General features: G+C 39.9%; 1 protein-coding gene across 1 annotated transcript; it reads left to right on the top strand.

Moving 5' to 3' along the window:
• Positions 1-17,103: 17,103 nt before the first annotated feature.
• Positions 17,104-67,193, top strand: CACUL1 (CDK2 associated cullin domain 1). Its single transcript, XM_076339109.1, has 9 exons — positions 17,104-17,501; positions 24,112-24,238; positions 28,830-28,932; positions 39,032-39,127; positions 44,910-45,012; positions 57,731-57,820; positions 62,299-62,437; positions 65,876-65,919; positions 67,076-67,193. Exons 1-9 carry the CDS (start codon positions 17,195-17,197, stop codon positions 67,114-67,116), a joined length of 1,050 nt encoding a protein of 349 aa, XP_076195224.1. The 5' UTR covers positions 17,104-17,194; the 3' UTR covers positions 67,117-67,193.
• The last annotated feature ends 4,896 nt before the right edge of the window (positions 67,194-72,089 follow it).

Genomic DNA, 72,089 nt, shown 5'->3' with positions numbered 1-72,089 from the left:
AGCAGCAGGACTGAGCTGTCAGTCTGTCCTCAGACAGAATTCTCATCCATTCGCAGGAAGACTCACCTGGATAAACCTTCAGTGTCTGGCCTGCATCTGCACCTCACTTGTGTAGTTTCCTCTACACTTAGAAATGCTGTGCTTTCCAGGTACAGTCTTTGAAATCAGCTGGGGTGGTTAGCTTTAAAAGCATCGCTTAGTGCAATTAAGGTGATGAACCATTGTGTTGGGTAATGACTTTGTGTCGTAATCATCTGCTCAGGCGTTTGTGGCCAAAATAGGCAACAAAATGGGATTTTCATTAGAAAATCTTAGAGAAGAAGCCAAGGTGGAGGGAGCAGTCCTAAGCCTTCCCCCAGGGAATGGTCATGGCATAGGGTGGGTCTGACCTTTTGCTCAGAGGGATGCTTGGCTTCCCATGCCCTCCCCCAGCATGACTACTCCACTCCTCTGGAGCCAAAAGTCAAAACACGTCCTCTTCTCTTTTTGCAGACAGTGAGCTGGGCTACAGGTTTCCACTGCGATCACTGGCTAATGAACTATATGGCCTTGTTTCATTCCTATGAAAACAGTAAATTAGGACAGTAAATGTGTCGTGAAAAGAGATACAGTTTAAATGCTTCTTTGGGAAGTTCTTTTGCTTATTTGCAAATAGAATTGATATTTAAAATTACACAAGAATTTCCAGATTAAACACTTCTGTATGTGGGAGAGTGTTCACAGGCTAGTTTTAGATACCTAACTTACTTCTCTCTGCTGGTTACATGGGGAGCTGAAGTGCTGTGAACAGTCCCCTGGAGAAGCTGAAGTTGCCTTTGATGTCAGAGGAACCTTGAAATCTAGCTTGGCTGCCCAAGGTCTTACAGCACCCTCAAACTTGTAGTTTGTAGGAAGAGTTTCCATTGCAAAACAATCCATAGGCCCACAACTGAAATCTGTGATTAAAAGCTTGTTACTCTATCAGCCTGTGGATGGCTAAGAGCTGGGGCTATGCAAGCTGTGCTCCTCCCTTTCACTGACCCATGGGGTAAACTTGAATCCCTGTTTTCCCTCAATGTAATAAACCCTTTATTCACAAATCACACCCCTATTTGCTGATCTCTTCTCCCTGGTATCCAGTGATAGGATGCGTGGGAATTGTTCAAAGCTGCGCCAGGGGAGGTTTAGACTGGACATTAGGAAGCACTTCTTTACCTAGACAGTGGCCAAACACTGGAACAGGCTTCCTAGAGAGGTGGTCAATGCCCCAAGCCTGTCAGTGTTTAAGAGGCATTTGGACAATGCCCTTAATAACATGCTTTAACTTTTGGTCAGCCCTGAAGTGGTCGGGCAGTTGGAATAGATGATCATTGTAGGTCTCTTCCAACTGAAATATTCTGTTCTGTTCTATTCTGTTCTATTCTATATCAATAAAGCACTAAGAATCCTGTTTTATCCTGAAGAAGCAGGGCGCTGCAGTCTTCTCCGCCCAATGACGCTAGCAAGAGAAATGATGCATCGTGCATAATTCCTGTTTCATTTCCTTAATATACAGCACATATATCACTGCGGTGGCAGGTGGGCCATTATGGACTACCCAAGAGCTTCCTCCAATATATCACATATATGAAAAGATGATATTATGAGGACTTTAATGTCATATGATGATCCCCTGGCATTGTCTGTCAGACACCTGTTTTGAATTGGTTTGATGTTTAAGCCCACTGCTGATGGTTATATCTGCCATACTGCGTAACTCACACTGTCCTTCTTCTCAACGTTTACTACCTGATGTCATGCATTTAGGAAAAGTGAATGATGATAAACTACAGGAATATATTTAACCTTAACTGTTATTAAATGATTGCTTTTCTCACTGTTTCAGCTGTCAGTGGTCAAATAGATACTCGTTAATGACGTCTGCTTTTAAAGTATGTGTTGAAACTCCTGAAATTCATCAGGGGCAGTTATTCATGCAGTCATACTAACATTTTTATAGCAGTAAAAAAGGACAACTAGCATAGGAGGAGGGGAATAAGCACTTGTAGATCATTTAGCAGAACAGCACCAACTCACTAAAAAACCCACGTTCCTCCCCAAGAACGGTGCTATAGGCCGTGAACCCAAGAGCTTAAGAAGGGGTTTTAGCCTGTGACTTCACCCGAAGCAGGAAGGGCTGTCTTCTCACAAGATCAGTGCCAGCTAGGGTAACCAGTCCAACGGGCTGAGGTCAGCACAAACAATTCCTTATGTTTATAAGGCTTTTTTTCCCTTCCTGTACCTATGAAGTCGTTGGGCAGTGCCCTTGGGATACAGGGATTGAATCAGCAACGTCTCTTCGCTGCCTCCACTTTGAAGATGAATTGTCTTGTCTGGGGGACGGGCAAGACTTGAACCAGCAGCACTGCTCTGCTTCAAGAAGCCAGGGTATTAGGTATGCTGAAGGACAGGAGTTAAAGTTTTCTTGGTATTCCTCAAATGCTTTACTTAATTTAGGCATTAGATAGACTGAGAAGAGGTGGCATTGGTGACTGATACAATGCTGATTGTCTGCAAGCACTGAAGAAAGTTGTGCTTCCCTGGAGGTAGCTGGGATAGGAAAGCAGGAGATGGCACTTCTGCTGGTAGCTGATAATCCTTTGCAGTTGGGACCCTCACTACAAGGTTTTGAAGGCTCACAGCCCTCGGATGCTGCCTGCGCGTTGTTGCCTCCCTCTTATCCATTCACAAACCTGCAGCTAACAAAAACCATTTGCACATCTTTTCTGTGCTTTTATGGTTAGGTGGCAAATTCTTCTGGTAGTGGCGTTTATTCAAAAAATGAGCATAATATTTATTTTACAAATATTTTGATTGAATTAGCCAAATCTACAACCTTGCATTGTCCTTTGCTAAAACTGACAGCAACTGTTTTTGTGATAGGGCTGTCTATCAAATGTAAACCCGGTAGAGACACCTCTTGTCTCATTTCTCCAAAGCTACAGAAGACTCATTTTCACTTTTGATTTAGGTTGGACTTGAATAGGTGACCTGTCTGAATGGGAAGGACTTTTCCAGTTGCTTCAGTTGCTCACTTTATAGTGATTTTGATCTTGCTTCCTTTGATGCATTTCTACTGCTCATCTTTTGTTAATGACACTTAATTCAGTGTTTTTCTCAAATACCTTGTCTTTACTGAGAAGCACCTCGATACAAATCAGCCATTGTTGTATTAGGGAGATGTACAAAGCAATGCCTGATACTGCAGAGTGAGTTAATGGCTCGAAACCAGAATCACTGAAAAGTGTAGGTGTCTCTTTTTTTACTATTTTTTTTCCCTCCCTGCTCAGAAAATCACGCAAAGTGTATTCTCAATAGCCAAGAATACAGGAAGGGGAGGAGGCATTTATCACAGCAGCCTGAGTGCTGGAAAGGGACCATTTGAAAAGGACGGAGGATAAAAAGGCATGAATCAATATTTCTATGTGCCTTCTGCTGCTGTTTATTTGAATCCATTTGTTTTGCTGACATATTTCCCATATGGCTGGAAATGCTATTTCCTTTGATAACATCAGCAATTGATGTGTTGCCTTTGCTGTACAGCTAGGTGCATCCTAGGCAAAGGGATGTCACTCTGACTCTGTAACTCTGCTTAAAAAAAAAGTGCACGTTCACTTTTATCTCCCATGCACTATGCACCCCTGTGTGATAGGCACTGGGTTCTGCCGCTGGGTGATGCCGCCCTCGAAGGGAATGAACTGACAGACAGTGAACAAATTGCTGTTGACCAAGGGCATACCATTATTTTTGTTGCATGAGAGCTCTGGGATTTCATGTGATACAAGGCCTCTTGGAATGAATGCCATCGAGGTCTAGCAGGTCTGTTGCTGATACTGTATACCAGAGAGTATACAGTATCATCAGAGATGACTTGATCAGTAGAGAGAACTTCTAGAAGTTTTTAAAGCTAGAAAGAACCACTGCATCATAAGCCAGAATGCATCATTGATTTACTGAGTGATGATGCTCGTCACAGAGAGTCCGCTGCTTCCTTCACTGGCCACAACTCCTAATTACTTACCTTCACTATTGAAAAAGTATCCCTTAAGCCTAATATTTCTTTCCATTTGTTGATTGCAGTGGCGTAACAAATGATATATATTTAGTCCAATATTGTTTAAATCTATACACATAGAATGCAAAGAATTATACAAGATTTAATATTTCACTAGGAACTGATTTGGTCACACTTGGAATAATGGAGAATTAGTTTTTTTACTATCATATATACATAGATAAATGTACATACCAGCTTTGGGTTGGTATTTTAACAAACACGCAACTCCTATGAGGACATGAAAGACAGATTTTGTTAAGCTGCAAACTAGAGTTTGATGTGTTGTGTAAAAGTAAGAGGAGACAATTTATATTTATCTGACTTCCTTTCAATATATGTTCTGAGATGTCACTCCTGCTAGAAACTCCTCAACTTGGGCAGTAGTAATTTTAATGAATGACGTATTGCTTTATGTAAAAAATGTATCTTGGTCTCTCTCATCATTACCAGTATATGGAAAAAGCAATTATATTTTCTTTCAAGATTCAACAAGGAAAGAGCAGCTTTCCAAAGAATCACAGAACTATTTATGTTTTGGGGGAGCAGAGAGGAGAGTGGAGCGGCAATAGAAAACATTTCCTGTGTTTTGCCTGCTTTCAGTGACCTAGAAAAATGTTTTTTTAGCCTCTCCATAGTTACCAGAATATCCATTTTTCTTTTTTTGTTTTGTTTTGTTCTCAAAGCCTGGCACCCGCAGGAGGTGATTTCTGTGCTCTTTGAGGATTGGATCAGTAAATGGAGAAGAGCACATCCTTTCTTTGTAAAAATGTGCAGTCTCCTATAGTTTTTCCTATTCAGGAGCTCAAAAGAACATACCTTTCAAACATAATTCTTGCTATTCAGGAGGTGGTGCTGAACAAAGCTGAGGCTGGATACTAACCTCTTAAAGGGAATTCTTCCCTTTTCAACATGAAGCTGGTTGCATTCCAGTTCGGACCGGCTGCTGCTTCTACTTTTTGAAAGATGAAGAAGCAGATACCAACATAAAGGGATTCCAGCTGCCACATGCCAATTGCCATTTACTTGAATCTTACTGTGCACGTTCATACAGGGATTGTGAATCTGTGGCTTCAGAGCAGTGAGGGTGTGGTAACAGAATAACCTGGTATGGTGAGGTTCAACTTCAGAAGACTTCTCCCATCGTCTGGATTGTTCTTTTTATCCTGTCCAACATCTGCTCAGTAAATTGTGCAGAGCAGAGATTTGTTGCTACATTACTCTCTTGGCTAGTACCTACCTGGTACAGCAGGGCCCTGGGACTGGGCATGTGTTTCCAGGTAGACTCCTACAACACATAATAAATGGCAAAAGCATTGCGGTCCCTTCCACCAGTGTTGTTCTGATTGGATCAGGCTAAATTTCATTTGGGCAATGTGAAAAGCCAGAGACTTTCTGGCAAGTTGCAGAGAAGGAAGAACTTGTGCAGAGCAGGCTGGGTACACTGGGATCTTGTAATCAGCTTTCATAAAAGGAAGGACGCTACATCTATGCTGAATGGCAAGCACAAGCCATGGTACAATCCTACTCCTGATTGCCCAGAACAGGCACCTGTCCAAAGTGCATTCGCTTTTGACCCATGCACCCAAGTTTCTCTCCTGGTTAAAGCAGAGCATCAAGGTCAAGATGGAGAGGGACAAGGGCTTGTCATGCCTGAGTCTTATCTTCACAGAGCCAGCACGTGGAGGATATTTGCACCCTGACCTGGGAAATGGGAAAGGCTCCGGGAACTCATTTGAGGTAAGTGTCCCAGACTGGTCACGATACAGGGTGATTGGAAAAAGAGCATGGAAGGTTTCACCATTTTTTGGGGCAGAAATTTGGAATGTTTAGGTCCGAGGGAACTGCTAATTTTAGAAATTTAAAAATTATCAGCCAACTTCTCTCTGGCATCCAACCCATAAATTAGGAGCATTAGTTCATTGCAATGTGTTGAAGGGCGATGAAGTTCTGTAAGCTTTTCAGGACAGTTCACGAACACACTGAATTATAAGCGCAGGAGTAGTCTTGTGGATGTAGCATTTCTTAGCATTATCTGAAGCGTGTTTTTTTAAACCATATTTGACAGGTGAATGCAATAGAGAAAATATAGTTCCAGTGTGTATATTGAAAGCAGAAGCAATAAACGGAGTTCAATGGCTCAGAATGGGACAGCTGTTGCAAAGCTTGACATAGAGGATAAATTATGAGGCACTATTTCTGGCCTCTGGCAAAAAAAAAGGTGGGCGATGGAAGATTGACTTGAAAACAATCACTTTAAATGATTTTGGAATCTTATGAGCTGGAGATGTGCTGCATTTACACTGATGGATGAGTCAAGAAGCTGACCTAATTTCCCTTATTTTTGTCATATGGGCTTTTCTTCACCTATTTCACTTACGGAAGAAACATTTAAAGAAAACTTAAAGTAATTTCCTGTCTGTGAAGGTAACATTCATGACAGGCTACTTGCTACCTTTTTTATTTATTTTTATTTAAGTAACATTACTAAGTATTTAATTTGTTTTGTCTAATTCAACCAGTTCCTCCATAGTGTTCTATTTATTTGGGGTTTTTTGCACAGAAGTTAACTTCTTTTATAAAGCAGCACATAAAAGCTCACCTACAATATGGTAATTCTCATTGCACCTCAACAGAGAATGCTTGAAGAAAACTATATGAAAGGTGGTTAGATTCAGCTGAATCTAACTACTTACTGCTGTAACAGTAAGTAGTCCCTGTGCTTTTCTTAATTTATGCATTGCAGCAGTGAGTTTTGTAGTAAAATTTCCACGTGCCTGAAGCCGCATTAATGAATAAACAAAAAGAGAAATGATTTGTTTGGTATTGTCCCATGTCCTTTTATTCACTGTAAATAAAGTTTATTTTGTTTATATTTGCTCCTGCATTGTTTTCCATTCACTTTGTTGTTTTGTAGCATCTCCATTATGATTTTGATCCTGGGTGACATTTTCAGCTGATATATATCAAAGAAATTGCACCAATGAATTAAGCTATTTAAAAGCTTAGTCCCTCTGTTCTAGACTTAGGCATATGTCAAACTGGTCGTGTTTGCAGTGTAAAGCATCAAGAATGCTATGCTAGCTCTGCTGCCACCATAATTCTGCCAGCAAAAGTTGCTCTAGAAAAGATTTATGGCTTAGAAATTGTTGTCTAATGGGAAAACACAATATTTTTGACCATATGAATATGAAAGAGTATTTTCTTTGAATTCTGCTTTGACTTCAAGAGAGACACCTGTGAAGCCAAGTGGATAGGTCTCTGATTTAGAAATAAAATCTGTCCTGGTGAATCAGTCTTGAAGCAGGGAAGGAGCAGCTTGCAAGAAGGAGTGGCAAGAGCAGAGAAACTAATCGTCCTGAAGCATAATCTGTTAATGTTACTTATTACCATGGAACAACCGCAAAACAGGATGGGATTTGATATTTTTTGCAACGTTGGAAGATGACATTTAAAGGGCGCTAGAGTTTTAGAATCCTTTAAAAGCTTCCTTCTCCTTCTATTCTCATTCCTGATAAGGTCTGCCAGTGGTTAGATACAAATACTTGACAGAAGCAAAGGTGTGAATTTAAAATATTGTATGTATAAAAAAACTCCCAGGAATGCTTTTGCATGTTTTTATCACTTTTCTACTGATGTGCCATCAGGAAGTTCCATATTTATTTTTTCTTTCATTCTGATATGAAGTCAGAATTAGTCTTCAATAATGTTCATCAATGTTCCTGCTAGTTCATTGCTTCCTTTTATTATGCAATATTGTATGTGTCGTTTGCACCTAAATTCCTGCAGTCTGTGGTGAACTTGGGACGAGTATGCTATCAATTAGAAAAAGGTTTGAAGCATAATTTTGATGGGAAAAGACTATGGATTGATTTACTCCCCTACTGTTGTAATACAGAAGCTGGTCACGGATGAAGACCCCGTTGTGGTGGGGGCTGTGAGAGAGAAGGGCAATGTCTGTCCTTCAAAGCCCGAGATCTCGCTATCAGACAAGAAGTAATGAATGGGTATAGACAGGGAGGGAGGCAGAAGGAAATGTGAGCCACTGTTAGTCAGAGGGTTTCAGCACACCGGCAGCCGAACACTTAAGGATTTTATTGACGTAATGTCAAAGGAGAATTTTAAGGATAATGAGGATAGTTTCACAGATACTTATAGCTGCCTGGGAAAAAGCACAAAGGTGCCTTAGTGAGTGTTTTAACAAGTGGGAGATAAGGGCTTTTATCCTGAATGGATTGGAGGACAGAGTTGGTTTCCTGATACTTAATGAAAGACAAGAACTGGATCATAAAGAACCTTGAAGGTGAAGCTTCTGTTTGATGCGATGGAGAAGGTGGTCCAGAAACTCAAGAGGGGTCTGAGATGGTTTAGTAACATGGTCGGGAACATGACCGCATTTGTTGAGGGGAACTGAAAAGAAGGTTACTGTAACTGAGGAAAGAAGAGAAAATCTGCTCAGAAGGCTTGCACCTTTGGGTGGGTAAGAGAGGGCATATGCCAAAATGTTACTTGCACCAATTTCCAAGAATGGCAGGATGTGGGACATGAAGGCTCAAGCCAGGGCAGCACCCAGGTGGGATGATGGGACCGGGCCCACGAGAAGAGGTAAGGGAAGGAGATAAGGTAGTGAGTCTGGAGGGAAATTAAAAGCTCTCTTTGAAGTTGAGCTTACAGTTTTTGATACGTTGAGATTGTATTACTGCCAGAAAGGAAGGGAGGAGGAGAGGAAGTTAAGCCAGGGACACAAACACAACCTGGGTGGGGGAAGAGAGGCTGAAGGGAAGAAATAACTGAAGAAGTAGGAAGAAAATTAGACAGTACTGAGCAAAGAAGCCAGGCAAGACAAGACTGGGTGGTGAATGATGCCAAAGCTCTGGGCAGATTGGGGAGGATGAGGCTGGAGCACTACTTGTGAAGTTTGATTAAGGTAAGGCCACTTGCCGTGCTCCTAAGAACAGTAATCATGAGGGCTAGAGGCTGGCATCTGTGTGTCTTTGGTCCTTGACTAAGAACACTTAAAAATCTCTTGCATTTGTTATTTCTGTGTTTAAGTTTGTCTGTAAAACCTCTTGCATTTGTGTAATTCCTTTCGCCCTGAAGTATTTTACAAAGGGGACATTAGTTTGGCCAGCTGAGATTTCGGAGCAGATCAGAGCAGGTGTCAACTTGTGAACCCAGAGAAGGCAGATTGGAAAGCGAGAAGTGGCACCAGGTCCCACAGAATACATGGGTGGGCCTTCATTTAAGTACCAAATCAAAAGCAGACCAAGAAACCATGCGATAGCTATGATAACCACAAAGAGACTGTCATTAAAGCCTTTCCCACCATGGCAGCTTATTTACAGAAAAAGTTTTAATGAAGCAGTATTTCTTCTCTTATAGTTACGGAAAGATGGCGCCCCGGTTTAAAACTTAGACACGGTGGATTCATGCATTATCTTCCAGCAGGAGGAACTGTGGATGCTATTTTTCCATTTTCTGAGAAAATACCAAGGATGAGGAAGTTGATATCCAGTATCTAATACAAAACAAAGACTGGGCACCAGTTCTTCTGTTGCTACATGCTGGTGGTTCACGCCAGCCAGATATGTGGTGCACAAATTATTTTCCAGAACGTCTTAGATGTGAAAGCAAATGAAAGATGTGATGGAGAAAGCTGTCTTACTATCTGATTAAACTGTCCTAGAAAGGCCTACTTTTGAAACAGCAAGAGAAGTGCTGCCTAATGCCTAAAAGCACTGTGCAAGACAGTAATCATTAGTAGGGCTCTATATAGTAGGGCAGCAAAGCATTACTCTGTAAGGGAGGTGCTACTTGTTCTCTTCCCCTTTAGATATTGTTTTTGCTTGTGCAATGATTCCCGCCCCAGTTTCCCTTCCCAGATTTTGCCCTGAAAAATTCTCGTGGCTATCACAATTGTATTCTAAACCTTCCAGTAATCTCCTGCTCACTACTGGTGAGGACGTATCACACACATATAGCCATCATTCAAGCAAATACATGACTTACATATTCTTTTTTCAGTTTTCCTGTGTTACTGCTCAGAAAATTTCATTCCTCTATGTTCAGCCCTGCAGATGACTGGCTCCACCTCTAGGCGAATGACAGTTCGCTTTACAGGGTGGTCTACCCATCACTGTTTATGCTGGTTTTTTTTATTTTCATTTTGGAAAAACCAAACCAGAATGTTTTGTTACATTGATGGCTCTCGGTAACTGGCACAATGCTGCTGTTACACTTACCTGGGGAAAGTCTAGAAGGAATGCAAGTTTTCACTCTATTATGAAAAACTCCCAAATATTTCCTAAATTTTACACCTAAATGTATTGGTAATGTCCGTTTTAAAAGAGTTCCTCACTACTGAGAAAATCCTATTGGCATCAGTTAATATAAAAATCCTTTTAACTTTTCTTTTTTTTTTTTTAATGACTAAAATTGTTGTGCTTTTATACCCAACACATCTTCGTATTTGAATTCTCAGCTTAAGAAGTGGAAGATTAATGCACAAAAGCTTTGGCAGATTCTCTGAAAATGTTACTTAATGTATTCTATTATTTATTCTTATTTTACTGGAACCAAAGTTTTCACGGACTCACACGTATTCTCTGAATACATTGTGAGAAAGAAATGAAATACTTAATGATACAATAAACAAAATCTGCTCAGAGAAGTCTAGAGTTTCCTTTTGGCTTTTAGTCAAGAAGCACTTGTTTGATAAATGGGGTGCTTTTAGAGAGCTTACAATACCCTGCACACCCGAGCGGAGGCGGAGGCTGGGCGGAAGATTACCAGGAGATAATGGAGCAAGTCAAATGAGAAAACATGATGAAACAGCAGAAAATTTACATGCTGTTTTGCTTCTTCCTTTTGCATTAATAAAACCGGGGCTTTTTGTGTTTATTGCCAAATGCTACCCTATAAGCACGTGTCGCTGGATGCGCCTGTGCGGCTGATGACCTGCCCAGCCCCGTGGTCCCAGGGGAGCGGGCTGACATCTAATGACGGGCTGTAAGAACAGCATTGGTGAAGCAGCCCCCGCAGCTTTTTACTGCATTAAATGCATCGGGCCTCTCTTGAGGAACCTAAATCCAGCGGGGAGCCAGAACGATGTATCCGCTTTAGCCTCAGTGAGACCACACTGGTGCCGGCTGAGCTGCTGAGCGCAGGTGGTGCGGGGCTGGAGCCAGTCTTGGTGAGGACCCTCGGTGGAGAATCTGCATGAGCAACATCCAGCACAAGGGCTGACAGCCACGGGCTTGAAGAAAGCTGCGTGAAAGTGCCATCACGTCCCCTGTGAGGACCATGCAGTGCCAGGCCCCTGTGCCGGGAGCGGCATGGCCGGCCCCGGACCCGTTGCGATGGCTCAGCCTGGCTGGTGGAAGCGTTGCCTTTGGTGGTGTCATGCAATGGCCAAACACGCGTGACCTTCTGGCATGGTATTAGCTGCCATGGGTAGCTCAGATACGTCCAAAACCTCACCTTTTGTGTAACTGCACACAAGAGGTGGTGCACACTCCGGGCAAGAGCCGTGGCCGGCTGCCTGCATCCATCCTGGACTTTCAGATGCTTGAAGCTTTCCCTGGTGGTAGGGAATTATCTTCAATTGTCTTCATATTTTGTGGTGCTTAAGCACTGATAGATCGCACTCCAGATTTTTCACATGTGCTGGAGGCAGGCAGCTGGTTTTGTAAAGTGCTGAACACAGTTTCAGAGATTCCTTTCTATTGCTCACACTGGCCCAGTATCGTCCAGACATATTAGACTGGCCGACCAAAGGCCCAAGAAACAACCAAAGTATGGTTACTAATAAATACCAACCAATACATTTTATTATTTAAACGTGACTTCCTTTTGATATTGGCTTACGGGACAGAAGAGTCTGGTCATGCCCGTAGTTAGAAGGATTAACCTGTATCACATGCCACAAAAATGCTTGTAGTGTAATTATACTAAAAGAATTGTGCTTTTTACTGGTGCTGTAAAACCAAAACCAAACCCATATGAGCAAAATATATGTGCTGTAAAATTATAGGATACACATGCCACCTATCTTGCTATCCTCAAGGCTCAGGTTAGGGCGTTGCTTTATGTGCCTGACTGACATAACAGAGCATCCAGCGTACGTTCAGCCGAGGCTCTGGCCCAGGGAACATGGCTGCACAGGGCTGTCTCTTCTGCCTGTTCCCATGGGCCAAATACTGAGTTATCCTCATATCCAGGAACTGAGTGACACAAACCTTGAAATAATCCTGTTTTTAATAATTTATGAGGGAGACAGTAACATGCACAGACCTGGTAGGGGAAGGTAACAGGACATACACAACATAGCACAGGCAAGGAGTGAACCTCAAGCGCTGAGCTTAAATGCAGCTCCTGGACAAAAGGGCAGAAGGTTTATGGGTGGGGGTCCTAGGTGAGGCTGGTCATGTTAATTATAGCCAGTTACTGCACTGAGGGCTCTCACATCAGGCACAGATGATGCAGGGAATGCGACCACTAGTGGGGTTGGAAAAATTTCAGTGGATATACTACTGTAGTCATTGTGCTCTTAAAATCCTGCTGATGACAGCATTCAGGCAGAGAAAAGGGAGCTGGTTTGAAAATATATTTGCATTGTAAACAGCTTCACACAGTTCTGGGTCCTGTTCTCTTTGTAAGGCTGGAGAGGCGGAACACAGCCTTGCTTGCTGAAGGACAGAAGCAGGTAGGCACTTGAACCTAATGTAAAACTTCCCCATTTACCCTAAATGCAAATTATCTGGCTGAGTTTTTGCATATGCACCCAGGGGTAATAGAGAGCAGACCGTGGCGTGTCTCCTACGACTCTTTTGTTAGTTTCAGGAGAATATGACGTGATTTGACTATGTATTTTTGTTGTGCCCTGCACAGCAAGAGCATACCTATATGTCCAGTGCAGTACAGGAGAAAGGACAAACATCTCTGGAGCACTTGTGTTTGGTTTTGATCAGCAGCTTACATTTACTCCGCTGTTCCCTGGCTGTGTGGCGAGTGCGTGCTTCTCTTCTTCACCAAAGGCACTGTGCTGGCACCTGCAAGAGCATGCTTCTGCTGTTTTGGTGGGGCGTAGTTGGGATTTCCTTATGTTTGAAATAATACATGCTTTCCTTTGCTTTCTTCTGCCTGTGGAAGATGGCAGGGATTGTTCCTCTTCAGGCAGCTGATTTCTGCTTGTGCTGTGTTTCCTTCTTCTGAATTTTCAGAAATCGATGCTGCTGATAAAAGGTGTTAACAGCCTTTAGTTCCCAAGGACTTACCACATAAGCTGGTTTTTTTTTTTTTCCCTAGGCAAAGACCAAATAAGAGATTGTAGTATAATGAGACAGACTGCAGCTAGTCTGTGTTCGCAGACTGTATATAGTCGAGAAACACTAAGGGTGGTCTCTCCATACTGTAACTGGCACATTTTCATGAAAACTTTACACTAATCAGCTTGCCCTAAGCGGTAGTTGCTGTTGGAAGGGGTATGCCACAGATTGCCAGACTGCAGAGGGACTATCGGATCTCTGAGCTCGAGCAAGTAATTTCTCAGAGATTGTCAAAATATGTCTCAAAAATAACGAGCATTCAAACCTCCCTTTCGGTTTATCTGCTCTCCACCAGTATTTTGCAAGGGGCTGTCTTATTTGCCATTGAAAGAGCTATGTTTCATGCTCCTCCTGACAGACTGCTATTTAAAGCTCTGCTTAGCATTCATATTTCTTTCTTGTCAGAATTATTTTATTTTTTCATTTGATTTTTAGAACCAGAGCTATAAATCTGGAAAGCATGCTGTGTTAGGGCTTGATTGAAATCCCATTGAAATTAATGAAAGCTTTCCTGTTGACTCCAGTGGACTTGGGAAATAAGGAAAAATGGTCTGTTTTAAAATAAAAAGATATTTTATATCCATGTCATAATGTTTATTACCAAAAGCAGGAAATAAAACAAAACATGTTATGCATGTCTTTTCCCAACAGGCCTCATACATCATTTAACTGCTCCCTACAAACACCCAGCTGTGACATGGAGTACAGCAACAGCTGTTCTGGGGTACCTAATAATTCTGCTTTATAAATACAAATATCTGAGGAAAAAGAAAAAATACCCTTATCTGATTGTTACAAATGTTCATATAAAATTGAAATTACACAAGAGAAACATCCAGCAGAAAAGCAGAAGCAAGTGTCACAGCCTGCTTCTGAAAGCCTAGAAGGAGACGCTCCCTTGTAGCCTCATTTCTACAAATTTCTGTGTAGAAAATACTTCTTTAATGACTCCCACTTTCCGTGGGTACTGTTCCCTTTTAATTTGTAGTAAAGCTTGTGGCTGTGACCTGGTTATCAAAAGTGCTGAGCCAAAAAATAAAAAGGTAAATATTATGAGATGTAATGAACGCTTCTGATGCTTGTCTAGGTAATTAAATATGGATCCAGGAGTCTAAAATGGAAGTGTGACATCTGCATGTTACTTTGTCGGTGAAAGTACTATAGTCTACTGATGAGCTAGTTACAATAAAGACAAGTCTCAAGTCTCCAGGGATTTTATGGAGACGTGAGGATACTTAGGTCTTGTCAGAATCGCATTTGTACGTTGTATTCTCAACTAATACTGAAAATAATTATAGTTGTGGTATTGCAAAATGTAATTTTGCCAAGACAGTATTTAAAGCCTGAATCAAACTTCCACATGCTGACGAGGAAAAAAGGAAACGATGCGGAGAAGTCTCGAAAGTGCATGCAAAAACAAGTGCTGCTTTAACGATGAAGTATTTGATAGCGCCTTTTTATCAGCATGCAGTCATGTGTTTAAATAGCATGAGCCATAGATGGCTGTTGCAGCTTGTCATTTGCCTTATGGGAGGCAAGAAAGAGCTTCTTGTTTGATTTGTAAGATGAGCTAGCTTGTTGCACAAGGCAACAGAGGAGGCTCTGTACAGAACTCCATAGTGAAGTATTTCCTAAGCTTTTTTGGACTCCTGCCACAAGGAAGTGCAGTGAGTGTAGTCACAGTGCAAGGAACATTGTGAAAGGGATTAGAAAGGAAACATCCCTTTAAAGATCATGGCAAAAAACCCCTGAAGACCCCAGCTGGTCAGTAAACTATAGAGATGGTCACAAAAATAGGTGTGTGCAACAAGGGAGTATGAAACAGAAAATAAGAAATCCTAGAACTGAAAAATGCTGGGTTTGTCATACTTTTCCACTGCTCTTGGATGTTAACGTAAGGGCTTTCGAAATTAGTAAGACAAAGATAAAGCTATGCTGAATAGGGTAAGTTCCTGATTTCTCCTCATGTCACAGTGTTTTTAAATACTGGCAAACAATGAGAGACCCATTCCCGAGATCAGTGGAAGCGGATGAGTAGGAGGGTATGACGGAGTTGCTTTGCAGGTTGAGAACACAAACACGTCTGCCTTGAAGCAGTGAAGAGCTGCAAACTTCATTTACGTTTCTTTGTGATTACCAGAAAATTGCAACACTTACTTACCTAAGCTAAAAATGGTTTGCTGCTTTAGCTTTCCAAGTGTAATATCCATGATAAATGACTCTACTGATATTTACATTATATTACACATCCCACTCAGTAAATGCAAAGGTGCAGCAGAAGTGAACAAAAATGTCCTTGCTGTCCTTTTTCCAGCTGTGGTTAAGGTGTAGATAGAAATAAATCAACAGCCACAAAAGGCATGTGAATATGCTGAATATATCTTAGATTACGGAATCTAAGATCTACACGTGATGCGCCGAATCAGCTTTTGGTCTCTGAGACAAACTGTGACTCGCTGGCGTCTACCGAGATAGAAAATGGAGAAACTGGTTTGGACAAACCATCGATGTTCACAGCGTGATCTTTACATCTATGGAAAACACTGTTAGTTCAAGTATGTAAGAAAAAAATGCAATAGGGACAAATTCTTTTCATCGCTTGCCTTTATCAAAGCAACTTGAGACAGACCCGTTCCGAAGTGCAGCGAAATCAGTGGCATCTTCTGCTTTTATAAAATAGGACAATTTTGTCTCATGCTAAAATAGAAATTGGTGTTGCTTTTTGGAAAACAAATGACATGCTTTTCACTTTTCATGAGACATTTTGGAAAGAAGGCTAGACACCTCTGCTTTTATCTACGTTTTTCACTTTTTTTTTGTTTGCCAAGCAAGAGCAAAAACCCACACAGTGGAAATTTGTTTTAGGTAAAACCCCACCATTCATTTCAGTTCTTCAATCGCAGTAGCCAGTTGCAAATGAAAATAAAACCTGAAGTGAGTATACTTGAAGGCAACTAGACAGTATTAAAAATTTGTTTTTAACCGTTACGTTGTTCATTGACAAGATGAACGGTTTTATGTATTATTTGCGTGGGCTTTTCCCCCATTAACAGGAGAAAGGCGACACCGTGAAACAGCAACGCTGTGCAGGCACCTTACAGATCCCAAAGCAAGAGCGGGAAGGGTGCCGCAACACCCACAGCCGTGTTTAAGTGTTCTTCTAACGGGGATTCCGCCGCGGCAGTGCCCGTTTCCCCGCCCGGACCCCTGCGGCCTGCGGAGCGCTTTCCCGCTAGAGGGGGATGTAGCCAAAGGGCCCGAGCGCCAGCGCAGGCCCCGGCCGCTGCGGGGGCAGTCCTGCAGCTCCCCCCTCAGCGGGAAAGGGAAGCCAAACGCGGGACTTGCTGGAGCCTCCCCTCTCAAGCTAAAGTTAATTGCTGGGCTTGGGAGGAACCGGGAAAGGGGAACCCCGTCCCCGCCCCGCGCAGCGCAGGCCACGGCGCCCGCCGCCTCCCAGCGCCGGCGGACCCCGGGCCGTCCCACAGTGCACAGCGGGCAGGCCCCCTGCGGGCGGCCCCGCCTTCTTCCGCGCTCCAGCCAATGGCAGCTCTGCCCCGCCGGACTACACTCCCCGGCATGCCCCGCTGCGGGGGGCTCCTGGCCCGCCCGCCGTCTTCCGCCTGCCGCAAAGTGTCGCGCTGTGCGGCCGGAGCCTGGGCTGGCGGCCGGGGGCCGTGCCCGGAGCCGTGCCGCGGCGAGCCCCGCCGGGCGGAGAGCGGCCGCCATGGGCGGCGGGCGGTGATCCCCCGCCCCGCCACGCCTCGCTCCCCGCCGCGCCGGCAGGCAGGCAGCCGCCATGGAGGAGGAGAGCATGGAAGAGGAGGGCGGCGGCGGCGGCTGCGAGGCCATGATGGACGACCAGAACCACAACAACTGGGGCGCCGGCGGCTACGGCCGGCACCTGCTGGGCCCCGCCGCGGCGCCGCTCGGTGACCGCCTCCTGCGCGGCGCCGCCGCCGGGCCCCCGGCCGGGCCGGAGCTCCCCGCCGTGCCCGAGGCCAACGGCGTGCTGCGAGGCTGCGAGCCGGGGGGCGCCGCGGGCAAGGGGGGAGCCGGAGCCATCGCCGCCGCCATCAACATCAACGCCTCGACCTCCAAGTTCCGTGAGTGACCGCCCTGCCCTCCGCCCCGGGGGCCTCGGGCGCACGGGGGGACTTCGCTCTCGGGCGGCTCCGCCGCGCTGTCACCCGCTCCCTTCTCGGCCTGCGCTCCCCCGCCGCTCCCTCTGCCCCTTGCTCGCTTCTCCCGCGCCTGTGGGCTCGGGTATGTCCTACGGCGGGTCCCTTACGTGGGTCTTGGCCCGAGAGGCTTCTCGAAGCGAAATCAAATGGGTTAAAGCGCCTTGGAAGGAGAAAATAACCTTTCTTGCACGCAGCCCAACCTCTGCTGCTGCTTTCCTGTCACGGCAAGGTGACGCGGTAGATCTGGCTGTAGAACTGGGAGAGCGAGTGTAGGCAGGGTTTTCAGCTGTACGGAGGCACTGTTGCTTTTCCTGAAGCTTTTAGCTCAGGTTGTGTTTTCCTAAAGACTTTTTCTTTCTGCCTGAAAAACCCGAAGATGGGTCTGAAACCTGTTCGTGATCGCTGACGGCAGATGGCAATGTGTGCAGAGCCCCTGGAAGGGGTGTGCTATCCTGGAAGGGGCGTATGTCTGCAAAGTCCTGATGAGAACAACTGAAGACGGATTTACCCCGCAAAAAAATAGTTCCAAAACATCTTTTGCATGTAGCTTTTAACAGAAGTGGCAAATTTTCTGTTGTTTTGCTGAGCTAAGGTTGAGGGAAGGGAAGATTTTTTTGCTGTTCATTTCAATTCTGCTTTTATTTCCAGAAGTCATGCCTCTGGGTAAAATATGCCCTTTTCTCTAATGGCTGTCAGAAAACTTGGATTTGGCTAGTTAGAAGTATTCCTGGAAGTGTAACTGTGTGAGTGCCATGATGAAATTTTGATGGGAAATGCACCTTTTTTCTTTGGGGAAAGGGGGGAAAACAGTGCTAGCTCACCTGTCCAGCTCCTCAGCAGCTCAGCTCCAGAGCTGATCAGACTCTCAAAGTTCAGGCTTCTGGATCCCTGCTTCTCTGGTAGCCTGGGTTTCATGGCTCTAGGCACGCTGCCAAGGCTGGCTGCTTTGAAGTTGAGGCTCCCAGACTCCATGAGCTCTCTGGCTCGCTGCCTGCCCTGCTTGTCAGGGCTCCAGGTACCTTGGGGTGGCTCGTAAACACTTGAGACAGTTGAAATGAAATGTCTTTCGGCCTTGCTAATCTAAGCTCTTGAATTCTCAATCCAGAAATTGAGAGTCTTAGTTTTTCCTTCTGTTTCAGAGTGAAAATGGTTTTCAAGCTGGATCTTCACCAAATGGGAAGGTGACTTTCCAGCTAACCTACAATTTATGTCTGAGGGGGAGAAGAAGCGGCTGTGCATGCTTTTGCTTAGGGTGTGGTTTTTGAGTTGTTGTTTTCACTTCTCCAGCATTGGTATCCCAACACAATGTCCGTCTTACTGATGTTAAGTATTGTTTTAAAAAAAATTAAAATTCCTGTAAAATACAAAATTCTCTGAGTTAAGTTCATTAGAACTTTCCTACACCTTTCTGTTGTGGATAGTTTTGACGGTATGTCTATATGAACAGAACAAATCCAGTGAAGTAGTATGCACTGAGAAAGTACAGGAGCTGAGTTGGGATCCTGCCTGTTCTAATCCTGGCTCTGACAGAGGATCCCTTAATCGCCTCTGTTTAATTTTCATGTATAGAAAAGGGAGAAAGGTCACTTTTGATGTAAACGTACAAAGAAAAGGGAGACAGTGTGTGCTAGATCCCCTCCTGCCTGCTCAGTCTTAGCAATGGCAGAAGCTGATTGTCAGTCTTAAGCTTGATAGGGAAGTTTTCTGTTCTCTGCTGCACGAAGAACTTTTTGCAGTTGAACGAGCAAGGACTCATGCCTTGCTTCATGATGCAGAGGCTTAGTCTTAGACAGGTTATCCTACAGGTGACCTTCAAAAATGTGGGTTACGTATGGTTTCCAACAATCCTATGATACATTGGAGCGCCTCTGACATTCAGATAGATTTCTTCCTCTTGAATCTTTCCTCTGAAACAAAAAATCCAATGCCTGTGTTCCAATATGTAATTACTTGTAGCATGTTGGTTTTGTTTGTGTTTGTAGTTGCAGACTAAAGCTGTCTGACAGGCCTTTCTTGGTCTAATTTAGCTGGCAGAATAATGGAAGAAGAAGGTTAGATGGAAACTCTTGTTTCGAAGGGGCCAAATCCAATTCTCCTTCCTTGAGATTTTGGTGAGACTGAGAACTAAAATCAGATATAATAACAACGCGTAGGTCATTTAATAGCTTTTCTTCTAGTTAAAGAAAATGAAGATGATTTTCCATGTTTTGTTAAATTTATAACTAAATCTTTATTTACAGTTGATCAGTTTCAGTCATAGTTATGGATTTATAAAGCAGTAGTGTTATGAAAAACGTTTTTTAAAGGCCATAAGGTAGAAAATAAGAGTAAGAACTTTTACCGTTTAATCAAAACTCTTCCATAGTAGTAATTGCAGCATAACTCAATTGTGGTGAAAAATGAAGAGTTTTCCTTCCTGTTTTTTTTTTTTTATCCTTTTCAAGCAAGGATGGTTATAGATGTATTTGATGCCAGTACCATTTAGGATGGGCACGTGGCTGTGAGCGTTGGCATGTCCATTAAATCTGTTGGCTAACCTGTTGCATGACGTAGTTCAGTGCAGTGTATGTGCGTTGCTGCTTAGGCAAATTGTCTGATGAAGAAAAAGTTTAACGTTACTTTTACTAACCAGTCTTAACGCAGACTGAGAAACATGTAATAAAAATAGAATAGAATTGAAAGCAACTACAGGGCAGATTCATAAACTTGCTAATGTATGCTAGGATGTGTCAGGCACGGGGTATAACAAAATCTATTGTGTAAACATGCACATGACGGCTGAGAAAAAGGAAAGCGTGGAGCCACAGCGATAGCTACAAGTCTATAGATTAGTCTCAGACATCTGCTTGAAGAGTTTGTACACTTCGACAAAATATTTTAGGATTGTAGGCTGCATTGCTAATTAAGCAGTAAAGCTTCATATATGTTACTTTGTGAGATGAAATAAAGCCTCTGAAAGATGCCTAGCTACTTTCTTCGATTTTTTTTTTTTTTTGAATAAATGACAGATAATTGTCAGACCAATGTCTGCTTACTTGACAGTAGGTTGGATTACCCATCGCATGCTGTCCCCTGCTTTTTTAGCTATAGTTTTAAAAGAAGGATGCTTTTTATAGTAGTAAAGTAGTATAGTAGTAAATATTTTGAGTAGCTTTTCAGGTTAAGTTGTCTCGTCTAAATAACAAAACCAACAGTATCATAGATTTTTTTTTAATTATTATTCTATTCTTCATATCCTGCACCTATTACTGTTGTAGCATCTTTTTTGAGCTATGTGTGTTTGTAAGTTTTTTCGTATCAATTTCATGGGGGATATATGCCTACTCATGGACTTTTTGGTTTTGTTTTTTTTTTAAATCTTAGTGTTTTTTGCCATTCTCCTGATTGAAGTTGATATCAAAGAGTTTGGTAGCTTGGAGCAGGCTGTGTTTCAATTATGGCTATGGTACTGAAATATCTAGGTTATGATATGAAGCTCATGCATATTCTTTTTCACGTAAATGGTTTCACTGCTGCATTTGACTTAAACAGTTTTTCTTTTGAACTTTTCTGTATATGGAAAAGCAGCAGTTTGCTTCTCAAGCTTTACTTGTGAAGTCTTTTATAATTTGCTGGAAAATACTGGCTTCCTCTCCATTTGATCAGACTGACTTCTCTCCCAGCCCCACCCCAAACTTGCTGTAGTTGGATAAAATCATGCATTCTGGCATGCTTTCTTACAAAATGTCTGTGTCGCTTCTCAGAAACTTAATAAATCTCAAGGAAATGAAAGTCCTCTTTTAGTGTCACCCTTTCCTTGCGATTTGGAAATGGAGACTGTTGGACAAATCCTTTTCAATCTTGAATACCTAGTGTAGGGATAAACATTTAAGAATGACATCTTAAAAAGATGGAAAAGTAAAAAATTAGAAAAGTTTCTGAAAGGGCAGTCTCTCTTTTCTTTCTAAGGATTTGTGTGTGTGATTCCTCTCCTTCCTGGTCTTGAGTTTGTTCTTGCAGAGTTTGTAATTGGAGGGTGCTTCTTTAAGTCATCCTTTGCTTTTTGTGTGTGTGTTACGTTACTGCCTTGTGGCAGTTATGAAAATTTAAAATTAATTTGTTTTCTGGATTAGTAGAATAAAAATAGCGATTGTTCAGTGTGTAGTCTTTGGACTCTTAACTATATAAATATTATGGTTGGCTTAGTTTCAGAACTGAAGTGTGGAAATCAAATGGCATAATACTTGTCAGAGTCTTCTGAGTAAAAATGAAGCTTTTCTAGAATGTTATTTTGAACTCATCAGTGTTTCCTATGCAAGTCTCCTGGGGCTGTTCATAAAAGCATTTTGTCCTTTACCTGTGCAGCAGTTCTAATGGGCAGACCTTCCTATCTGCTGCTACTTTCTTTTTCCATATTAAAAAAAAAACAAAACAAAACCAAAAAAACCCCAAACCTGACATCTCAACAGCCTGTTAAAAAATTATTTTGCAGTGTTCTCAATTCTTATTTGACTGTTTTCTTTCAAATGAATAGAGCTCGTTTAATATGTTAAACCACATGCGGGTGTGATTATACATTGAAATCTTAAATCAAGACTTGATCTAATATTTATGCTGGCTTCAGTTTAATGTTTTCTGTGGAACAGAGCACTTCTGTGGAGACCCGCCTTTTTTGGGGTAACGAAGTGAAATACAAATGCTCAAATTTTGCTGCTGAATGTAAACGTGAATAGTAAAGCTACTATGTGGAAGCTGCTCCTGAGAACATCTGCCCAGAGCCTGGGCTCTGTAAGGGACAAGAACTCAAGCAAGTCATTGCAAGACAGATGAATAAGGGGTGAATTTACTGTCAGACAGGTGCTGGGCTGTTCCTGACTGTATGGACGCTTTTACATCATGAAGCTGACTTGCTGGACCTGTTAACTTACGTCCTGGTAGTTGTGTACCCGGACCCGTAACCTTTATTGACTTGTTAGCAAACAGTGTCCTACTTTCAGATTGCAGGCTGGAGTGTTGGGACAGCATCCTGCAGCATTTGGTGGTGGTGACCCGTTCACTAATCAGGCACTATGTTAACCTGATCCGTTTCTGTAACGGGTATGAAGCAAAAGTGAACCAATGGCTAGTTGGGTGAAGAGGGGGCTAGGAGTACTGCACTAACATTCTTCACTAAGCAAGGTTTCTGGCTGAAATACCCTAAAAGAACACACAACAGGAATCTGTAATACCTGCTCTTACAGATAGCGTTCAAACGCTTTCTTGTCTCACACATCTGTTTATTCCACGTTCTTTTTATACTCTTCTTCTCACGATAACTGTTAACTGTTTTGCCTGTATTTCCTGAGAATTGTTCTTCATAATGCTGCCAAAAGTGACTTACCCAGCTCCTTTCAACCCCTTGTGAAAATAATATTTCAGAAATCTTGCTCCTCAAACCCAGCAGTGAATCTACATTTACACATGTATTTAAAATGCAGCCCTATTCAAAATATTTCTTTTCAGTGTAGTGTCTAAACTGGATTGTTTGGGGTGGGAACTATCTTTATTCTCTGTTCCATATAGCCCAGACCCACATGTGGATTTCCTGGATTGGATAGTTTTGATATGAAGTATACCCTGTGCTGTTACTTACTGAGGGCTTTGTTTTGAGTGGCTGCTGTGAAGCTATGGTGGTGTGACAAGCCAGCAAGGTAGTCCTGTGAGTACATCTCTGAAGGGAAGGTGCTAACCCTTCTACCGTGTCTGCTATTGGAATTGAGCCACATGTGGTTAGTTCAGAAATCCTTGCTGAAAAGAGTGAGATTAAAACTCTTCTGTGTCTGTGAAGGCACACTGAGTGGCTTGTGCAAGAGGGTGCAGTTGGGAAGCTCAGAAGGAAAATCAGGGAGTGATGGGGAACGCTAATTTAAATGCCTCCTATTCTTCCCTGTGTTGATTCTTATCTGGACAAGGAGTATTAGTGTGCCTGCTAGAGGGGGAACTGTAATATGGATCCAAAAAAGTTGCCCGGAAGCCTAACTGCAATTGAAGGCAGAGGGAATTGCATCAGCTTTTAGGCCAAGGAAGCTGCTGATGCCACCTGAGACTTGTAAAATTAATACATCGCTGGGAAGGAGTATTCCAAAAACTACCAGTCTTGGCTAAAGCTTGTTCTCCTGCATGTGAGGACCCAGTGTTAATTGTTGATTCTGGACTCCCACAAAGTTGTGTAACTTATTAATCTGAACTAACTACTGAATTACTATTTTCTTATATTATTATTATTATATTGTCATGCTAGAACTCCCAGGAGTTTGTTTTTCCCTGCTACTTGGGCCCCTAAGAAATATTCAACCTGATTTGGCAGGTTTTCTGATTTTATTTTATTTTCTGTAAATAAAAAGGTACAAATTCAAGTCTGGGCTTTAGTTTTAGATGAGGTTATCTCAGTGGAAGTGAACTGTTCCCAGTTTTTTTGGCCAGCTTATTGGCGTGATCTGAAATTGCAGAGCATTCACTTGCTTCTAATCTTTTAGCTAAAGTTACTAAATGTAGTTTTGTCTTTTTCTTGTAGTAATGAATGTTATAACAATTGAAGACTATAAGAGCACATATTGGCCAAAGTTGGACAGTGCCATAGATCAGCTTTTAACTCAGAGTCCTGGTGACTACATCCCTATCTCCTATGAACAAATATACAGGTAAGGAAATCTTGTAAGTGCTACATTACTTTTTTTTTTTTCCTTTAAAGTTAAATGTTTGTTTTATCTTGCAGCCTGTGCATATGTCATATTTTGTATTTATGAGGAGGAAAGTGGGAAGGTTATGTGAAGTACAATATTGTTTAAATGGTTGGAATGAGTGAATAATAGATACATATCTTGACATCCCATGTTAACAGGAATAAATGCTAAAGAACTAAAATGCATAAGTGCTGAAAACATTAACGTTAAAGTAAGCTCCACCACAGTTGCTTAGTGTAATATATGAAGAAATGTATTAAAGTCTCAACATTTCTTTCCTCAAAGGGGAAGAAGAGACTGGCATGGTAGGCGTTTGACTTAATGTTTCAAAAGGCTGCTTTGTCATGTCTAATAGGAACCAATCTGGTGCAGTAGAGGTGCAGAAGTAAATAGAAGCAACTGGTGCCAAGGTCCATCCATATAAACTGTCATTTGTGTGTTTTATATCAGGTAGATTTGGTCTGACTTCCCCCTTGCCCAGCCATCCCGCTGCATGTACAGTTAGAGGCTGTCTGAAGGACTGACACAAAGTTCAGTCCTTTATATCTCCATTCTTGTCTGGAGAACATTTGATTTGTACGTGGCCTGGAGATGCAGTTTACTTTGCTTTAAAAGGGATCTAGTCACACGCCAGAACTGCCCTGCAGACTAAGCTAGTGCACAGTAGTGGGGATGGTGGGGGATTTGCTTCAAAACCACACTTCTGCTCCAAACCAAAATGCTAAATGCTTTAGAGACCTGGCAGTTTCTTAGGAGATTGGCAAAAATGGAGATTTCTGTTCTGTAGGTGACAGGTATCCAGGGTGTTGGTAAATAGGATGGAAACTGGATAGCTGCTGCTGCATTTACTGGCCAAGAAGCCGTTAAAACTACTGGCCTTTGCCAGCAGCACAACTAGTAGCACTGCTTTCTTTACCATAGTGGTGCACTCTATGAAATAACACTGGCAGCTCAGTCACTGATTGCCCTTTTTAGAGGCTTTCAGCTCTATTGTCTCCTGCCCACTTCCTCTTAGCCACTTTGTCTCTCCAGTTTGAAACTTTGGATTAGGGAACCAGATTCAAGAATGGCAGGTGTTTAGTCTTCCCTCTTAACTCCAGTTAAAAACTTTATTAAACTCCCTCTATCCTCTCCAAACTTTTGGAACTGCTTTTATCAGGACTCAGACTTCATCATGTGTGTAAATAATTGAGAGGGTCAATTTGAATTGAGAGACATTTTGCAGCTTTAGTGTAAGTAATCAAAATCCTTTTCCTAGCTTGAAATCCCCAATGTGCAAACAGCTGTCAGTAAGAGTTAAGCCAACATCTCTCGATAGTCATCTCTGATAAAGAGTAGGTGTGCAAAATTAATGCTTTAATACCTAGAGTAGATCTATGCCTAGTTACGGTTTTCAGATAACTGCAGTTCATCTTTGTCACCTTTCTACTGCTCAAAAGTTTTATTTGTTAAAGGAACAAATGGGTTTTAAGTTTCTCATAGATAACCCTTATACATCGGGGTGACACGATGCAGTGTCATGTTGCATGTATTTTACCAAAACAAAAGATTGTCTGTAGTGTTGCTGATAAAGCTAGTGTGTCACTTTAAGTTTTCTTTAAAAATTGTATCTGTGGATGTAATTACTCTGATACGGCCTCTTCCAACCAGGAGGTTTTTTTGTTTATTTTATTTTAGAGAGCGTCCCTTTGCTTGTTTTATAATCTAAACAACATAGATTGAGGATGGAAGAAAAACTGCTTTTTTGTTGAATTTAATGATGATGCTCGCTTGGAGTATTACAGAAAGTCTGTAGCAGACTTGAGGTTGAGATCCTCTCTGCTTCCCTAGGCTAATTCTTTAGTCTGAAAATGGGATGTTTTTTGAGGTGGTTCAAACAGCTACATATCTTTTATATTTTTTTTACAGTGAAACTGAGCTGAAAATACAGTGCTCTTTTTGATCGTCTTCGTGCTGACTAAAGGAATCAAGGTTTCCATAATGCAAACTCAAAATATATTATTAGATACCTAAACTGCTATATTTGACATGATCAGTGATAGCTGTAGGTGTCTGTTCCACAGCAGTGAAAGCTAGGAGATAACTTCAAAGATGTGTATGCAGATATTTACTACGGATCAGTTTACCCATAAGGTGTCAAAGTGTGATTAGTGACTGTTTTCATCTTTGAGTCCAAAGCCTGCCTGTGCATAGTCACTTCCTATTAAAAGGGTTAAATATATTGACAGAGAGATGTGAAGGAAAGTGAGATGAGGAAAATGTGAACAGCTAAGTTGTACTTCTGGCAACTGTTACGACTGCCTCCCAGGTACAATGCAATTAGATCGCTGTTCCTCAAGACAACTTACAGATCTCGGATCTGTCCCTCTCAATAAATGCTTACTTTCTAATGTCCTGCTTGGGTCTTCCTTTTCCTAAGGTGTTTGGTTACGCTAAAGGACTAACAAGCTGCTGACTTCTGGGTGATAGCAGGGCACGGATGATTCACAGAATCAGCCCACAGTGAGGAACTGAAAATAGGATCTGAAAATGGGGAAGGAACCTCTAAATAGAAGTGCTCAAATAAAATGTAAACACACTCTGCACGTACATATGAAGATGGGTGTTTGACTACAGAATGTGTTACAGAAGTAGGTATAGCAATATTGTATGTAACACTAAGCAGATGTGTACTTTAAAATTCAGTTTAGTTACATCATTGCAAATGGTCAACTTGTGGAAGTGGCTATATACTGGTTAGTTACGGAGCAAACAAACATACAGCCATTTGCTGTTGTTACCTAGCTGGCTGGTTTGTAAGAGATCACAAAAATCAGTCTGGCTTTTCTTATCAGTGTTTCTGTCTTTGATCAAAATTAAATTGATATTTTTGCTATTACTGCATCATACCAAATGTCTTTTGCACTTGCTTGTTCCAAAATAGGATCTATTTGTAGACTTCATGTGAAAAAAACAGGACGACTTGGACTGTTATTTAAATAGTATCAAACTACAGATACTCAATTACTTTCAAAATATAATAGTAGGAGAGGTGTGGGATGTCTTTTGGTTTTTAAGAAATAGCGTGGTTTGCCAAATGAGAAGACTTTGCAAAGGGATGAATGCTGTATTTTTGGTGCTTTTGAAATTGTCAAAGGATATAAACACAAACTTCTAAAAGGTAAAGGAATGATAAATCTGCTATTGATAATTCATTTGTAAAACCTTCTTCCAGAAGACTTTGAGAGTTGCAGTTATTGAATGAGAGCACTGTTCTGGCTGCTGAAGACTTGGAGTTGATACCTAACCTCTCACTTACATTAGAAAATTCCAATAGCCCAAAGTCTACGGTTATTTTAATCCCATCTTTCCAGTTTGTTTGTCATTGTGCCACCTTCTCAGCAGAGAATTAGAATGTCATAATTCCCTTACAGAGACGTGGTGTTGCTGTACCATAACTTTAGGCTTTCAGTGCTATTAAAAACCTGCAGAATTCAAGTCTGGGATCTAGACCTTGCTGGAAGTAGTTTGTTTGTGCATGTCCTAAGGAGCAGTCTCTGGCCTAAATTGCTCGCTGTCACAGTACTCCCTACAGAGGGATGGATGGAGAGGGGAGCAGAACAGAGGCATGGGGAGGAGACTTGGCTTGCCCAGGATATCAGGTGAAGTCTTCCTTGTGCCTCTTGATTTTTGGCAGCTAGCTTTCAAAATGATGACTTCAAAGAATGAAAGCACTCAAGAAGAGTAAAAGCTGCTTGGTACAGATAATGTTGGTGTTAGTCCTGACGATGATGACTACCTTAATGTAACTTCTTGCTGAAAATAATATGTGTATTTGTTTTACAACTGTTGTAAATATGTTTTCAATACATAGACATTTTGCACGTATGTTGTATTGCAGTATGAGAGCAATAAAACATTCTTAAAAAACAGAGGTAACACTGAAGACCAGAGTTAATACAGCCAAGCCATGGAATGTAAAATTCAGGTTTTGTTGCTCTTTCTCTGCATCTTTGTTTATTATGAAAATATAGGGTTTTCTTAGAATTTAAGTAACAAAGGATGGAGTAACATGCTTGGGTCTGTAATTTTAGAACATTTGCCATTTCTTTTTAAAAAGCTAGCACAGTTTTGGTGCAACTTCTATGACTGCTTGTCAGTGTTGCCCTTCTTTTAATAAGGGTTTTGCCCTAGAATATGTGTATAATCATTAATCCTGCTTATTTTAATGGAGACTTCATTCACATAGGAGAGACAAAAGCCAGAATTAGGAGTGTGCTGTTGACAGAATTATCCTGGCTGTTCTGAAGTGCACTGTTAAGAGAACTCATTGTAAGTTAAAGTGAGGTCGGGGAGGGGGAATGGGATGGACACACTGGGGCCTCCAGGGGAGACTTAAGAGCCTGCTGAAGCTCATTCCAAGCTTAGGGCTGTATTTAAAAGTTCAGCATTCGTTCAGTTAACTCCATTATCCTCTAAATTGCGACTTGAACAAAATAATTTGAAGTCTGTTACCCTTCATTGCAAACTGTTGTAAGTTCATTGTTTGTTCCTATATTTGTTTCTGCAGTTGTGTGTATAAGTGTGTATGCCAGCAGCATTCGGAACAGATGTATAGTGACCTAATAAAAAAGATAACTAACCACTTAGAGAGAGTCTCAAAGGAGCTGCAGGTAAGAAGCTGCACAATCTAATTCTGTCTTTCCTGGGATCTGTGATTATATCAGAGCAGCATGTAGATGGCCCATGGAGGGGATTGCCATTAAGACTGATTTACACTAGCTTACTAAATTGTGGACTACTTCATTCACTAACTGGCTGTCACACAGAATACCAACACCAGATCCAGTTGTATGGCACTGATTAGCCTTAGAGATCTGAACCACGTGAAAAGCAGTGGCTAAACTTGAATGTGTAGTATTAGAATCAAAGACTAGAAAATGGGAAATCTACAGTGTAATCTAGGATGTAAATGCTTCAGTCAAACATGATCTGCGCATGACATGGATGTCTGCTATTGCTGTGTTAATCTATGTAAACGGTTTATGCTCCTTGTGCATCACAAGCAGCGCAAAAGGGAAAATCTAAAGGAAAAAACTGAAGTGAATTAAATATGAATTGTGAAGTATGAATTAGGAATTACTGCATATGCAAAGTTTTGTGCTACAGTTTATTCTGCATTTTTCTTGCCTATCTCTAGATGTCAGTGGTTTACAGCAGTCCTAATACAGTTTGTATATCCCTATCCTTCTCTACATCTTATTTGTGCATCCATGTTTGTTTTCATGTGTGTTCCTTGTTGAAAATTCCTTTTGGGCTAGAATCTCCAGACATGTTCTTGAAATTCCCATTGCTGTAGCAGCAACACTGTTTTATTTCCCTACAGCTCCTGTCACTTCCATAACTGATGTTTGAGTTCTGTACTGACTTGCAGTGAGTCAAGTAGAGATGCCAAATATAAAGGAACCCTAAACTACCGCAGCTCCTTCAGTGCTTCTAACAATTGATAACTAATTTTCCAGTCAATAGCAGTCTTGCTACTTTTAACTGCATCAGGTACTTCTGGCTATACGTGCATTCCCATCAAAATATAAAGCACTGTGATTGGTCTGATGTCCTTCTCGTTTCACTATTTTCCTCTTGTTGCATTCCTTATAAAGAAGAATAACCACCCTGCATTTAAAGGGCACGGTCTTTGGGGAAATCTTTGACTATAAAATAACTAAGTCGTCTTGAGCTAGGTTCTTTGCTTCTTTTCTCTTTTGCAATTTCTTTATTCCTTGTGGAATGACAGCCTCACTGTTCCGTAAAAATTGGTTAGAGTAGATGGACATAGTATTTAAAATAAAGCCTTCTCTTGGTTCTGCTGAGCTGGTGCAGCCTGCACATTTTTCTTCTGATTGTAAGAACTACGAATCATTGCAGCTGTACAGGTTTGGCCAGTTCTTCTGATACATCCCATGGTAGTGTACTGCATTACTTTGCTTTGAATTTGGGAATACCCCAAATTCTTTACTCTGTGGTAGTCCTTGATTGTTTCCTCTAAAGTTCCAAAACTGACTGAGGCAGCTGCTTTTGAAGTTTGCTTTAGCACATATGTGCATTAAATGCTTCTGCCTAAAAACAAGGCTGCCTTCTGAACATCAGCTGTTGAAAGAATAATTGAGACAACTGTTTAATGCAATCTTTGTCTTGCAAAAGTTTCCTTATGTAGGTTAGACACACCTTGTGGCAGGTGGCAAGAGGACTGTAATATAACATGATACCGTCTTTGAGTGTATTACATGAGTTTTGTCTGATGTGAGCATGACTTTGGTTTTGGATGGTAAATCCATCTTTTTCAGCTGCTTGAGGTAAAACTCATGTGCCTTAGAAAATTGTCCTGTAAAGAAACTCTTAACTGTGGGTTGTGAAATTTACTCTTAAGAAATTACCTTACTACAATATATTTTATTATCCTGATACCTTCTTTATCTTAATACATTTTGGTGACACTCAGTCACTTGGGTTTTATGTTGAAAATGTAGTGCTAGATCTTTACCCTAACAACAATAAATTACTCTGTAAATGTTGGTCACTTGGAAGTTTCTGGTTCACACAGGCAAACAATAAAAAAAAGCTATATATGTGAAGCCTCTTAATGCACAATATGTGGTGTTTTGCTTTCTCTGACATAAACTCATTCCACCTGCCAACAGTATTTAATCTATTTGCAGAGTTCTGTTTAATTGGCAAGGTGTGACTTGATGCAAGATAATTTTTTTCACATGCAGAGATGCAAATGTAGACCAGTATAAGCAGGAATGTTGGTTTGTGTGAGAAAGCAGATGATCGTGAAAACCGAAATGGCAGGCAAATGCAATGTCTTATTCTGGACAAGCCGAGCAACTTCTTTGCATAGAAGTGCAACAGTACAATGGCAGGTGGATTGCAGAATCTGCATGTAACCAACATGCCAGAGTAAGCTGTTTCCTACAAGAACCACACATCAACAGCAAAAGCAGTGAAACTGTCAGATACTGAATAGTAAAAGTGGGAGCATCTCAGAGGACTGGTCAGACTTGCTCTTGCATGGTTCTAGCCTTATTGGAGTTTGTCTTCTTTCTGCGTGGCATTCACGGCAGAAACTCCCTATATTTTTGGTTTTTGGTTTTTTTTCCACTCCCCTGTGTGCTTAGCCCTTGGCTTGCCTGACCAGCTGGCCTCAGCTGAATTCAGCAGAGTGGCGAGCACTCAGGTGTCCTGAGCTGGATGTCCCAGGCGCTGCCGCTGGGCCCTGTGGTCACACAGGGACATGCACACACTCTCTGGTCATCCCCTGCACAACTTCTGCTTTTCCAGACTGCAAGACACTTTGTGTGGCGTTGGTGTTTGCTGCCACGTGCATTCCTGAGGGTCTGCTTCACAGATTTTCACCTCAAAAAAAATCAATTTTCAGTGGTGGCAGAGGCATTGTGAAAATGTGGGTGGGCTGATGTATTTTCTGCATGTTAGACATCGGGTGAAAAGCAGTGAACATTGCCTGCTGAGTAATAGTACATTTAGATGAGATGAATTGCTTGTCATCAGACCATCAGCTCTTTGATATGGGGCCTCCTATATCCCAAGACATTTCTAGCTCCCTCTTTACTACGTGAGTAAGAAAAATGATCCTCTCTTCAGGTTGTTTCAGTTATGGAGAGACTCTGAGCAAGGATTGCCTTCCGTTCTTGCAATTGATGTCTGACCAGCTTCTCTGCATTAGTAAGGCTGAGCTTTGCCATGTGGAGCTTCCAGTAAATGAGAATTAAATTTCCCTAATTCTTGAGTTGATCAGAATTTTGGATTTTGTGTGCTTAAAAAAAAAAAAAGGGTGGCTGCAGAAAACACAAATGAACGTTTCCTGTTGTCTTGAGGTCTGTGAAGCCTGTAGTATACAGGTGATTTTTCCAAGATGCTTTATTTGGTAACATTTTATTGGTAATGGACATAGCCCATTATGTTGTGGTTTAAAATAATGACAGCTGTTTCTGTGGGTAAGTGCTGAGTCATTCAGATGTATGAGGTAGGGTGGATATACAGGCATATGCTTTAAATTAAATACATCTCTTTTTAAAATGAATAAAACTATATTTGCATTAGGCACTGGTGTTTCTGGCTTAACTTATGCACTCTGATAAAGTAATTTAAAATCAAGTACTCTGCCCATTACGTATCTCTTCAGCAAAAGACACTGGAAAGTACTTTAAGCATTGACAATCAAAATGCACCGAGGCATTGAGCTGACCCATGACAAAAGTAGCTTTTTTGTGCAAGTGCGGTGGAATATTTTCATTTTAGCTAGAATAATCTCAATAATTCCTTTAGGAAATGACTGAGAGCTGAAAAGCAGTTCTTTGTCATGTTGCACCCCCTTTTTATTTAGAGAAAAGAGAAAAAGGGATCTATTGTTTTCTGTTTGTGTGTGTTTGTTTTTGTGGGTTTTTTTGTCTTGACCAGAAACAGTTGAAGTCACTAACTGTATGTAATTTTTATGGTCGTTGAAGTTAATAAGTGAGAATCAGTTTTTCTCTGAGTAAATAAACACTGGTTTGCTTGCGTTGTTTCTATTTTAAATCAAACAGAAGTTGTAGAGCTAAAACACCAGAATTTCTTGCTTAAATTCCATCTGTCTGAAAACATTGGATTAAATTTGGAGCCAATTGCTGATAGCGTACTTTGGCTCTTGAACACTTAAAAGGGCTTAGGGTTTTTCTCCTCTGTTATGTCTTGAGGTATGTATGAATGTGCGTGTGTGCGGTTTTTTTTTATTATGAACAATGTATTTTTTATAATGAACATGACTGAACTGAGCAGTCACTGGTGTTGGCAGATAATTTGCATGGCTGCTGTATGGCCCTCAGGACCTGCAGATTTAGGATCTTCGCTGTGCAATGCCAGAAAGCTTTCCTGCCTCATATTAATCCTTACAACTTCTCAGTCTTCTGTCTTGACAGCTGTCAAACCAGTCAGTGCAGTGTATGAAAATATCTTCTCACCTATTGCTTCATTAGAAGAATATGCATTGGAGTCAGGTTACTGTAAAAGCCATCCTGCTATTTTGAGGACTGCCAAATCTCTGGGAACTGAGTGCCTTGTATCACATCACTGTCGGTTGCCATCTGTTCTTAAAAATGTCAGCAGTATCTGTTGTGGACAATCTGTTCCTTCCTTGCCTTTTCGTTTCTTCTTTTCTGTCTCACGTTTACCTGCCACTTGTCCCCTGTGATTATATGGAGTTTTGCCATCCAGTGGTGAGGAGCCTGTCACTTCCTGCCCCAACTCTTTCTGAAACATTGATCTGATAGATACAGATGCCTTACTCCAAACTTCAGATTAGTTTCTGAACTTCCTTATTTGTCTTTTAGAAACAGTTGTGTAACTTCCAGTATTTCTCCTGATTACAGGAATAAAAGCATGAAGCTTAAGTAGCTTGTCACGTTTACTTTGTGAGCTTTACATATAGTCAAGGTGGTATAAAAATGCATCCAAATGGTGTTTTGAGGGACTGGTAAAACTGAACTTCTGACTGTGGGCGGAGTTATGTACTGGGTACCACCTCATAGCAGTTCTTGATATTTATACTTTAAGGTAATTTTACCCCAGATTGTTTTGTAGATATATTTTGCTTTCCTTCCAAGGTACACTGATGATTACATTACCTTTATATAGTGCTATATTGTAATTGAACAGTTATGCCAGTCTGCAAAATAGAACTCTTGACAACATCCTCTGTGGCTGTTTTTTGTGTAAACTTAGTAAATCAGATTGCTAATGAAGCTATGATTGGACTGTAGTAATGTACTTATGGGAGGGCAGGTGACTGCCATCACACTCCATCCATGTGAAGAAGCCCATTCTTAATACACTGTATGGGCATTGTCTGACTTGCTAGCTAAATGAGAAATAGCGAGCCTTCTTCACGATTCATGTCTCATCTCTTCTAGCACAGAAATAACTCAAATTAGGTCTTGTTAATTTGAAATGAGTTGGTTCTCTGAAATAATTTCCATAGTTGCATAGAAATGGTTTCCATAGTTTGAAAAGGTTTGTATTCCTGCAGTCATTTTTAGTTCCTTGCCACGCTAACTGGGTGCTGCAGACCCTGATAAAATGACAGAAAGATATAAGTAAATACGGCACAAGTGAATATTTACTAGACGGAAAAGGTTCTAAAGATTTCTTACTATTAAACAGTTTTGATGGTCCTTAGATAGAATGTCATCTTTATTTTACAAACACGTAGAATGGAAATGGAAACATGGCCTATATCTGCTACCCTGCTCCAAGACAATTATACGAGAGTATGTCACGATGTTGTACGGCTTTGAACAGCTTTGAGTGCAGACTTGAATAGGAAGACACAGTCAGCCTTTGAATGAATTGTACTTTGGCCTGATGTCTGTTTTTTGTAAAAAGTTTTAATAGTACCGTTGTCTAGTGAGGTAGACCTGGGCATCACATAAATTGTCTGCAAGGCAAAGTAAACAAATTACATTTTCTTGAGAAAGAACAAAAACTGGTTTAAAAGATTCAGACCACTTACACGAATAGCAGGTTAATTTGTGTAGTCATAGTCATTCTCCCTTTTCATTTGGCAGGCGTGGGAGAGATGCTGCAGCATGTATGCTGGCATTTTGGCAGTGAGCATGTTCCCAGGAAAATGGAACTGCCCATTCAACATAGGAATGTAAGCTTTACTGAATATATTGCTGATTGTGCCAGACAACTATTCATAAACAGATTAACTTTTGTTCCTCAAGCAAAGAACTGTTGTTGCTGTTTCTTTCTTGTGAGCCATTTCTGAGTTGTCTTGAGCCAGCAGCATGTCTTCTGGTTTCATTCATATGTTCAGTCAAAGAGTGATATTCAAACTGGTTCTCAAACTGAAAAAAACCACATCTTTTTCATGTATACAGTTTCTTGCCCACAAGTTCATTGAAATGCCTGGATATTAGATTTCAAATAAGGGAAGGGTAATTTAGTATACTGGGTCTTTAATTGTTTTGTTTGTTGATGTCTGTCTTACATGTCATCCTTTCTCAAATGTGTTTTCTTGTTACTTCTCATTTCTCTTCGTGCTGAGATGTCCACTATAGTGTGTAAGGAGATTAAATGATGTCCTTGACATCAGCTTTTAACAGCAGCCATAGTATTTTATGCTAAGAAGTAGTCGACTCAAAACCAAGCTGAAGATGTTAAGCACATGCAGCTGCATCACAATTTGAGAAACCTGACCAAACGTTCAGTGCTCCCGTGGACAGACGCACTATATAGTTGCTACTGGAAAACTGTTCTTAACCCTGTGGGTGGTAGATGAGAGCAAATGTAGGAGTGGATTTAAGCTGTCTCCCCATATAGAGTGTCTTAAAAAAAAAACCCAAAAAACAAACAACCAATCAAACAAAAAAACCCTGAATTGGCAGTTTGGTAGGATTCAGGGTGGGGAGTGAAGGAACGAAGGATCCTCTTCCTTCCTGGAAAACCTTAGGCTAGCAGTATATTTTTCTTTCTTTGAATAGCTTCTGTAATACATCCCTCAGGTAAGATAGGAGTGGTTTTTAAAGACTTAATATTTTCTGGGGGGTTGTAAGAAGTAAATGTCATGCTTAATTCCACCCCTCCCCTGTAATTAAAATAGCTGAATGTACGAGTTATCTTTTCTGGACTAAGACCAAGAATGAAAAATGTCAGCCTAAGCAGTTTCTTTATTTTTTTTTATCATAGCTATAGCTGTATAAATATAGATTGTTAAATGCAAGTTCTACTCTAATGATGGCCATTTAATAGAAAATTCTTAGCAACATCTGTTTACTCATTAATTTGGTGCCACACACTGCTTTTTAGTTTATAAAATTAATGTAGTTTATATAAAGCTAGTCCCACTCCAGTTACTGTCTTATTAATGTGAATGTAGAGATGTGGAGAAAGTTCCTATGCTCAAACAAGTAACTGATTTCAGCCTAGCAGTTTTGACCAGCCATACAGTAACACCCTAATGAACAGAAAACAGATGGTTCTGTTTTCCCCACACAGATTATGATAATTCATAGATGAGCTGTGAAATACTGTTATTGATTTCTCTTTGGCTTGGGTTTTTTGTTAGTTTACAAGTTGAGCAATAATTGAGGAGAGGTTTTTTGTTGTTTGTTTTGTTTTTTGAAACAAGCAGAGTCAGGTAATATGTGCTTTCCTGTTAGTTTCTTGACTGTTGAGGCTTGACATGAAACACTATCAGTAGAATAAAATTGAAAGGTAACATCTCATGGTAAAGGAGTTAACACCGTGATTTTGCATTCCAGAGATTAAGACCAAGGCCTGATATTTGCCTGACACTAGTGAGTGCTTCCCCTGAAGCTGTCAGGACTTTTCTTAGCTTTTTTGTCTTTATCTGGAGCAGTTGTTTTCCACTTGATTGCAAGGTGGTGGTGGTCAACAGGTATCCTTCCGTTAAAGGACTCTTGAGGTTGTTCTCACGAGACAGCTGGGTGTGCAGTTGTTCCATCTTAAAATGTCTCTCTTAATGTGACATAGGCTTTGTGAGGTGAGCTAGCAGAGTTTTCATCTTCAGTGGAGGAAAAGGATACCAGTCCTTAATGTCCCCTGTAAAAAGGGTGGGAGACTGGCTGTATACCACTGCCTAGAGTCTGTTCATGGGATTAAATTACATACTGTCTGGACAACTTCTGTCTTTTTTTTTTTTATGAAAAGTGCAAACTGTCAGTGAGAGAAGAGTGGTGCCCTGTGTCAGGCTATGGTCTCTTTTTGTCTGACATGTTCTTTGAAGTAGAATTTTCCTTTTTCTTTAATCTTAGAAGCTTTACACCAAGTCTTTACAAATCGGAGAGTATAACCATATTTAAAGTTGAGGTTAAAAAGGAGTGAAGCAGGAATACATACTGCTTAGAAATGCAGATTTCATTGCATGTTATTTGCAACAAATTATATATGTAACTATATATGAAAGGGAGTCCTTGGAGTTCATAGCCACTTTTATACATTGTTGGCATTTTGAACTAAAATTTTTTTGACCACCCCTGAGAACTGCATCTGCAATAAGATTAAAAACTTATGATCAAAATGAGGAATAACCATATATAACTTTTGGCAACAGCATATGGAATAACGCTCTTTATTCCTTTGCCAGTTTTACTTTCCTTTCTGAAACGTTTGCTCTGTATCAGTGTTTGCTGTGAAAATTACCCACGTGTCCATTAAGTATATTAAGGAGGGAGGCAAAAGAAGCTAGTTTAAAGGAAAAAAACTTTTATAAATTTAGAATACTTAATAGAGCAAAAAGTCAACATAAATTCTAACTGTTCTCTTAGGGCCCCTGGTGAATGTCCATACAAAGGTTGAAAAATCTGCTTCGTTAAAGATAAGAGCTTTAAGTTCCGATAAGGTGGTCGAGGTGCAGCTAGCCTTGAGCGTTTCTCACGCCACAGATGCTTTGGCTTTAGAAAAATCTTTGAGCTTGTTTTCTTGCAAGGTCCCAGTCACTGCTGCATTCTCCATCCTCTTCTGGCTTGGCACTGTCAGAGAGGAAAATGGTGCAAGGGAAGAGAAGTTTTGCTTCTCATTAGCAAGCAGCTGCACTTTGTCCTTGGGTGTGTATAGGCGTGTATATGTATATGAACAGTAGAAACTCAGGCAGCTACCCGCCCCCTCCTCTGAAAAGACCATAGTAGGGAAAGCAGGAGGAGTTTGGCCAGAGGCAGAGCACTGTGTGTGGGTGGGTTGGGATGGAGAGGGGGTTAGTGGATGAACACGTTACCCCAGCTTCACTTCCATCCCTGGGTGTGTAAGTGCGCTCCTGAATGCTTTAACGCAGCTCCCCTACATCCCTCCAAATAAATATTTATAAAAGAAAAGGTAGTTAGTGCTTCCTATTTTTCTGGTTCCCTTCTCAATTTAACTTAGCTTGTTGCGGAACAGATCTTTTTAGCTTCCTTATTTCCTTCTTTGGGAAAGACGGTATTGTACGCAGAAAATAGCAGTGCTGTCGCTGTGGGGTCTACAAGGCCTATCATAAAGTTGACACATTCAGGTTTTGTGTAGCAAAGTTTTGCTTGGGGCTACAGGGTAATGCTGTGTGTTGGAGCACTGCAGTAGATTTTTGTGGGCCTGATCTGGAGTCGGGATGCCAGACGCGGAGCTCTATCTGAAGACATTGCTTCGTAGTCCCTCCAACTCAACACCCTGAATACTTGCCTTGCCTTAGGTGACTCAGCAAAAACTTAAAAAAGTTTTCTGTGAAGGACAGTGCTCCCTGGAGCTGGAGGATGTGCCACTTGGCCAGCTCAGATGCAAAGCAGCAGCTTAATGCTACCCTGCTGTCTTGGAGTGAAAGCCTGCAGGGGGGTTGGAGTACACACCGCAGCACTTGTTGAAATTTGGTTATGGATTCTAGGCGTGACAGATAGTTCTTTCAAAACAAAAGTCTGGTCTTTAATAAGTGGTTTTATTTGCATATGCTAAATGCTAGTTTGTTACAGGTATACTGTATTTTTTATTGAATGGACCTTTTGCTGGGCACTGACATACAGTCCCAGGCAAAAAACAGTTACTGAAGAAAACTGTTTTTGCTGGAGGGAGTTATAGCAGAAACTCTGGAATGATGTGTGGCTTGCTTTATGTGGACTTAATGTATCAAATACTTTGTAGTTTTTTGAGTTTGCTATGAAAGCATAGCCCATGCTGTTCCAGATCTTTCTCTTGTTCAAATTACAACCTGACTTTTACGGTTTCTTGCAGGCCAGCCCTCCAGATCTCTATATTGAAAGATTTAACGTAGCTCTTGGACAGTATATGGGAGCATTGCAGAGCATTGTGCCTCTTTTCATATATATGGTAAGTTTTAGAAAATTCTTTTCAAATAAAGTATGTCCATACACAAGATGCCAACTGAAAGTGAAAAGAATAAAATGCAGCTATAATGATTTTTAACTCGTAGAACTTACGATTCACGCCTGGTTTTGCCACCTGCATAACAGCACTGATCAAGTTGTGCGGAGGGAGGAAGGGGAAGCCATGCTTTTAAATGTAGAATTTTGCAATTGGTTTCTGCCCTAATATTTCTTTCCTGGGAGTGGGGGGAATGTTTTTTATTTTGATTGTAAAAAAGCCTTCCCAAATAGTTAGGTCATTATTTGTATCTTTTTGAACAGAGAGAGTTTATTGGCTTGTTATATGTTGGCTTGGTAGTTTGGGCAGGCTACAAAGATGATTGTTTCTTGCTGTTAGATTGCACAGATTCCGACAAGACAGACAGAAATGTCTCTTGGAAATGTCTGTGTCACTTGATAAAGCAATTGAGAGCGTTGACTGGATGAAGACAAACTTATGTTCATAGCGCTGTCAGGCATACTTGCAGAGGTTCAGAAACCATTGGCTCTACGTGTTTGTCGTGCTGATTTTGTAATTTATGAATTCTTGTATACTTCTGAAGAAGTTTATAATTTGCATTGTTTTTGTCAAATTGCCAAGACTTTTATTGTTTTTTTTATGAATAACTTAAGCTTGAAATTTGCCCTTCTCCCAGAAACCATCCTTGCATTGGCATCACTTAGAAATAAAAACTAAAGGAAGTATTTGTTGGGAGAGAAACCTTTTTTTAAAAGAAAAAAAGATTTAAACTGATTGATTTAAATTAAATAAACCTCAAACTCTTTAAAATTATCCTCATGGTAGCTTCCCAGAGTTTGAGAAGCAGTATCTTTTAGAAGGATCTCCTATATTTCAGCGAATGCACCTGAAACTGGATAATTTGCTATAGTCTTTCAGCATAGTATGACCATATAGATTTGTTGCATTAAAAGAGGGATTTGCCTTTCTTGAACTGGGTTTCTTCTAATGTACTCTTTATCTAGTTAATACAGAATGAGGTCCCTTGCTACAGCTTCACTTGTAAGCTAAGGGATGTGTTCCTAGTCATGATTTTTATTTTTCTCCTGGTTCCTGTCATGAAATGCTGGGGGAAAAAAAACTAGGAAGAGACTTTTTCCCCCTGTTGCATTCAGATATTTTTAGATGCTAGCCATTTTTTCACCTGTGTGTGCTTGACTTGTTTATTGCAGACAAGTGATTAAGCAATCTCATAATTTAATATCCATTTACAAATGGAGATAAGCTGTTCAGGTGTGTACTTTTATTGAGAGGTTTTTCCATCACAGAGGTCAAAATCTATCCTTAACGATTAAGACTGCAGTAACCGACATCTAAAAAATGATCATGGTAGACATAAATGGACAGCTTTTATCATTATAAGCTTTGTCTGTATGACCAGACAAGGTATAATTGCTGAATAGATTTCCATATCTTTCTTTGTACACAGTTGTGTTGTGGTCTTTGTATCTTCAAATGAGGAATGCTCTGTATCCCATTGTTTCTTTTTTTTAGAGTTTGAGTCTAACTGTTATCTGAACATAGTAAAAATGGTTAATGAGTAATAAACAGACCTGTAAAAGATAGTAATTTTATTTGAGAACAAAGAAAAGTGAAAGTACTCTATCGTTTTAAAGGAGAAGCTTCTTTAAATTATGACTAGTGATTTGGTCAGGCAGTAAAACTCTGTTCCTGCAAACACTTTCTCATTTAAGTGACTTAATTCAAGTTAGGCCTGAGAGTTAGTCACTTATGTGTTAGTTCCTCTTGCTGCCAAACGCAATGCTGATTTGGCTCAGTTATATAGCTGGTTTTGAAGGCTAATGTCAAATGAACTCTCATACTTTTTCTCTGAAATAATTTATTAATCAGTGTTGTGCATGATGTGGAAAATATCTCTAGAGAAGTCAGGATGAAAAATGTTTTCCTCTCTTAGTTTTTTCTGTATGCATTTGGAAGTACTTTTATGTACAGCCACTCCTGCATTTTTACATTGTAGTATCTAATCAAATTTTCTCTCATACAGCAGCAGCAGTAGTTTCCTTTCTTTAGAGAAGAAAATACAATTAGAAAACAATTGCAAGAGGTGAAAGCCTAATTATTCTACAGTATAAATTAGAGCTTTGCAGTTACTTTAATAGATACTTTCAATATATTTTTAAGTGAAGAGGACTAAGTTGTTGAACTCTGCCTTTTTATCAGAGGTGGCAGGGCTTTCCTTTTTTGGTAGTAATGTGATTAGAATCATAGAATCATTGAGGTTGGAAAAGACCTCTAAGATCATCGAGTCCAACCTTGCTTTAATCAGGAGTTTCCAAAGCTGTTGAGCTGCACTGGTAAACTTTGTTCTGAAAGGATAATTATATTGCTGCTTAGGAAAACTTTTAGTATGCATTTAAATATTTTAAAAATGTATGAAGCCAAGGAAAACCTAAAGGTTTTTTGTACAACTGGAATGTGTTTGTCTTTTGGTGGCCAAAAAAGGCATAGTATTTTGACTTAGGCTTAGTCCTGTGTGTTTTGATAGCAACAGCAGCACTTTTCTTCTTTCTCTTGGTATGTGCCAAACCGTATTCTTGTGTGTGAAAGGTGGGAATACAGGAAAGGTGTTTTCTTAACCTGCTTGTGTATGGTGACCAAGGTGTGTTTCAAAGCTTATCTTGAGTGATGGTTGAGAGGGCTGACTTTGCAATTGAGGGAGTTTTTCTTTTTCCTTCTTTTGCTAGGAGCACTAGTGGTTTTCTGTTTCACATGGTGATGGGTTTTTTTCAGTCTTATGCTGCTACAGTGGACTTTTCAAGAAAGCATGGAGGCCCAAAGCACTTTTGTCCCTCCAAAATTCTGTGGGTTTAAGCTCCTTCAAAAGTTCTGGGATGTAACCGCAGATAAAGCAAATTAAATTGGAAGTCAGCTTAGCACACAGTGCTTTATTCCTAAGAATAATTCTGAGTGAATAACTGTTTGCTTTGTAAATATAAATGAAGTTATCCTGTATGTTTACAGATTGTAATATCACAGTATGCTGCATACATGAATGAATAAAAGTCATATTTCTACTTCAAGAAAAATTAAAATCAGCATTTAGATGATACGCTTTTTTATAATAGGTTCTCAGTTGTTAATTATACTTAGAGATGTAGCTGAAAATCTGTTATCTTGTGGCATGAAATGAGGCTAACATTTATGAGCACTGTGGTTTTAGGATAGTTAAGAATTTTTTCATTGCCTCTAAAATACTACTATTCTTACTGGGTGGTATCGCACTTTGTTGCTTATCAGATAGAGGGCATTTTGTGTGTGTCTGTATACACAAATATATGTGAGTATGTCTGTGGATGAGATGATAAGCACTCTTATATACTGTTTTTTCTCTTTCAAGTATTTATTGATCTTCTCTTAATAATATTAACACAATTATGTCTTTTAATGTTTGCCAGATTGCTTTATGATATGGTGTTTTGTGGAAGAAATGCTTATATCATATCTGACTTTCTCAGTTATTGATACCTGCTTACATTTTACCGGTCAGTTAGACCTTTAGGTGACTTGACACACTTTTCAAGAAATACTGGTACAGCCTAGGTAGTGACATCTTCTACAGAAAAATCTTCCTGTTTTTCCACTAACAAGAATGGGGAAGGTGACAGCTCTTCTGCTGTCTCCTTTCAGCACTGTGGATTGGAAATGAAGTACTTATGTTAGGTGATTTTTTTCATTGTCTATTTAAATCCATGCAAGTTTAACATCTTTTTGGGAAGGTGTTTCCAAGTGAGCAAATGTGAAGAGTATTTTACAGTTGTTCTATGTATAAGTACTGTGTTGTAACTCTCTTCCTTGAAACTACTGGGGTTTTTCTGTTGCTTTTCTAGTTACGAAACTTAAGGTATAGGCTTTCCAACTCTTAAACAATAGAAAACATCACAGTTTGCACATGTTGTTGCCAGCTGCTTTTAATGTAAGAAGGTCTGGAGGCTGGAAAAGGAACAGAGTAAGTTATTTCCTTAGCTGGGTGCATCTCATCTGTCAATTCATAAGAATCAGTAGTTTGACATTGTCAGGTTTGATTCAGGTCAGTAGACTTGTGCTGAGATGCTCTGGTCACTCCTGTGTGTTGCACCAGTGGGTACATGGTAGTACATGGTCAGGAAGCTCAAGGTGGAAATGGTTTAGGAAGTTAGGTCTGATGAAAGACTGTAGTATGGTGTGTAGCTTAAGACTTCCTAGAAGATGTGTATCTTCAGTTGCAGTGAATTTCTGTTGCAATGGCAATTCACCATTGACCAAAAATATTACAAATGAAATTAGTCTGTTTCTTACAAGATGGGTTATTCTGTCTGCAGAGCCTTTCCCTCAATCTCTGTTCAAAGAACAGGCCCAGGTGAGGGGGAAACAACTGAGTAATAGCCCTTGATAAAACCTCTACAGGTAGAATAGCTTCAGGGAGGGAACCAGCAGTAGGAAGCTGTTAAATTTTTAAAAAATCTTTTTGAGAGTTTTGTCCATCACTGCAACAAACCTAAACTTCAATAGGGGCATGTATTCAGCCTCGGATTGCCTTTGTTCTAACAGGTTCAGTTTTCATTAAAGGTAAATAACTGCTGCTGAATGCTTGCCTTGAACATTTAAGTGGTTTCTGCATGGACAGTTTGGTATGTGTATAGTTTTGGTAATGGCGAAGAGAATGGGTTTCACAAAAAAATGAAGATTGCTCTAATAGTGTTCTGAGGGCTTGTTCCAATTATGTTAAATGCTTTAGCGAACAGGAGAACAACTTGATTTAAAGTGTGGAAAACCCTTTTTCTCTTCCTCTAGTAAATCTCTCAGATAAGTACGTTATTTTTGATTAAGGTGATGTTCTGTTACAGTATCTGTTTAACTCTTGCGTAAGTTGTCCAGATGAATTCAGTTGTTCTACTTCTGTGTTAGTGTTGTAACGATAGGAGACTTATCTTGAAACAATTATTTTTTCCAGCATTTAAAACCTACCTATGAATTAAAATACAGACAAGAAATCTTACTCTATTAATTGCAGGCTGGGAACTGAGGAATAACACCAAATAGTACATTAGGTATGGAGGCTCTCAAGGAACTCATGAACAGAATTTCCTTTCAGGGTTGAAGAGGTGAATTTATTATTAATGCTGAGTGGGGTCAAGATAATTGAATCCTAAAAATTTTAATGTAGTTCAGTTTTGTATAGATTTGTATATATCACTTATTTCCACAGCTAATTAATTCTGAGTAGCTGTCCTCTGAGATTATTGATGAACCACAGAAGTGGATAGCTGTACTGATGATTTATTATTGTAACATACCTATTTTAATGGCTTAATCACTTTTAGACATTGGTAAAAATGTTTTCTTTTGCTATAAACATGATGTCCAGCCCTATTTTGGTGTTACAGCGTTTATAAAGTTCTAAAAATAAGTGTTTTTTTCTACAAAATCCCCAGTCTGGATCGATATGGAGATATATCTGCAGATACAGGAAAAAAAAAAAAAACGCACGCCTGTATGTAAGTAGGATTGTTACCAGTAGTACCACATGCATTCTTAATTTTAAATACATGTTTTTTTGTTGTACAGGAATGTTCTATTTAGTATAAATGCAGTCACCAAGGAAGCACTTTAGAGGTCAAATATTCTACAGCTTTAAAATTTTGAACTATTTTTATTCAGGGGAAAAAGTAAATTTACTTTATTTGCTATTATGAAAAACAAACTTGAAAACTTCTGTCTTATTTTCCAGAATAAATTTTACATAGAAACCAAGCTTAACAGAGACTTAAAAGATGACCTTATAAAGCTGTTTACGGAACATGTTGCAGAAAAGCACATTTACAACCTAATGCGTAAGTAAACCTATTGAATTTTTCTTATAATGGGAGTCTGGAAAACTGTAGTACTTTCAGATATTGCAGAAATCCACAGCAAATAGGGAGAAAATGGCAAATGATTAGTGAACTTAAATACAAATTCCTTTTTAAGGCATCCACATGAAGAAATGTGGCACACTTCAACTTTTTTTTTTTTCAAAAATATGACTTTGTATGAAGTCATGGTTTTCCTGAGTATCTGGGGGAACCAATATATATTTTCCCTTATGACTTGTGTTTATGACATAACGAATGTTTTATTGTCCTGTTGCTTATGCTGTTACTCTTTAATTTCATTATCAAAATATTGACAGGTATCATTAAGAATGTGGTGTGGTCAAGGAATTGTGATACTGCTGGGGTTATTGTCATGATGTACTCGAGTACTCCCTGCTAGTTAGTGAACTGCATAATGCTGACAGCAGTTTCTCTGTTAAGCTAATGGGTTAATGCAAATAGAATATGCTTCAAGTGATATGCTTCCCGTTAAGTGCTCCTGTGGGTAACTCCTGTGGTGAACTGCTGAGTTTGCCTGCAACCTGCCACCATCGGTGTGTGATTGTGTGAGCGTAGGGACCTTGCTACTGGCCTGGTTAGCTCCTCGAGAGGGCAGTTAGCAAAGGCAGAGATAATCGGACTTGGGGTTCAAACTGGAAAAGTTTGCACAGAGGTGAGCAGTTGACCAATGTGCTTGGAGAATTGCAATTGTAGGTGCTTTGTGCAACTGGATAATTCCTGTGCCCCGTGTTGAGTTCAGTATCTAGCCTGGTGGACTCTTTCTGTGACCCAGCCCTACTGTAGTGTCTCTGTTTTCATCTAGCTGCTCCCCCCCCTCTTTTCTCTGAAGCAATTGCTGTTTGTATGCTAAATGGAGACCAAATGATGGGCGATAAAAGTCAAGTATATTTCTCCTTTTGCCTTTACTTGGGTAGTAATGCCCTTCTCTCTCCAGCGAAGGGCTGCAGGAAAGGAGCTTTGCTATGTTTTTTAGGGTCACTGTGAGTTGGTATCCTGGGAGAAGGGTGGGTGAACAAGGTGACTACCCTGAGATTGGGGAGCCTGGTACCCTAGAATGATAGGAGATCATCAGGTTTGATGCCATCTTGTTCTTGCCATGTGGAAAAGTCTCCCTAAGAAGAGCTTTTAGCCATGTAGCAGATCAGATCACCTTGGAAATAGCAGGACAATGAGGAACGCCTACCCATCGACCTGATGTTTTATTTTGTGCCAAAGAGGTTTAACGGTATCACGAAACCTGGTAAGATGATCGCTGCAACAGGATCATGGAAAATTCAGCTGATACTGCCTTAAAATTAAATACATTTAATTTTAAGTGTATGCATTTTTTCAGGCAATGAAAACATTATTGTGATTTTTTTTTTCAATGACAAAGCAAAGGTAACACTGGTCAAATCTTTACAACATAAGTGTCAGATGTGTGTTGCTATGTAATTTGTTTTCTGTAGATGATAATATGAGAATCAAATAGAAATAGCAGATGAACTATTGAAAGGAAAAGACCTGTGGTTGTGTGTGTGTGAAATCTGAAATACTTTCCCCAGCTCTGTTAGTTGCAGCAGTAAAATGAAAAGAAAACACTGAAAAATAAAAATAAGCTGTCACCAACTGTGTTGCTGTATATGGGGTCTGTTGTTTAATGAGCAACTTATTTGGATTTCATTTCAGTCTTACTGTCAGTTCATTAAAACTAAATTACTTAGTTTTTATCTTACAAGTAAGATAATATATGCTGACATGTTAAACTTCTAACTGTGACCTGACTTGGTTAAATCTTGGATAATAGGATCTTTAAATTAAGTTAAAGTATGCCTAAATAAAATTCTAAACTTGCTAACAGATTCCTGGGAAATAATTGAAGACACATAGCACATGGTATAGTACTGTAGAGGTGCTGAAAGAGATCTAGTGTTGTATTATTTTCTACTATTCTCAGCTGTTCTTTCTAGCTTGCTGAAATTCAGACCATAATAGCTAAGAATAATACCTGCATTTTTGGAAGTGTAAGGGCCCTATGAAAATAGGATATAAGTCAGTGTTTGTTAATTACTTTACTTCCTGATGTCATTGTCAGTGTGTGGTACTGTCTCCTGAGGTTTGATATGGATTTGGTTCAACAGAAAAGTGTTTTACTGTTGGGGGGGAGGAAATAAGATTTTGAGTGGGTATGCTTAGGAAATTAAAGTCGATGAAATTGTGGTCTATATAGAGAAATGGAATCCTGGGGCTGTTTTTTAAAGAGATACTGCAGCTGCCACTTCAGTGAGAAGCATGCCTTCCCTCTATTTTAAAAAACAAACAACAAAATCGGTTTAATCAGTTTGTGATCTATACTCGGAGGACAAAAATAACATATGCTTTTGCTTTTGGAATTTGTTGCTATGTTTTTCCTACAAAGGGGTTTTTGTTTGTAGTATCTTGTCATTCTATCGGAGCCTGGAAGCTTGCACTTCTATTTGAAGTTGTGTTCTGGAAGGACAGTAAGTATACTTCAGGTTCATTTGATTTAAGAAAAAGTTACTGCTCCACTTCAAAAGACGGGGAAAAAAAAAAGTCAGAAAAGCAGTGCAGCACAGATCTCTTCCTTAGTGTTTGATCTTGCTCAGACTCCCACTGGTTGAGTCGGCCCTAGTCCCTGTGCTGTGTGGTTGAAGGCAGGAAGATGCAAAATGAACTCCTGGTACAATGGTCTCTGTGGTGGGAGCACTTATCTGAGCACTTAGTTGCAGAAAATAGAGTGATTAAAGTGTGAATTCATTATTCACAGAAGAAATATTGTCTAAGTGAACTTACTTGGACAAATTTTGCCTGCACAAATACCAATTTGGTTCCTTTTTTTTGATAGAGGAAATTTAAAAAAAAAAAAAAAAAAGAGCTCTACTATGTAGAGCACTTCTGAGCAGTTAAATACATTAAAAATTATGTAATACACAGATCCATGAACATGGTTGTGTTTGTGAAACACTCTTATACTCACACATATCTATCAAGTCACTGCTCTTCAAATTAAAGTGGATACATTTGAACTAAGTGAATATAACCTGATGACTTTCCTTACAGAGCCAAAGCTGGCTCTTGCTGGTAAGACTGCTATATTACATGGCTTGGGAGAAGTTGCTGTGTGCAGAATGACATAACTGAATGTAACAAGCAAAGATATAGCATCTTATTTACAAGAAGTTTCAGAAATGGGGGGGAAGATGCAGATAATATCCCCTTGTCACTAGGGAAGGGGTGGTGGAGAATGTTGCCTTTGTTCCTGCTAGAGTCCTGCATGAGATGACTTTAAGCAGTAAAATTCAGAAACGTGTTTTTTCTCTTTATGCCGCCACTGTCTTTTCTGGTAGGTTAGACCTGGGTTTCCTGGACTGTAATCTCAGTGCCCTAGAAACATCCTGCCTGTTTGTTCTTGTGTCTAGAAGAATGGCAATTATTGCAAACTTTAACTGTCTTCAGTGGTGAAAATGAGTAACAGCTCCTGAAACTCTCTACTTTTAGTACTTGCAGTAGGTAAAATTCAATGGCAGAGAGTATTTGCAAGTAACTGCTATTCTTCTCTTTTTTGATATTGGCAGCTTTGTGCCAAAAACAAGCTTTTAAGTCTAACAAAAGAGAAAAGCTATTAACAGCATGCTGTTGTTTCTGCTTGGTGGATAGATCACTTGGTTTCCAATTACAAGAGTTTGCAATTACCCCATTCTCTTTCCAGAAACTAAAGAAAGGAAGGTGAGCACTGGGCTGGAGTCCTGCTCTGGGAGGGTTGATGAGGTTCTCAACATCTCGATATTGAGAAGAAAAGTAACAATAACTTAAACTGGTCATAAAGGTGAAAGCAGTTTTAGAAGGCAATCTGAGGAAAAGAATTCTCTTTATTCTTTTCTTGCAGCTGTGTTTGCGGTGGAAGTAGGATGTATCGGATTGGTTATGGCACTTCCAAATAAGTAGTAGCCTTAACATATCACTGTAGTACTTACGCCATTTCTATCTCTGTGCGTGTGAGCTGTTTCTTTCCTTCCATGTTAGTATTTTGAGTTCAGGAAGTGGTTTCTACTCGTGCAGGAGAAATGTGCTGGTAGGTATCATTCAGTACAAACTGGTTCTTTCCAAAGAAGCATCTGCCTGTACTTCTGGACAGAAGTTACTCAACTAGGAAGTCAAGTGACCTCTGTCAGAGGGAAAACTGCTTTCTTCAACACTTCTGATTTTGTTCCTATGGACTGGGGTAAGCAATGGATGTTTGCGTGTTCCCATCTTTGATCTACTCTGTCAGGAGTAGATTATAGAAACAGGTCCTTTTTATCCAGAGGAAAGGAAACCTCTTGGACCATGGCGAAATGCTGTAGAATAAATAGGGCCCAGGACTTCATGGGTCTTAAAATTGTTGTCAGGATCCAAGGTGATAATACAGCTTGTGAATGAGGCAATTCCCTGAAATTTACTGGTTCAGAACTGGAACATGGGCTTGAAAAGATGTGAAATTTAGGCAAAATTATTATTGAGGATTAAAGCATTAGATCTCAACTTCCAGCTCTTAGGTTTTTGTTCATGACATATGTCAAGATAATTACAGAATTAGCTACTAAAACCTGAGAATACAGAGCAGTTATCTGTATGTAGATTCTAATAGCATGTAGGCAATTGTTGAATGTAGTTCTCCGTGTCAGTGCTTGTGGGAGTTCAGAACTAAAACCCAGTGGAACAATGTATCATGTGTATTCACCAAAAGTAACAGCTTTTCTCATAGTTTTCCTAGGAAAAAATTTGTTGTAAAAAGTCTGGAGGAGGGGGAGGAATCACAGCCTATTTCATTGTTTGCAGTTTCTATTTCGCTACTGGGAAAAACTTTTCTCTGAAGAGTCTTACATACCACAGCTTCGTTTCTTCCCAGTTATGTCACTTGGATTCAGCTGAGGTGAAGAGATCTTGCTGCTCCATTTTCTTAATTTTTTTTTTTTCCTGGAGCTTTATTATAGTTCAATAGAAGGGCCATTTATTTTGGAAAAGGTTTTCCTTTATAAAGATGGCAGGAAAGCTATTTCCGCTGCGCTGGTGCTTTCTGAAAAGTACCAGAAAAGTTAACTCAAAAGTTGGAAAATGTTGCTAACAGCTTTCTGATGATGAAGTTGTGCAACTGTCCTTTTTGGTTGCAGCAGGTACAAATTTAATACAAAATCAGAGAGAATGAATCAAGTTTTAACCGTTAGAGGTTGCAGGGAGAACATTTCCTCTGCAGAGGTTTACCTGTTGTTTGTGCAGTGGGTCAGCAGGGGAGGGTGTGTTGCTCCATGGGCACCCAGACCTACATACTTAGCAAATGTGTTTTGCTGTGTTGACCTCCAGAAGCCTGTTGATGTCAGTGAAGCAAGGTACCCTCATCTCTTTGGCTGAGTACTGCTATGACATAATGCCTTTTGTTAATAAATTCCATATCTAGCTTTTGTTTGTGCATACCCCAGGAGAAGAGGAGCAGTACAAAAGGCTGAGAGAAGGACTATGATTGATGCCAGGTTCATAGCCTGACTATACAGCTACAACAGAGAACATGGGATTTATTTCGATGTGTTGGGTTTTTTTATTCACTCCCCATGCCTCCCCCTTTGGCAGAGATAGACAAGGAAAAGATGGATTGGATTGACTTTTTCCCTGCTCTAGTTGTCATTTATTTTTTCGCCCTCCATTTGAGACAGATGTCAAAATGATCTGCATAGGAGAAGCAAGCTGTCATTGCCTCGATCCACAAACTGCAGAGAAAAATCCCCTGAAAAAGGGGGAAACACTCTCATTATTTTTCAGCTTCTTACAGAAAGCGTTGCCCCCACCCTTTTTGTATGCTGCCCTTCTAGATTTACATTCAAGAAGTTGTTCTTTGTGCTTCTCATTTCCATGTAGATTAAATGCTTATGCTTCATAAGGAAATAGCAGTTAGTTTCATAAATGAACTTGAACGGCTGTACTGAGCTGGATCAAAAGTCAGTGTAAGCCCAGTGTCCTGGTCTTGGCAAAAGTGCATAGGGCATCATTACAGGTTTGGTGAAGCACAAGTTCGATGACCATGGGTTTGTATCTTGAAAGGTATGTGCCCTGTAGGAAGAGCTGAAGGTTTCCTTGCATGGTTTAGGCTACATCTATGTTAATAAGTGGTGTGGTGTAAAGGGAGCAGATCTACAGAGTATGAAACACCTACGTGTTGGTGTTGAGGACTCAGTGTTCGCCCTTACATGCGTTTTGGAGAGTCTTGTTTCACACTTGCTAATGTCTGGTCCTGTGGACAGATAAGCACATGTGGTTTAATCTTGCTCGAAAGGAATTAAGTTAATATGCTCCAAGGCAGCTCTGTCATATGAACCAAGGAGCAGTAAGTGGGAATGATCAGTGAATTTGCTTCAAAAGCACGTTTCTAATCTGAACTAAAGCATTAATATAGAATCTGCCCTTAAGCGTTTGAAATCACTATTCTTTTTTTTTTTTTTGAGACACAGAGTGACTACGGTGATGGCAGAAGAAATATGTTGTTAAAGAGCTGAGGCTCTTTCCTTCTGTAATATATTGGGGTTTTGCTCAGCCCCTATACACTGCTTTGTTAAAAGTAATTTTTAAAGATTTTTGTGCATCTACAGAACTGTGAATCTGTTCAGCATTTAATTTCTGGCTTATTCTACATAGGCAAATAGTTTAATCCCATTACCTCCACTTCAGATTCCCATTCTAACCTTAAAACAATGTTTTCCTTCCTTTCCTTCCTTCCTGTCTTCATTCCAAATATTGGTAGACACAGATAACCGATAGCGAAAATCAGCTGCAGTATGTTCCACTTCTTTTCCAGCATGTGGGGAGGGTGCTGGGATGCTGCTATTGCGGGATAATCGGCCGTTCCTCCTTCTTCAAAACACTGAATTGGCACGTGAATGTCAGTCTGTTCTTAGACCTCAGCAGGTACCCCTACACTCTTAAGGGCTGTATAGGATAGCTTTTGTAGCTATTAATCTTTCTTATACCCTCTGTGCTCTGTAGATCTGATGGAATAATCAAGCATAACACGCTCACCAGTTTAAGGGTGTTATCGCTAACACTGAAGTGGTAGCTGTGATTTGACAGGGCTAAGTAATTGTATTGTAACCATATTGGAAACAGTACTGTTACCAAGTATTATAGAATACGCTCATATTCTTTAAAGAACTTAATCTACACACAAATTTTGTCACTGAACTAAACTTTTCATCAAAGAACTAAGTTATTTTAAAAAGTTGCAGCTGCGTTTATTTTTCTTGTTTCATGTTGATTAAGTTGTAGCACCTCAAAGTAAGGCAGTTTTTTAATTGGAAAATATGGTCTCAAATAATGAGTGTCATGTTTAATCTGGCTCCTCGGTAAAGAAATAGGAATAATATTCTCATTTCAATAAGCCTTCATAAAATTGTAAACATGAAAATATCACCTTATTTTCCAGTTATGGAAGTCCAAAAGTCTATATTTCTACATTTATAGCTTTGTTTTTCATATTTATTCTTGTTACAACACTGCATATTTTTCATGTGGTTAAGACTTGGAATTTTTATTTTGTAACATTTTTTATTAGATACTTAATAAAGCTTTTGGGCTATGTAATGAATATTTTTAAAATAATCTGTGGCTTTATTAAATGCCTAGTGGCAAATGCTTAGTAATAAATACAACTCTTTGTAGTTTTTTTTTGAATCTACATTTTAATTCATTACAAACTTTTGAAGAATTTAAGTTGCTAAAAATTTATTTTTAGTTCTGTTTAAAGGAAAATAAAAATGCGGAATCACAAGGAGTTTGATTTAACTGCAAAAATGAGGGTTAAGCCAGAGGGAGGTCAGTTTTCATGCAAAAGGCTTTTGAAGTTCTAGATGGATAGTTAACATGTACAAATTGTACCTGGGTTAAAGTAATGAAAAGGTAATATCTGATCAAGCTTCATCAGTCAATTTAATAATAAAATAGGCAGCAGCTAAAAAAACCCAACAAACCAAAAACACCAAAGAAAAAAAAAACCCAACACAAAAACCAACCAGCCTCCCAAAAAACCTCAACCCAAACCAACAACAACAAAAACCTACAGCCACATCTTGGACGCCAGCTGTAGCGGTTCCCCTGCTATTTAATTGCTGTCGGCATGTGGGGTTCAATCAAGTGCTTTGCATGGACTGGATTTGGGAGTGAAGTTGGGATAAGGGAACCACGTTCAGGGTGAATCTGATGTTATCACAGTGAAGTAGCAGGGTATGTGTGGTCAGATGGACCTGACACAATTTAGCTGAGAGAAAGGTAATTTATTATACTGTAGATTTAACTATGTGTGATCTGATGATATTCCTAAAGGGCAGAACTGCCAGGTGAGCCTGTGCTATTAAGGTTTGTTTAGGCTGTGCAGTGGTGATAGCTCCATCGTTACTGCTGTGCATCCCTGTATATCTCACGTACAGTTGTGTAAGGGCTCAAGTTCTGTGGAAATATTAAAGTTGTTGTTTTGCAAAATAATATAAATGTTGCATACATATTGGAATTAAGTACTAAAGAGCACAGTTTGTACAATGGGATAAAGATCTCCAGAATACATTTGTTTTACTTTGCAGCTTCGTTAAGCAATCAGTTCTGCTTCTGTTGAAGACTGGAGAGCAGCAGCTGGCTAATGCCTTGGTTGTGGAAGCTGTTGGAGTTGCTTTTAATGGGAATACACTTTATAATTTTTTTAAGTGCATTGTTGAATAATTACAGCTTTGAACACATCTGCCTAAGCCATACTTATGTATGATTTGTTAAAATCTTTCTTTGAAGTTCTATTACATTACTGCAAAAGGAGGAAAAAATCTTGTGCGCTAACATGCAAAAGTTTCACTGTTCTGCCAGAAAAATTACATCTTTGCCAAGCAAAATAAATCTATTTTGAAAGGAATGTTGAAGGATAGAAAAAGATTTTTAGAATAGCTAACTCTTAGTTTTTGCAAGTGAATCTTGAGTTATGAACAAGTGATTTTGAACTTGTTAAGATATCATCTGCTACTCCTGGAATTACTGGGTCCCGGATCTTGCCCCAAGTACCCCACTGTAATTAGGAAATAGCTTAAACCTTCATCGAGGGACAAGCTTCTTCAGTCTTACTGTGCAATAATGGAGTAACTCGGTTCCTGCAGAGTACCTGAAGTGCTGCAGGTTCATACCTCACTTACTCCAATATAGTTCATCCACGGTTCCTCAAAAAAATCCTGAGGCCATTCTGGGTATTGTGTCTTACCTTGGTTCAACAATATTTCAAAACATCTTGTATCTTTCTGCAATTAAAACATTTCATCATGGGAACCCACACTTCTCTTCTTCGATTCTGCCATGAGGTATTTTCAAGACTATTTGCAGGTTAATTAACTTCTTTGCATCTTGGTTACTTACTCTGTAAAATGCAATATTAGTTTATAACACTGTGGAGGTGGCCAGATAGTATCATAGTGTCATTACTGCTGTCATTCATCTGAGGTTTAGTTTTATTCTGCCTCACCCTGCTCTATCTTTGTAAGTGCCACAGGTGGAGCTTCTGGGAGTAGGTAGGAGTCTGTGCAACTTCTGTGTTGTAGAGTCTCATTAATTATTCTAATAAAGCAAGAGCCAAAGCCTTAATATTTGGAGGTCTTTTGTAAGATTGTAAAATAACAACAGAGGTAACTTCAGCATGTCTGGCATAGCTGTTTCTATTCCTTGAGTTTAAATGACCCTCTCAAGAAGTAATATAGGATTGAATCTTTAGGTAGGTTTCATTGCAAAACTGAAGATAAATTTGTGTGCGAAGAAGTTTTACATCTTTTATCTTTTTACATCTTTGTCTATAAACCTGCATTGAGATTTTTCAGATCTATCCAAAGAGAGGAGTCTTGTTCATTCTCACAGAAATCATTCTGAAAATATGTATCCCACAGCAGTGCTATTCATTCTTCAGGTATTGATATCTAGCTTTTGGAAAAGGTGTAGGGTGGATTAGTTTATGCTGTATGGTTTAATGATTAGTATATTCTTTTAGTTTTCTTTATTGAGAAACAGGAAATACATGCCATTACTTTGCTATATCGTCATTGAATATAATACCATCATGCTTGTATTCATTGACTGTAAATCAGGAGTGAGCGATTTAAATTTGCATTGTAGCTTATGGTGTATGCAGTTGCAGAAACAAAGATAAGAAATGTTAATTTCTGAAGCTGCAATAAAGTGATGAAGAAGATATTTCTGTAGGATTGATCTCCAGGTGAATTCTTCCACTGATCTTATTAATGAAATCCCTTTCTAATGCCAGGGAATGTAGTCAGTAATCTAGAACAGAAACAAGTGGCTGCTCATTATACTTGCTTTACATTGCAAATACATCTTTTCATGCTACCTCAAAGGATCACAACTCAAAGGATCACAATGAGCTTCATCGGTGAATATTACCTTAAAGTGACAGATAATTTTGCATGTTTATAATGGTGAACTATACTCAAGATGTGGACTATCCTCTTAAACTATTGCTTGTACAAATCATTCTGTTGGTCAGCACCTTGAACATGTTAAGGGACCACTTGCGGGAGTTTCCATTAGCTGGAAGGAAGGGTGGAGCATCTTGCACCCCCAGCATGTCTCCAATACCACGGGCTGAGAGGAATGAGGTGGGCTGCCAGCCTGGCGTGCTCATCACCTCTTGTCTTTGATCCATATATACCATAAAATAAAATTCTTATTTCCCTGCCATCTACTCTTTCTCTATTATTAAAAAAGAAATAAAAAAAAGAAAGATGACAGTACATACAACTGCTCAGAGTATAGGTACTGTATTTCAGATTTCATCCATAGACAGAGTAAGTGTGGCTTGCAATTTTCCATTTACTCAGTTATCCAAGTAGTGAGATGCCCTCTAGTTAGTTATGTAGCTGTGGGCAGCTTCCGTTAGAGCCTGTGTTTGTCCCCAAAGCAACTCTGAATAGCTTTTCTCTCCCACAGTATGTCCTGTACATATACAGTTATATAAAGTAGTTTCTGAAATGTTTTTTAATTGCTTTTGCTAGTTATAACTTGGACACTATTGAAAGCACAATTTTCAGTTTATCAGGAATAAATTCAAGAAGCTATGTTGATTTAATTTTCTTAACATCTTTCAAAATGTTCAAGTGACAACTCTGGGCTTTGTGGTCTTTATGTTAGTATTAATTCTTAGGCTTATTTTGTTTCAAATAATTCGTTATACATATCTTAGGAATATAATTTGATGTCTACATACGAAGAACAAATTTACAATTTTCTGGACACTTTGCAAATCTATTGATGAAGCTGAGGCTGAAGTAGCTACAGTCTAATTAAATACATATACATGTATATACACACACATTGGATTGTGCATTACTGTCGCATATCTTCCTTACAAAGCATTATATCCTTTTTAATTTTATGATTTGCAACTTTCTTGGCTGCCGAGAGGCTGTTTGAAAAATCTTTAGGAAAGAGGCTGTAAATATGTCATTACAAAACAAATCACAGGCTCTCACCCCATCAAGGCTTCAGCTGAAAGGAGCAAGCACTTTTAAGATGGTTCTTTGTAAAATGTATTTGTCTGTAACAGTTAAATATAATGACTTCGATTATTTGGAGGTTAGAAAAAATACTTTCTTTTTTAATCTCCCTATTACATGAGCCACTTAAACAGTTTCAGAAAGAGATGAACGTGCTACTGAAGATTTTTCTTTTTATGGTAAGTACTATAGTGGCAGATGCTGAAGCTAGAACTGGAGGTGCTCTGAAGCTTAAAAAGCAGAGTCTCTACAATGTAAGCACAAGAGATATGCCCTTTAGGTAGAATTGTAAGAGTCATTTCTCCTCTACATAGTGGGTACAGAAAGGTGTATATATTGCTCAACTCCTTTGTAGAGGAATAAAAACTGAGAGGCAGCATTTGTTGTAAACCTTATTGATTTCTTTTGGGTTTTGTTTGGTTTTTTGTTTTGGTTTCTTTTGTGTTTCTGTAATTCAGATGTACATACAAACCTCAAATAAATACAAAGCAGGATAAAGGCCTGGATATCGTAATATAAGCAGTGAATGTGCTATTGCCAGGTTTTTCCACAAGAGGAAGATGCAATTATTGCAATATTTACTACAGAAGATACCAAGAATGAAATACAAATGTTCATTTGTGTTTAAAAGAACAAGTTTTCTTATTTGATTTTTACATTTTTACACTACTTGTACTTCATTCATAGACTTTCAATCCATCCTTGTTTTATGTACAAGATGCTAAATACTGTAAAGCGAGGATTTGTGAATCTCCAGGTGTTTAGGACACTCAGTATGAGAGTGCTTCTAAAAATAAATTGTTTACTGCAGTTCTGCATCTGAATACTTAGAGCCATCGCTTGCTTGGTTTTTCCTCACAACTCCTGCTGCCTGTCTGAAAATGGATGAAAAATAAGTTACTTCACATTTTCATCATATGTAATTTGAACAGAATACTTCTATTTGAAGGTGATGTTTTATTACTCTTGGGAATTAAGTTGTCAATCAGATACGTGTCTGTTTCCTTTGTGAGGACATTAGATAACAAAAAAGCACAACTACTGTACTTTGATACAAAAATGTATGTGTAAGAGCCTATATTTCTTGATTAGAAAAATTGCTAATTCTCTTATTTTTATTTCAGCTTTACTTTTGGAAGCTCAGTCAACGCCGTTTCAAATAACTCCGTCTACCATGGCAAATATTGTGAAAGGCCTGTATACACTACGACCAGGTAAAAAAGAAAAATGTTTCTAGGAGTCTCTTGTACTGTGGTTGTGATATGTTTTCCTAAATACGTATGCGGTCACTATCTATCTAATGCACATTTAACAACCAAATGTGCATTGTGCTCTGTCCATCGTAATGCTTAGTTCTACTATGCAAAGGCCCTGGTTCTTCTTGTTGCCCATCTCTGTGACCTGCGCAAGGTACCATGTGAATACCAAGTTCATTTTAAAAAAACAACCCTACCCTCTACTCTGGAGACAAAGGGAAGACCTATTTCTTTCACTCTGTAGAAGTAAAGAAGACTGTTTAATGAGTCAGTCATGGCAGAAGTTTATAGGTATTGAAATGGTGAAAGTTATACTGTGAGTCGCACTTCAAACGGCCAGATCTTTGACATGAGATTAATGACTGTTTCTTCTATGAAGCCGTTATTTGGTTGGTATTATTTCACAGAAGAGCTTAATTAACTCGTGAGTACATCATGACATCTTGTGCAACAACAATTATATTGAAAGGAAAATGGTGTTGCAGATTTTAATCAATTTTGTACCAAAATCTTTGGTTCTGTAAGTTTCGGAGAACAGAGTAGAGCTCTAGCCTGTGTTTGAAAAGACTTTAGAAACAGGAAGTATTCAAAATATCCCTAAATAAATGGTACCTGCTTCCCTTCCTTTTACAATACTGATACGTTCTTCTTTCTTTGGTGTGACTGAGAGAAGGATTGTGTCTGAGCTTCAGTCTATTTTTGCTTTGCAATCCCCATTTATAGAAATAGAAATGAGGATGGGAAAACTTTACAAAAAGCTTTAGTGCAATGTTTAGCATGCATACAAGCCAGGAATGTGATGGACCCTCCATTTACAAAATGCATGAATAAAGCACTTTCAGTAAGCAAGGATTATTTTTACAACAGCAAAATTAACATCCTACCATCATTTTTAAGGCAATACGAATTTCATTTTTATAAACTGTTCAATACCAAAGAAAGGAAGGGTGTATACATAAGTATAAAAGTATAATTCTTATGAAAGCAGGTCAGTGTGGTTTTCTTGTACCGCACTTAATATTGTAGGTGATGGACTTGTGATTTCCCAGTTTTCGATTTCAGATGATCCCTGTCTTGCTGTCTACTTCACAACACAACAGATACTGGTTTGGGCTGGTATCATGGGCCTAATCAGACTTTGAATAGTTGTGTCTGTAACATAATCAAGTATAAAAATTGTTCCTACAGTTTGTGATATCTGCTTTCCACAGCTGGGTAGGAAGACCCAAGTGATTGACGATAAGCTATTGCTTAAACAAATACGCATTTGCTCTAATTACCTGCTCCTCAAACTTCTCAGCCTCTGAGAAAATGAGGAACTTTAATGTCATTACAACCAGCAGAGCACAGGATAGACTTCTTGATGTAAAAGTCTGTTTTTTGGTGGTGCTAGTTCTTGAGGATTAATCCTGAAACAATCAGGGCAAGAGTTCCTCTGAGGTGGTGCTTCTCACTTATTCTGTGGGACATGCTCCGTTGGATGTATCATGGGGACTGGCAAGCAGATAACTGGGGAAGTAAAGCAGAAAATGTGGCCAGTGTGACATGCTGGGGGATTAGAGCAGCACTGGGAAGCGTCTGTTTAGGCAGTGCAGAGAGCAAAAGGAGAAACGATGCTGATGTGGCTGGTGGCCATGGGCTTTCTCTTCTTTCTCTTCTTTTACTTTCTCTTCAAGTTGAAAGTACTTGACAGCTGTTAGACTTCAAATGTTGCCAGAAAAGACTGTCTTCCAATTCTAGCTCCAGCACGTGGTGGCTGCAGTAGAAAACACTGAAGCCTGGCCAGGTGCTCAGGCTGCTAGTTGGGCCACTTGGATTTAATCTGAAATACTCTTCACCTCACCTATAATGATCTGGCAGTGGCGTGAAATACCCTGCCACAGTATTTCATGTTGTGAATTCCAAGTCAGTTTATTAGCTTGGCTAAATTATTCAGTAGCAGTAGGTTATTAGTAGGTAACATGTTCTACGTGGTACCTTTTTACTGTATTTCATAAGATGAAGAGTGCCGTTTCATGTCTGTAGAGTGGGGGGTTTTGTTTGTGTGTGTGTTTTTTTTTTTTTTTTTTTTTAATTGAGCGCTGCTATGATCTGGGGGATCTGGGGAGCTACAGGCCTGTCAGTCTGACCTCGGTGCCAGGGAAGGTTATGGAGCAGATCATCTTGAGTGCCATCACGCAACACGTGCAGGACAACCAGGTGATCAGGCCCAGTCAGCATGAGTTTATGAAAGGCAGGTCCTGCTTGACTAACCTGATCTCCTTCTATGACAAGGTGACCTGCTTACTGGATGAGGGAAACGCTGTGGATATTGTCTACCTAGACTTTAGTAAAGCCTTTGATGCCATTTCCCACAGCATTCTCCTGGAGAAACTGGCTGCCCGCAGCTTGGACGGGTGTATTCTTTGCTGGGTAAAAAAACTGGCTGGATGGCTGGGCCCAAAGAGTTGTGGTGAACGGAGTTAAATCCAATTGGCGGCTGGTCGCAAGTGGTGTTCCCCAGGGCTCAGTATTGGGGCCAGTTCTGCTTAATATCTTTATCCATGATCTGGACGAGGGGATCGAGTGCACCCTCAGTAAGTTTGCACATGGCACCAAGTTGGGCGGGAGTGTTGATCTGCTCAAGGGTAGGAAGGCTCTGCAGAGGGACCTGGGCAGGCTGGATCGATGGGCCAAGGCCAACTGTATGAGATTCAACAAGGCCAAGTGCCGGGTCCTGCACTTCGGCCACAACAACCCCATGCAGCGCTACAGGCTTGGGGAAGAGTGGCTGGAAAGCTGCCTGTCGGAAAAGGACCTGGGGGTGTTGGTTGACAGCCGGCAGTGTGCCAAGGAGGCCAGTGGCCTATAGTTTGTATCAGAACTAGTGTGGCCAGCAGGAGTAGGGAAGTGATCGTGCCCCTGTACTCGGCACTGGTGAGGCCGCACCTCGAATACTGTGTTCAGTTTTGGGCCCCTCACTACAAGAAAGACATTGAGGTGCTGGAGCGTGTCCAAAGAAGAGCAACGAAGCTGGTGAAGGGTCTAGAGCACAAGTCTTATGAGGCACGGCTGAGGGAACTGGGGTTGTTTAGCCTGGAGAAAAGGAGGCTGAGGGGAGACCTCATCGCTCTCTACAACTACCTGAAAGGAGGTTGTAGCCAGGTGGGTGTCGGTCTCTTCTCCCAGGTAACAAACGATAGGATAAGAAGAAATGGCCTCAAGTTGCGCCAGGGGAGGTTTAGATTGGATGTGAGGAAAAATTTCTTCACCGAAAGGGTTGTCAAGCATTGGAACAGGCTGCCCAGGGAAGTGGTTGAGTCACCATCCCTGGAGGTACTTAAAAGACATGTAGATGTGGTGCTTAGGGACATGGTTTAGTGGTGGACTTGGCAGTGTTAGGTTAACAGTTGGACTTGATGATCTTAAGGGTCTTTTCCAACCTAAATGATTGTATTATTCTATGATGAAGGAGATTAGCGCATTGGTTTCTGTTTAAAACACCTGTACACTAGTAATGATTATGTAGTGAGCTTGCTGGTTAAAGACTGTTGAAGCTTGGTATTGACCAAGTAAACATATGTAGGAATTGGATAAAAACTTGTGATGTGCCTTAGTGAATATATTTAAAAGCATCCATTTTTTCCAAGTAAAGATGAAGTTTAAGATAACTGCTACAATCTCTGGAAAGCCTGGCTTCAGAAATACTTGAGGAGTATTTATTTTTTCTCAGAACTTCTTAACAGTTGCTATAAACCCAATTTTCATCCTTTGCTCAGTCTTCTGTGTTTCTTATAATCAGCGTTGAAGCAGCTTTAAGGTAAACTGTCTTGCTCCTGTAAGGCAATGTTCAGTGTAGTGAAATTAAATCACATTTCTATCCTGAAGCTGAACTAATACAGGTTAAAATTATGTAATGAACATTAACAAAGTGTTCATCTAAGCTTTGGAAGACCAGTGAGAGAATTGCATTAATTCATACGAAATGGGGGATGGAGAAGGGTCGTATGGTGATATTACTGTGCTTTCTAGAAGTAAGGCTCAGGGAAGAGAGGTGTGAGTTTTGTGAATACGTTTCCCAGGGTAAAGTGTTACGAATGATCAGATTATCAAGGTGAGTTTGCTGATCATCAGTGCCTGTCCTTGAGAGTGTTCAGAGACTCAGCAGGCCCTGTGACATGCAGCAAGAACTGAAATTTCAATTTGATGATGAGGTTGATAACCAAAAAAATAGTAATTCCTTTATCTACATGTAAACATCTGATTTTAACAGGCTGATTACTTGTTCTGCTTTAAGGCTTGGTTTTTTTGGGTTTTGGGGATGGTTTTGGGTTGTTTGTTTTAATTCAAAATCCTAAAATGTATTTAAAATAGAGCAAAGTTACATTGTCAAAGAGTAAAATTTTCACAAAAGATCTCTTCCGCATGTTTTGTTGTTGCTTTCCCTCTTCTTACAGAATGGGTACAGATGGCACCAGCTTTATTTTCTAAATTCATCCCAAATATTCTACCCCCTGCTGTGGAATCTGAGCTTCAGGAATATGCTGCTCAAGACCAGAAACTTCAAAGAGAGCTTATGCAGAATGGATTTACTAGGTAATAATTATTAGTCTTCAGAAGCAATTGTGCTGGACAGTGCTGAAATGGTGTAAAAAAGGATACACCTGAAAATACTAAAGAAATAATTTAGGAGTTAATAAATAACCTTCACAACTCAGTATCTGAAATATGGCCTTATTTTCCACACATTTTAAGTGCTATCAACCCTGCAGATGGTACCAAAAAGTAGGTGATCGGAAGTGAAACAGATTGCTTACAGCTCATGCATCCCTGTGTTTTGACTGTGCTTCTGATGCATGATCATGCTCTTGTTCAGCCCTTACTTTGGCCATTTATTTACTATAAGCTGACTTTTTTTCATGATGGTTCTGAAAATGTCAGTTGGTGACTTCTCCTTATTCCACTTTCAGAGCTATTTATACAGTCAAGGTGTTTATCTTAAGTAGGCATTTCTCTTCTGAATATTGAATTGGGGGGAAAAAACCCAAAGAGTAAAAGAGACAGCAGAAAACATTCATAACCTATATTGTTCACTCTGAGCAGTGCCTGTTGCTCTATGCTCTTCTGTGTAACTGCCTAGATGGAAGCACAGTGCTTTCACCACAGCAGTGTACCACTTTTGCAGTAGTCTGACAAGCCAAGATCAGGCTGGGGAAGCTATTGTGCTTTGTTCCCGAGAGGTTCGTTTTTGCATAAAGAGAATACACCTTCATCTTTCCTGTTACCTGTGCAACACTGGGAATCTGGTCCTGTAGTTTCAACACCCACTAGATGTGGGTATGTTTAGTGTTAGATGTACTCCTGGATTTCATACTCTCGTGTAGTTTTCCTCAAAGGTAATCTCTGTCTTCAAAGCTTGGTAAATTATTGAGCTTCAAAACTATACTGCTGACCGAAATGTAAATGGTATTGTAGACTCACTCCTTTCTGTTGAGGAAAAGAATTTTTTGATAGATAAGCATGAGTTAAGAACGAGTTAAGCATGAGTAAGAAAGCCGTAAGAGCTTGGGCTGAGAAAAACTGCATTTGGTCCAAGAAATAGAAGTTTGAGACTGTTTGAAACTGAGTAGGCATATAATGCTGACAATAGAATAGACTATTTCAGTTGGAAGGGACCTACAATGATCATCTAGTACAACTGCCTGACCAATTCAGGGCTGACCAAGGGCATTGTCCAAATGCCTCTTAAACACTGACAGGCTTGGGGCATCGACCACCTCTCTAGGAAGCCTTTTCTAGTGTTTGACCACCCTCCTGGTAAAGAAATGCTTCCTAATGTCCAAAAGAATGTAATGCACAGAACAAAACAAAAAAATGAACATTTTAGTTTTGTCTAATTTTCAATCTCACTAATTCTGTAGGTGGCTTATAATAGTTCTGCTTACAACTGTGTTTCACTGGTTTCACACTTCATAGATAGTTAGAAATGAAGTTTCTAATAGTAGTAACAGTCCATATCCACAAAAACAATCAGTTTCAAAAACATTTTTCCCTAGGTACCTGAAAATAAGACAGGCTTGTCAGCTTGGCTGTCAAGTTCTTTGGCTGGTACTGCATAAAAGGCTAGGAAGGGTAGTAGGAAGGATACTGACCATTGCAAGGCTAGATGCCTCTGTGGTGCTCTCTTGTTAGAGACTTGGTGGGATCCTCAGAATATATTTTAGAAACTCCTGTTTTATGCAGAAAAGTAATTCTCTGGCACTGGAACTAATGCAAATCCATAGGAAACTGTTTCTGTCCTGTGTGATAGGTAGGGACAAAGAGGAGATGAAGGCTTGAGGATAGTTGTACAGGGTAGAACTAAGTAAAGGTTTCTGTGTCACATTGTTTGCAGAGTCTAATTTCTAAGAGTTCCTTTTGGCTTTCTGCAGTATGTGATCTTCTGGATATTGGCCACGTGAAGAGTCTTGGTATGTCTTGTAGGTTTAGACAATTGGTCCACCCTAACCCATGCTTTGGTGCAACTGCTGTTTCTATGTAGCCTGCTTTCAATTTATTACATAAAAATGCAAAATAAAACTTTGCGGTGGAGTAACTGACTGGTGGCATTTAGTCTCTGGTGAATGTGTTTTGCACAATATATTTTATATAGTTGTGCTGCCAGGGAGTCAGTGCAGTCTGGTAAACATGAAGGTTATATAAAGTGTTAGAGTAGAGCCTGTCATCATTGAAAGGACATAGGTAAAAGAAAACTGAAGTACAGGTGATATAATTTGCTACATGGCATTTTGCAGTGGTATTTGAAATGCATTTTGCCTTGAAATGTATTTCAAGATGTAATATGCTTCTTCCTATGTTCAGGAACATAGGTTATACTTATTTATAACCTTTCAGAATTGTTTTGAGGTTATATTCCTACGTATGTATATGTGTATATGTATAAAAGCGTTGTTTCTCTTTTACCAAGGAGTGTGCTAAGTCTGTTCTCTTCTGGGTTAGTATGAAATGTCATCTGTTCTCCTATAATTGCATCAAAAAATGGTGATGCCTTTGCTGCTGCACTTCCTACAACAATAACCATGAGGAACACAGCACAGTGAGGTGTCTTCATCAGCATTAAAGGCATGTCAGGTTCTAGTTGAAATACTCAGCTTATCAACACGATTAAATACTGTTGCTGCAGAAAGTGGGAACACAAGCTGGTTGCTTGGCAGTATTTCTCTTGTGAAAGACCTTAATCAAGGCATACACAGCAGGTCCGTCACCTTAAGAGTGGTTTCAGGGAAGAACACTTCATATTATTAGAAAACCCCCCAATTTCTACCAACTTCCAGCAGATAAATGTGAAATTATAACCGTTGTGATGAAAATATATTGGAATCTCTCTTCCTTATATAACAGTTTCAATAGCATATCTATCATCACAAGACACTTGTGAAGCAGCAAGATTTTCCAGCTTTAAGAGTTTGTGTGCACAAGACTAAAAGGAAAAAAATGTTTTCCAAATAGATGGGAATTTGACTTTGGGTTTTCAGGAGCAATGATGTCAACCGATGTTTATACAACTTGTTATTTATTTAAATCTTCTGCTTGAAGAGGGAGTGCTGTCAGCACAGACTTGCTTGGAGTCCAGTTGTTGGGTTTTCAGGAGCAGCTTACCTTTTTAGACTGACAGATGCAGAGTTTTCCATGTAGTTCTATAAAGTTTGTTTTCCTTAATTCAAACTTCTCAACCAATTTTATGTGTGACTTAAGACCACACTGCATAGGAGCAATTTTTCCTCATCTTCATCTTGTAAAAAATTATCCTATAAAATCGAACCTACTATCTTTAACAAAAGGATGAGCTAATTAAATCTATAAAATATAGCTTATACTTCTGTTTTAGTAAATTGAGAATCCTGCAGTCATGTGTTATTGCTCCTATGTTTGCATTTTGTTTCTAAAGTCTGTGAAAGTTGATGATTGTGCTGAGGTATTTCACTGTTTTCCTTTTCTGAAAGTGAAAATACCTTTCTTCCCCTTCTTTCTTAGAGGTGACCAGTCACGCAAGAGAGCTGGAGAAGAGTTAACTTACAGTAAGTATGCATCTAACCCTGCCCTGCAGTGTGCTGCAGTCCCTGATGGGTTGGGCATACAGGTAGCGGTGGGCTTCTGGGTTCTTGGGGAGGTGGCGAGGTGTCAGAGGCTGCACCTCCATGATGTAGCTAGCTGTCTGCCAGTGTAACCTTTACCGTTCTAAGTAATGATACTAGAGTCTGTCTAACTGTGCTACAGTCCCACAGCCACCTGTAAGGTATCTTAGCTACCGAGGTCAAGGTACTTCCACTTCATTTAAGTCTTAAGGACTGAGACAGCTGAGGTCTTAAGGAAAAAGAACGTAGTTGTCTGAAGTCTCTGCCTGGTCAGGATGCACATAACAGGCAATGAAATGATGAGACAGTCCACCTCTGATGTAAAGCACCCGCTGGTGATGCATGTTTCTGTCTGTTGACAGAACAGAGGGTTTGGAAGGGTTGTGCTTTTCAACTTGGAACCCTCAATTACGTGTCTAATACAACACGGGATCCAACTGCTTTGAGATACTAAAGGCAGTATTTGGGAAGTTCTCTCCCATTTGCAGATGAAGTCTCTTTCTGTGTGTTTAACTATGAGGTTCTTCACTTTGTAACTCCCTTAATTTCCCCCAATATAGATTAAGGGGGCGGGGGGGAAGAAGCACAGGGAGGAATGGTATTTCCATTCTCAGGTGGTTGCTCTACTCCAGACATCCCTAATTTTGGTGCAGTCAGTCAAAGGTCCCATCTTCTGTGCTGATTAAATATTTGGCCAGGAGAGAATCTAGTCCCATACATTCTAGGTTAGGATTTAAATACAATGTCCTGGTTGCTGGTCACTAAATAGCATTGGGGATTGGGAAATAGTATCTCTTCTGGTGCTGTTGTTAACTTCAGTTCATCTTATTGTATTCTTTCTGCCAAGCTTCTCTCTATGCATTCAGCAGAGTATGTTTGCTTTATTTCCTACCATAAAATGTCGTGCAGTTTTATGATGAACTCTTATTACAACCTGAAATGAATGAATAGCTGTTTACTTGGTATATCAGCTTCAGTTTACAGTGTTAACGTTTTGCAGGCAATGCTGGTTTTCAGGTTGTTGGGGGAAGTGGGGGCAAAGGACGTAGGGTGAAAGTTTAATATGAGAGAATTTGTTGAACTTTTTATGTAATTTCAGATGGCTCATCAGCTTGTGCAAGCTCCAGGGGGTACAGATAGTGAATATACTGGATCAGCTTCTATTCCTAGCCAGAACAGACACTGGAGGAGCGCAGGTGGTATCCGGAGCCTCCTTTGGCAACTGCTGATACTCAAGCTCTGACACGAACTATGCCTCAAAGAAGAGTTTTGGACTTTCTTCTTCATATAATAAAATGTCAGTTGCTGCTACAATTGGGATGACTTTGAAAGACATGATTCCTTGGTCTGGCCTCTCAACAAGTCCATGTTCTGCGTTTTTTTTGTGAGGAATGCACCTTGAAAAACAATCCTTTCAAAGTGGAAATGGGCAGCCGAAATCAGCAGCTTCCAAAAGCGTTAGAATGGAAGAATCTTTTTTGCACTCTTTTCTTAATATTAAGGACATTCTTAAAACTAGTTAACACGTCAGTGTATTGGTTTTTAAACTTCAAGGTATTTTCTGGAGCTTTTACTTAATAAGAATAAAGTTTCGTTATTTTGCAGTATTTGTTCATTAGTTTAAAAATTGTCACCTTTTAAGAGTTGGTCCCATATAAACGTATCTTCTGTCAGGGAGTTTTAAATTCCAGATTTTTCTTTTATCTCTTTTTTTTGTTACTTGGTATTTTGAAATCTGTTTTCCTATGTGTTTGTACTCTGTGCCTTCAGCTTGTGCACTTTGCAACTTTATAGACCATATTTTGTTACTCCAAAATGTGTTCTTGAGGAAAAACTTGATATGAACAAACATGCTGCAAAGTTGCACTTTTCTCTTGCATTAATGGGAGGTGAGTTTAAGAAGGAAGAAAAGTTGAACCTATCACCACAATGAATAGTGACTTGGAAGCTTGTCCCTTTTTATTTTTCTTGCGTATTGGTGTTTAATGCTGGGACCAACTCTTGTAGAACCCCTCTCATTGTCTTTTCATTGGCTTCCATAATTGCAATAGATTGAGATGTGAATTCCAGACTGGATGAAATACTAAGATGTATTTTATGCTGTGCTATGTAGAAACATTGTGGGCAAAATTCTCCAGTCTAGTAGGTCTGCAAAGTGCATCTCCGTCACCACAAACCAGATTTGCACCTGACTGATCAGCAAACGATGGTACCTGTCCAAGATCACTTTGTGGCTCCTGTGCCATTTCTCCTGTTTCGGGGATGTGATGGGGGTGTGATAGTGGATGTTGTCAGAATCAGGGAGTTGAGGAGTGGTGTAATGCATGCATGTGTACCCATTGGCCTCCTGTTTCCAGTCTTGTGTAAACTCAGCTGGAGATCCAGCTGAGCCCAGTTCCAGGAGATCTGGACCTATGGTCTGAATCCTAATGATTGTGACGTGGGTTTTAATCAGTAGTATGGCTAATGCAATTCTTTCATGAGGGGAGAAACATACTTGAAAAAGCAGTTTGACTACAGGTTGGGTTTTTTTATTTTATTACTATGGATTTATTTTTATCACCTTTAGTTATGAAGAGAAATGAGTTGGTAATATAAAATCTTTCTGAAGTGAAACGAAAGTTTGTTCAGTTTTGTCTTGCACAACTCTTACACCTGTTTATAAAAACCAACACACAAAAAACCAACAGACCCCCCTTTATGCTTGCATGAGTTCATCACAAAATGCAGGAAAAAGATAAAAAATAGATGCGGCAGGGACAAAGTTTCTTTTTGTTTTGTAGCCAGACTTCATGTAAATGAATTCAATTCTATCAGTTTCACATCAGCCAGTTTGGCAATGCTGTTAGTTTGGCGGATGGGGGGGAGGAAGAATGAGGAGGACACTGCTGTGATTGACAGATTCAAATCTGATTTACCTATATATTTCTTTGCATATTTGCAAAGCCTATTTAATTTTGAGGAAGTTTTTCTTTTAAAACTAAAAAGGAATGCTTCAGTGTTTTGTTTTCTGTGTAGAACAACGCCAGCAGTCTAATCTCATCCCCAACAGTGGAAAACCAAACCACTCTGAGTAGGGATTTTCCAGTGTTGATAGTGTTTGCTTCAACTTTGCTACCAGCTACTTAAGTTGAAGCCGAATTAGACAAAAACAGGAATTTTGAAAATTTTGCTGAAGTACGCAATGGAGAAGTTAATGAAGGCTAATAGGGAACAATTTTTATCAGTTTTGGCTTTAAACAAAAATAAAACCTCTGATAGTGTCCTTAGCTTTAAAAATCACTGTTTGCTGAAATTACAATATTCTTGAGTTAAGAATAGATGCATTAACCTAATTTGGTTAAAATTTGTTTACAACTTCGTTACCATTCTAGTTCACATAATACCGTAATCAAGCTCTGTCATGTTTGTCAAGTGATCACAATGTTTTTCTGTTCTTAAAGTGGTTTTACTGGTTCAAGTTTGTAAATGACATGTAGCCCTTTAGCTTCATGTTGGAGGCAAGGATTCAACATTCATTTTACCTTGCATTATGTTTGGGACACAAACTTCTAGAACAATAATTCCACCAAAAGGTAAAGCATTCCTGTCAACGTGGTTCACTTCGTATGCACTGGGTAGTGCTTGGATGCTTCTCCGTCCTGTGTAGCATTCTCACTTGGCCACCATACCTGAGAAATCTGTTTGTTAAGCACTGTATTATGTTGTAAACTTGGCATTAAAATTCCTGTATGTTTTGGCATTACTAACATAATGCTGAAATATTGTTTATCTGTTGAAGACGTTATCATTGTGACTGAGCATGAAACAGAATACAGTGTACTATACTAAATTATTTTGTTTCTCTGTAAACTTGCATTTTACTTACAGTAAAACTAACTCAGCCAACTTGAGCATTGGTACTGTAAAGCCACAATTACCAACAGCATGATCCTAACTGCAGTATTTAATTTAACCAAATAACTTGTGGTAAATCCGTTGCATCTGTAGCTTACTCTGTTAAGATTAAGCAGTAAAGTTGGTTATACAATGGGTGTCCTCTTTATGTTGCACTGGTTCTATAGCCAAACTTGCTACATTAAAATATTTTTAGATTAATTTCATTTCTTGATTTGGAAAATTGAAATATTTAAATTCATCCTGCTGACTACTGTAATAGTAGGCAATTGTCAATATATGGTCAAGATGGTCTTTGATACAAATGTTGAAGGGGGGGGTCTAACTAGGTAAGTCCTCAACTCTTCTACAGTTGGATCTCCATGATGCCTTTCTGCAGTTGTTGAGGGGATGAATACTTTGAAGCAAAAGGTTTTGACTCCTGTCGTTTGATAGAAATATGATCAGCCAGATTAATCCCTTTTAATTTTTCCCTAATGTGATTGTTTACTTTCTACAGGTTTAAAAAAAAAAAAACCAACATAGAAACCAACCACAAAGGCCATGTTCTGAGTGACTGAAAAATGTTTTCCATGTATGCTATGACAACCCCAGTGAAAGGACTATTCTGCAGAACTACAGAATAAAAACCAACTGCTTGAATTTGACTCCTGTCTTCAACCCAGCTCCAGCTGAGAGAAAACAAAGATGTTTTGATGACTTGACATGCGCCAGATACCCAGAGGGCACTTAGTTCAGCTCACAATGTGTGAGTTATGGTACCTTTAGGAACAATATAGTTCTTGACCACAATGAAAAGGTCCTGCTGGGGAGGATTGGTCACTGCTTGCGTTAGTGTACTTCCCCTTCTGCTTTGCTGGGACTGTGTGATAACACGGGGATAGTCACTGTGCTGATGCCGCTCTAGTTAAAGATTCCTCTTTTTGAGGGATGTCTTGTGTTGACCGTTCATTTAACTCCTGAGATTGCTTTTCAGAGCTGAATACCATAAATAAGTCTGTTAATGATAGTATATGCTTTCATCGGTGGTGTTTGCTTCACTGCTCTGAAGAATTCCTTCACTGCTCTTAGAGCCCCTCCACTAGAAGCCTTTAAATGCACATTAAAGATCACTGCATCTTTGTGGAGGTGTTTGCATGGTGTAATACTGAGCTGCAAACTGTGCTCCCAACATTGTCACTGGGCAGGAAAAATACAGATGGTCAGGCTTTGTGTGTCCCCCTTTCTCTGACCTGGGGGTCTGCAGTAACAGACACACATGCCTCGCTAGTATGAGGTGCAGCCTTCTCTGTGCTGTTCTTTGGCCGAGTGTAAGCAGGGGAGGGTGGAGCCCTGCAGTGCAGTTGCTTTGCTAGGCTGATGCATGCAAGTCATGTATGTGCTGTAGCACGTACTCCCATCATGCGCATTCTCAGCACAGAGTCTGACCTCAGTCTGTAACTATTACAGCTTTTGTGAAAGGAAATGGAGGTCTCAGTCCTATTCAATCTTTTATTTCTAGGTAAGATAGAGGAGAATTTGCAGGTAGAGTCTGATCTTTCCTTCTGGAGCTTTCTTGGGAAACATTCTCTGGCTGGTAGAGGAGAGGAGGACTATGGGTCGTCTGTCTCTGATTTTTGTCTGCTGGTCTCCAAGGCAACATGGTGAAAGTCAATCATATTGAGTGCACTGTGCTTATAGCACTTAATTCTGGATTTAATCTAGGATAAGCAATGATCTTTTTGGTAGGCTTACAAACTTCAGGTAGTGGTAATCACGGAAGGTGTGAACCGGGGATGGGCTTACTCTTGCAGGTGTCATTCTAGTAATTACAGGACAAAGGAAATTATTTTGTCCCAGAGGACATTACTTTTTATACCATAAATTGGTGTGATACTGGCCCAACACTGTATTTTTATACCCATGGCACCTGTTAACACAAAAAGATCAGAGAATCTAAATTTCATCTTTATCAGTACTTAAATACATTGGCTTTGAATGGGGAGCAGAATCACATGCGAGGGGAAGCCTTACCTTCTGTCAGGAGGCACAGGTCAGCGTTACTGCATTAGCAAAACAGACAAACTTGCTGATTTGGCCTCAGTTGAAAGCTTCCTGACAAAGTGCTTTGTACTTTGCTGGAGGGAGTGGAAGGATTAAACCCATATATCATTACCTAACTTGAATGACTGGTTTAAGGGGTTTCCAAAATTTCATAGGCGATGAGTACTCAGAAA

Source organism: Aptenodytes patagonicus, chromosome 5, assembly GCF_965638725.1.
Source record: "Aptenodytes patagonicus chromosome 5, bAptPat1.pri.cur, whole genome shotgun sequence".
NCBI lineage: Eukaryota > Metazoa > Chordata > Aves > Sphenisciformes > Spheniscidae > Aptenodytes > Aptenodytes patagonicus.
The sequence above is the reverse complement of the archived record's forward strand: the minus strand, read 5'-3'. Positions and strand labels throughout refer to the sequence as shown.

Excerpts from the sequence above, each read along its gene's own strand:
- CACUL1 (XM_076339109.1), top strand. The coding sequence starts at position 17,195 with ATGGAGGAGGAGAGCATGGAAGAGGAGGGCGGCGGCGGCGGCTGCGAG. Across the intron at positions 24,239-28,829 it reads TCCTATGAACAAATATACAG|TTGTGTGTATAAGTGTGTAT; the intron begins GTAAGGAAATCT and ends TTGTTTCTGCAG. Across the intron at positions 62,438-65,875 it reads ATGCAGAATGGATTTACTAG|AGGTGACCAGTCACGCAAGA; the intron begins GTAATAATTATT and ends CTTCTTTCTTAG.